Here is a 60948-nt window from a genome sequence, read left to right as displayed (position 1 = left end):
ACGTAGTATATCGTCAGAAGAATCAGACAACAACCGCTTTTGTTTCAGTTCATCCAATAAGGCACCTGTAGTCTCCACACTACGCTTCAGTTTCTTCCGCTGCTCCTGTGAGACGTGAAGTTTACGTTGGCAATCCTCAGCTTGGGCCTCTGCATTCAGAAGTTGCCACTTCATTGTTTGTGTAGTGCTCGTTATAGAGTATGAATGGTCAGCACCAAGATAAAACCCGGCAGCAGGTGGGGGCGGAGAACTGATACTTGGCAAGCTATCACCAGGGGCGCCATCATCCGAAGGTGGTCTCCGCTTCGGAGCTGTACGCTCACGTTTCACCTGCAAGTATTCAGGAGTTTACTTAGACAAGGTGGCCATTCTTTCAAGTTTTCATTTTCCCTGACATTTCCTTGACTTGAATTTTTTTTCCCTGGCTCGCATTTGTCAAACCACAGACAGTGTTTTCAGGCAGCAGGAGATTTGATCTTTCTATTTCTGTGACCTGACCGATCTCAGCTTTACTGTGCTCATTTAACAGAACTAAAAACTGAGAAACAATCAAGCAAATTATAAGAAGTAATATTTCAGTTATGGGTACCTACCTTCTGTAAGTGACTGGGTATGTTGAAGATTGTAGGTACGGCAGTACCTCTGAGCCTGCATGTCTGTCCTGTCATGTCAAATGACTCGTCAGTGAAGTGAGCTGAGCAGACACTACTGTAAGCTGAAGGCTTGAAATCCACCCGGCGGATGTTTTGGATCCACTGCGATCTTCTTGGCTCATCTCTAGGAAACCTGTAAATCCAAAAATGTTACCTAGATTAGCCACAATTTATTAATCTTGTTGCAGTTCACATTCAGGCTATCGAGAAATAAAGAAAATTCAAGATTACATGCCATCTTTTCTAATGTACGCATACAAATCACAACTTCAGTTGCAATAATAAGAAATGAGCTAGTGACATCAATGGCAATAGTCTATAGTCAATAGGCCTATGGACTGATATATTGAATAACATTAGGTTTCAAGTTACAATCACGCTTACAGGATGCACTTCCAAATGTCAGATCATCACAATAATAAAGCATGTTCTAACCTTTTTTTCAGCAATTTTAGTCATTTCCCCCACATCATTACTCACTTATGAAAGCTCAATCCACAATCCTTTGTGAGCTTGTTGCTGCATCCGAACGCTGCACAAAACGGCATTTTGAGATCACATCGATTTCTATTTAACAGATATCGAATAAATAGAAATAGTGAGTAACTTCAAATAGAAGCTTTATCCCAAGTTTAAGTCAGCGAATCTACTGCCTAACCCGACGACGCGGAATAGCGCTAAGAAAGATGGCGGCTGCCTGGCAACAGCTCAGTGGTCGGCCGCATCCGCCATCTAGCGGATTAAATAGAAATCGATGGCAAAACTCCAGTCCTTGCATTTTATTTATTTTTGTCATTCTTACTTTATATTTCTCTGTTTTTCGACAATATTTTATTGTATGAAAATGTATAGTCCCTACGACAAGCTGTGTGTTTTTATATATGCTCTGTTTTATTGTGCTCAATAAAATAAGTTAATAAAGAAAAGCTTGTGCTGTAATATCCTCCAGTCCAATTGGTGGCAGTAGTGCGCTAAATTAAAGGTTTCCCAATAAAATGGCAAACTGCTAGTTTGCTGTGCATCACACGCGTTGTTGACGATCTAATACTTGGTGTAGCATCACTGTTGGATGCTTCGAAAATTTAGAAATAAGTATCAATTGCAGCCTTCAGAATTTAAGGCATTAATGCTGAGCAAGTAGACTGAAATTCTCTGTGTTCATAAACACTACTTGAGAGTCAGGCGTGCTTTTAGCACGTTGGGGCCTTTAAATGTTTGCTAATTTAGTTAGCATCTGGCGCGTCGTCTAGCAGCTTAGCTACACAAAACATCTGAAGCGGTTAACTGTCATTTAAGAAATAAGTCACATTTATATCTGGCCGTGCTGGAGGGAAGGTGGAAAGGATCTAAAATGATCATCGAAAACCTCGATGTTTTGAAAACATGGCTTTCTGAAACCCTGGAGCCGATGTAAGTATATCTACTGCTCAGATTATCAATTATTATTATTATCAAATATCATTATTATTAAATCGCTGATCCTTGTGCAATTACACACCAGATAATTAGAAGCATTTTGGCGATATGCGACATTTGACGTGTGACTTGAATCTACACAACTGTTATGTAAATCATTGGCTTGTGGGTCTGTAAACGTTTCATTAAGAATTCAGACACACGTGTCTATGACAAATATAGTTTGTCCTGTAACATTTAATTCTGGTTGATATTTGCTGAACTGTAGTAAAAGGATAATCTGATTGCAGCACCTGAGAAATTGAAGTGTTTTGGGTTTGCGGTTGTCTTGAGGAAGACCAAGATCCAGGCTTCTGTTGACTTCTTGGTCTCTGCCATCAGACATAAACACGCACGGACATAAACGTATCTTGGCAGTGACATTCATGTCTCTGCGTCCTTGCACTTTGAAATTCAGAGACATCTGTGAGGAGTTTGTGGAATCACGAGGTTGCTGGACAGTCCGAGTGTTTGCTGTCATACTGTTTGAGTGGGAGACTTGGACGTTAAGCAGTGAACTAAGATGGCTACGGGATGTCTTTGGAATGAAGTCTTTTTGAAACATCCTTGAGTATCACTGACATGACTTTGTGTACTTTTCAACACTCAGATGAGCAATATCACTTGCATTGTGAGGTAACAGTTGACCATGTGATAATGCACTTATTTGGGCATGATCCAGCACACAGATGTGTCTATGTTGAAGACCCCATTGATGAGATGCACACATTTCATCTGAAATTTTTATTTTTGAGAGGCCCATGGGTAGAAAAAAAAAGAGAAAATTCCTTCATCCATTTCAGTCCCTAAACCACGTGTTAATTTCACACTCTAGAAGTGTTAATTTTTTTAGGGCTAAAATTCGACTGAACGATAATTGGTTTCAGTGCAGAAAGTTCCTGGTTCAAGCCCCACTCCTGCCCATTTCTCCATGCAGTTTGCGCTGAGCCATTTTATGTAATTGTGTAGCAGCTACCACATGCAGAAAAACACCATTCATTTCGAGTCTGCGCTGCTTCTCTTGTATGCAGTATACATGTCTGTACGTACTCTGTACAGCATGCATGTGCAGGCAAATGATCATCAATAAATGCCCGCCTTCACGAAAATTGCAGTCCCTGGGGCATTAGGTGGAGTAAACGGTAATCTTCTTTACATGCCCTAAGTACTTAATGCATATTTTTATTTTCTGCAGTTATTATTCAGAGTATTTAACATTTTTAACTTAATGGTAAATGTACTTTATATGTTAATACATTTATATAGCACTTTCATGGAGAGAGCACTTTACAGTGATGTCTCGCATTCACCCATTCTCACACTCAAATGCCGGGATCTTGCCCATGGGCCCTGAGTGATTTTATGGTCTGATGGGGATTTGAACCGAGGAGCCTCTGGTTACAAATCCACCACTTTAGCTTCTTGACCATCACCTTGAATCTGCTCTCGGTCAAGTGATAGTCTGTTAAAATTCCACTCCTTTGGTAACACCTATAAATGTGTTAGTTTTTTTTTTTGCTCATTGGGAGCGCAGTTCGCTGTTGACCAGGAACATGTTATTTATGGTGTCTTCCTGTTGCATCACAATTGTTTAGCTGATGGTCTAGTACTGTACTGTTGCAAATAAATGTTGTATTGCAAGTTGGGCAATGCGCAGAAGTTGTTATTCCCACTTTTGCATCTACTCACTACTACACACCCATCTGTACTCATTAGATGTATCGGGTATTCCTTTGACCTTCATTTAAAAATAAAGGTAACATGGCTTCCATTGTCGTCCAGGAAGAAATGCCACTGGTATTGACATCTTAATCAGATTGTTGTCACAATGTCTTTATGGAATGTCTCATATATCTTATGGCTGTTTTCCTTTAAATTCCAGCTGTGAGGCAGACCCATCTGCCCTCGCCAAGTATGTTGTTGCTTTAGTCAAGAAAGACAAAAGCGAGAAGGAACTTAAGGCCCTGTGTATAGATCAGTTGGATGTATTTCTTCAGAAAGGTATTTAATGTACCATTGGATGGACTTTCTCTCTCTCTCTCTGTGTCTGTCTTTCTTTCTGTGTGCTTTCGAATAATGTTTTGTGCAAATATTTTGGGCACTGTCAATTATGTTAACTGTCTTTTGGAGTCACTTGAAATTTTTCCCACATTTACCCATGATCTCCACTAATTTGATTTTGCTTTTCAGAGACCCAGCCATTTGTGGATAAGTTGTTTGAAGCGATTAACAACAAAAGCTACCTCCCACAGCTGGAACAGCCAGCACCTTTGGTCAAAGTTGAGAAAGATGAGCAGAAAAAAGACGAGGTAATAATTCAAGAATGTCACATTCGTGGCAGTTGGTGAAGAAACAGTTAACATTCACCACACACTGTAATCACAGAAAAGTGAAAAATAAAAAGAAAGTAGCCATGTCCAAGGCAGTCTTTCACAGTGGAAGTTGAAATGACAAAACCCCTTTCAACTGGAAGATAGCATGGTGTGAATAAAATGTAATGAAAATGTATCAAGTAAGACCACTGTTGTCATCACTGCTTCAGCACTCACTAACAGATATTGATGCGATCAAACTGCTAAAATAAGACAGTTGTTAATATGGTTGACGCAGACTTTGATTTGCACACATGCTTATGGTAATGATCCTTATTAAAATTGCCATACTACAGACAAAATAATCTTTATTATGAAATAAGCAATGTGTAGGCCTTGAGGCCTGAGCAATACAAGATGAATTGTGTGGCTTTAGATTGCAACCCATTTTCCAGCATGAGTATGCAAATGTTAAAATTATTATAGCTATGATAAATTCATGTTTAACTTTAGGTTAATCGGGAAGAGGAAAGAGAGAAGAAGTTTTCTCGAAGAGTGACTCACAGTCCTCCACAAACAAGCTCCCGCTACATCAGAGATAGCAGGTGGGTACAGGTTTGAGTTAAAATTTCAGTTCTGTTTTGCCTTGTGCTAATTATCCTCTCTTCCTATCAAATTTATTAGGAGGGGAGATGATCGGAAAAGGGATGATCGCTCAAGAAAGCGGGATTATGACCGCAACCCAAGGAGAGACTTGTATCGTGACCGCTACAATCGCAGGAGAGGCCGCAGTCGCAGTTACACTCGTAGCCGCAGCCGTAGCTGGAGCAAAGACCGTATCAGAGACCGAGACAGAGACAGAGAGAGGGATAGAGACAGGGATAGAGATCGAGATCGTAGCAGGAGCCGGACCCACAGCAGATCTCGGTCTCGGAGCAGGAGTAGAGGTAAGAACAAGTTCAGTTGTTATGAAATGGTATAACTTTCCTACCCACTTGGATTCTGAGTCTGTTTACTGTTGACATGGTGTGGGTGCTGAGCATGAAAACTGCCAGGTGGCAACTAGCAGTAACATTTGCATTGTACTGTGTGCGCCTTTGCGTTGGGTAGGAGATACCGTCGGGCCCTAAAGCTTTGTGCTGGTGTTACTCTTGAAGCATCGAATGACCGGTCTCCATTTCTGTATCTCTACTTTCAGATCGCGATTCAGGGAAGTTAAAGTATGATCATGATCGAGTGGACCGATCGGACAGTGGGGACAACTACACTTTAACAGCCCTTGCCTCCTCTGCAGCCACTTCACACTTCCCTGTGCCAGCACTAAGCAGCACGATCACTGTCATTGCCCCCACACATCTTCACACTAACACAACCACCGAGAGTTGGTCAGGCTTTCACCCGGAGGCCCCAGTGGCTCGAGGCCCTTTTAATAGAGGTCCACCCCCCCAACAGAGGAAACGATGCCGTGACTATGATGGTAAAGAGCAATACTGTAGTTCAACAGTTTTCTTTAAGTTTTTAGATAAAAAAAAAAAAGTCTGTACTACATGTGTTGGCTATGTTTTCCAGAGAAGGGCTTCTGCATGCGAGGGGACATGTGTCCTTTTGACCATGGAAGTGACCCAGTTGTGGTAGAGGATGTCAATCTGCCCAATATGCTGCCTTTCCAACCTCCACCGATGCCAGGTGTGGAACCACAACCTCCTCCAGGGCTCCCACCTCCGCCACCACTCCTTAACCCTCCACCTGTTAACCTGCAGCCCCCTGTGCCCCCACCAGGCACACTCCCACCCAGCCTTCCGCCTGTTGCAGGTAGGAGCACAGAAATGTTGTATTTCCCAGAAAGTCATTAGTTTAATTATCAGAATGGAGTATGTACTGTATGAGGTAGAACCTGGAATTTTTTATGGGATTGTTTTCTAAGTGTTTGCACACTGACCCATCATCATATGTGGTGTGATTGATTTTGAAGGAGGTGTTTGTGTTGAAATGTTTTCCTTGTAGTCACAGAAACTGTTACACACATGAAGGAAACATTAAACACTGCTGGACTGATGATTAACAAAAGGCTTTTTAAGTAGGAGACTTTAGAATGCTGATTACATTCTTTCTTAGCACAGGCAGCACATTGCTGCACTCTGTGTGGACTTTCACAGATGTAACACATGCATGCAGCTGAACTTAGTCATATTAATTTTTATTTCTTATCAGAGTAATAAATCTGTCATTTCAAAGGCTTCATCACTGTTCCAGCAATGACATTCAAGCACAAACTGGTGAAGATTTTTCCTGCATTATGCTCGTAGAAGTGCAGAATAAAAATCTTCATTATGCACGGTGAATCGAGACACATTAGTGGTGATCAGAGCAACCTATCTTGTGTGTGTGTGTGTGTGTATATATGTGTGTGAGAGATTGAGAGATGTGCAGCCAGAGAAGAGCAGATGGATCGCTGATCAAGAAGTAAAAAATATTTAAAGTTACGGACAGACTTGTGCACACTGAAATCAAATGTTTCAAATCGCAGAAAAGAATGAACATTTAGAGGAATTCTTGAGAATCATCATCAGTCACCATTAACCACTAATGCCTGTTGTCCCCTGCAGATTCCTTCTGGTTGTTTTGGGTTCATGCTTTTATTTTGTGCTTGTGTGCACAAGAGTGTGTAGGGCTGGGTGGAAAAAAAAGCTCTTTGTGAGGTGATTGGTGTTTCTTCACTTGGAGCATATTGTGGATCACAGTGTCTTTCTTGAGGAAGAGGTGACTTCACCACCTGCATTCTTGGAAAACCCTGGCTATTGTTACTTTTGGAGTGCTTATTTATTTTTTGATAAAAAATAAAAAGTGATGATTGTCAACAGAAACGTGGCATTGATGATGAAACAATCATAATATAAACAATTAAAATGTGTAACATTTTGAACAGTGGGGCTGGGCTGGGGCACATGCTGACCAGGGCCATTTTTGAAAAACTCCCTGATAATGGAGGCAGATAAGAGTTTTAATATGTGTGCAACAGAATGGTTAACATTTTCACAAAAGACAGATTGGTAACTTTGGTTTGATCATTTCAACTCTTCTATTGGAGTTGTCATTCTTTTTTTTTTTTTGTTCTCTGATCCCAGGTCCCCCACCTCCTCTTCCTCCATTGCAAGCATCAGGCATGGATGCTCCTCCCAATTCCATCACAAGTTCAGTACCCACCATTGTCACCTCTGGGATGCGCGCTTCGCTTCCACAGGCCCCTGCACCACTCTTCACCTCCGGTAAGAGCAGAGTTCAAAATGAAAAGTTTCAAAGTTGATAAATTATTGAGAGTTGTTGGAGGTAGTTGGAAGGTTTGTGCATGTTATTTTTCCAACTTTCAAACAAATCTGCATTGCTGTCCTGCAATTTAAAATATTCTCTTTTGTATCACCAGAAAATTTTGAGACAGATGTGTACAATCCTGAAGCTCCCAGCATCACCAATACTGCCAGGCCTATGTACCGCCACCGGGTCAATGCGCGGAGACCAAACTTAATTGGGCTGACAATGGGGGAAGTGGATCAACCACAGAGAGGTACTATTCAGAGTACACCACAGACTTGAGCCACCACTGTATGTAAAGACTCATGAGACAATAAGATGAGAAGAAATATGCAGCCACTATTGAAACTGAGCAATTATGACCAGAGAAAACAGAAAAAACTTTCTTAACTAGTGATGGGTCATATTAGTATCATTATCAATATATTTGTAGAAGGTCAACTGACGATTATAATTTGTCATCCTGTGAGTAATATCATTGATATTGCATTTTCATACAGTGTCCTTCAAAAGTATTGGAACATTTGGTATTTAACACTTTTTAAGTTGTTTATGCCATTCGAAATACAAAAAAAAAGCAAAACCTAAAAATTTCTAAAATTATCTTCCTTAAATTCAAACTTAAAGCAAATCTCTATAACTTGATATGAATTACTTACAAATATAAAAGCCAAGATTATGGGTTGCATAAGGAATGTAATGCTTTGTATAATACCTGTAAATAATCAGTTTTATTGCCAGTTTTCTTCAGACAAGTCAGGAGATGGATACATGAATATTTCCCAGTCACTGAATATGTCTTGGACTTTATTCACACCATTTACGAAGAAATGCAAACAGTATGACACGCTATGGTAAATCTGCATGGAGTAGACAGTTCTCAAAAACTGAGTGACTGTGCAAGAAGGAGAAGAGTGAGTAAAACCAGCAAGACACCCAGTCACCAAAACAACGAATCTAGGCTTGCATCTCAGATGTGCCTTCTGGCAAATTGTAGCTGAACTTTCAGTCTTCTTTTTAAGAAAATCTCCCTCTATCCCACTTCATCATGAAGCTGTATAATAGACTGTTTCACGGATACCTCCATTTTGGAATTGGCACGGTGCATGCTGGGGTTGATGAGGCACATCCTGCATTGTCCGCCTATTCATACGTGTTGTTGAAGTTGCGATCCTTCTGTGTTATCTAGTAATTAAGTCGTAAAACCTTGCTGAATCTAATCATCGTACTCATTTGTCATGCCAGTGTGTGTCTGAGCCTGAGAGTATAATAGTTGGGGCTGATTATTATTATTATTTCATTTTTTTTTTTTTTTTTTTTTTTTAGCAGCAAGTCCACAATTTATTTATGAGCCTTTGTCAAAGCCATTTAAAGATGTCAGTTGTAACTCACCTGTCTGCCAATTAAAGACCAGGACTCATGTCTGCTGTTGTGGCAAGAAAAGAGAAATATTTACCATTTCACAGCGTGCAGTTATTAGTTTCTGGTTAACGTGCCGTTTTCCGTGGTGGAGCAGCGCATGATCCTCTGGAGTGGACTAGCCTGTTAATATCTCCCAGTTCACTAAGTGAAGTTACGTCCTTGTAAAAGGTAAAATAAAATAATAATAATAATCTTTCATTGTTGTGGGTCTTGGCTGATTATAAGGATCGTTCCTCTAAATGCCGATAATGTTACCAGGTGGCAAGCTTACGGTCTGTGTAAAAAAAAAAAAAAAAAAAAAAAAAAAAAAAAAAAAAGAGGAGGGGGGAGATAATAATAAAAATAAAACAATAATAATAATCAGCAGCACCCATTATACTCTCAGGCTCAGACAAATGAGTATGATGTTTATTTTTAAACACCCCTACCCAAAATGGCTTTGACAGAGACTGATGAATAAATTGTGCACTCGCTGCTTAAAAAAAATAAAATAATAATCAGCCTCACCCATTATACTCTCAGGCTCAGACACACACTGGCATGAGTACAGAGATTAGATTCAGCAGAGTTTTATCACTTAGTTACTAGATAACACCGAAGGATCACAACTTCTACAACACGTTTGAATAGGCGGACGATGCAGGATGTGCCCAAGCAATTCCAGCATGCACTGCGCCAAATCCAAAATGGAGGTATCCGTGAAACAGTCTGTTGTGAGAAATTGAATTCGACAACAGGGCTCAGGTTGACCTATCCCAGTGTTTCTCATTCAGTGATGTTTTTGTTCAAAACCTTGAAATAAAACAAAAAGTCTACACTACAACCAGATCTCGATGGTATAATTTCAAATCCGTTGTGGTGATGTACACACACAAAATTACAAAAAATGTGTCACTGTTTAAAGAGTTATCTACTAGAATGTACAGAGCCTGGATATGTTAGACTTTGAACCATGTGCTTCCTTGTTACAAGGCAGTAGTGCTAACTACTGCCCAAATTTTGAGCTTCTTCAGTGATGTGCTTTATGGGACTGTATGTTGCTGCCCAATGCTATGATGTGGAACTGGGGAGGCAGGCAGCCATCTGTGCATGTCGGTTAAGTTGCAGTGTTCCTGTAGTCTACCGAGACCTTTACTTCAGTCGCATTCCAGCTGTGTGCAGTAGTCTCAAAACTGAAGTGTTTATCCTTTTACAGACAAAATCCCAAATAACAGTATGAGAATTGTTATGGAATCTGACTCGAGGAAGAGACCACATCTTCCCCATGATGGAAGCATCCCCGCCAGGAAACCCTGGTTTGACAAGTATGATATTTCTTTAATAGAGTATTAATAGTACCTCTGAGTTACCAGTTTAATCTTCCATTCTGTCTTCTTTTAAGGTCCAACTTTAACAAACCCAGCCACCAGGGTTACCACAAGAAAACCCTGTTCAACTCCCTTAACACCAAGCTTCTGGTTCGGCAAATTCCTCCAGAACTCAACAACATCAGCAAGCTGAATGATCATTTTAGCAAGTTTGGCACAATAGTCAATCTGCAGGTAAGTCTCTGTGTTGTGCTAGTGATTTAAAATTCACGTTTGTGGTTGTAGATAAAGTGTGTAGTTGTTCTCTTACGAAACTCAGATTTTTGTGGCAGTAGTTGTGCTGTCACTGAAGACCTATTGCATGAGGTTTGTTTTGACCTGAATTTGAACAGTTTGATTCTAAAAGATACAAAGGCACTCAGCCAGAACACAATCAAGGGGTACCAGTGGGGTACACCAAGGAAAGAAATTTTAAGTTCCTATATTAAATTATTTACACTCAGGAAACATTATTAAAGGTGTTGTCTAATAAATGCTAAAATATCTTTTTGTTAACTTCACTTCCTGAAAAGCCAGAGCTGATTTCGAAATGCATGTTTTTGGTGCCAAAGTGTGGTGTACGGACACTACAATTTCATCATTTGTTAAGTGATAAGGTGCTGTTATTTAAATACGTATGTGATGCGTATATCAATCCAGAACCAACCTAAAATGATTTTTAGTGTGGGTGTGGGTGGGTTGGGGGTGTGAAGGGCGGGGGATGGGTGGGTGGGGAGCAGCATATAATTATGTGGTGTTTCTTTATTAGGGAAAATATAACATGTTTTCTCATACATACTTGAATGTTACAAACATTACAGCATGGAAGTGAGCTTTGCATTATTTATTGTAAGTCTAATACAACCGGTTTCTATGTTTGTAGACCAGACTTGCAGCGCAAAATATCTTGGTGTATGGACATTACATTTTGCAAACCTGAATTCCAAATCAGCCTTGCTGATTTACACTAAATATCAGTTCTTGCATGTAAATATAATTTTAGTTGTGACTAAAGAAATTTGAACTTTTCAATGAAATAATATTGCTAAACTAGATCAGTCTAAACCATTTAAATAGTGGTGTACGGACACTACACTTATTTTTGTGAAATATTAAGCCCTATATTTTCTTTTATTATTTGTAAATAATATTCAATAAGCCCCTTACGTTCTTGTATTCATATTTTCATGTATGCAGCTATTTCAGGATTTTCAGGACCTGTTTTGTTTGGATTTGATTCATAAATAAATAAATAAATAATTATTATAAAAGGAGATGCCATTGACTCCTTCAGGGAGGCGGTGGTGTCATGGTTTTCACGTGATTTAAGAGGATTTAATTTGTCATCTGATGATTAATAATCACATTATTCCCTTTGGTTGCTTTGGGTGTACAGAGTCAGTCTGCAGACCAGTGTCAGGAGGTGATTTTTAGGACTAGTTATGAAATAATTCTGAATTTATGTGGAAATAATTGTTGTACAGAAGCTTCAGAGATCTGTCGCTGAGATAGATGATGACTCGAGTGAAGTTTTAAGCAGAAATGAGGTGATTATACAAATAATGAATGTTTATGTGTTCAATGGTACGAATATTTCATGAGGTGAAAGCTGGAACATACCAATCAATGAGGCAAAGCCGAGTGTTTTATATAATGGCTGAAATAGAGCTGTGTCATTTGTTATTTTATTAGTTTATAAACAACAGAAAAGGGACTTACATTTTGGTGTTCCACTGTAACGTGCACAGTGATGCTGTGCACTGACTTCGGACTTCATAAAAAAAAAGACTTTGTGTAGTTCCTCAGTCCAGCCAAAAGTCACATCAGTGTTTCATGTTAACAGCTCTTCATGCATCCAGACAGCTTACAGCGGAGTGGATTTTGTGTGTGTGTGTGTGTGTGTGTGTGTGTGTGTGTGTGTGTGTGTGTAGCAGCGTCAGTTAGCTCAATCAAATCATCATGTCACGCACACGCGCAACCGGCTTGGTCGACTGTACGTCCTCAGTGCAGCGAAAAAAAAAAAAATCACATCAGAAATGAGTCCAGCTTTTCTTTCTCTCTTCCTGCTCGCAGCCTCCAGACAGCACAGTGGATTTGTTGTGTGTATGTGTGTGTATCTTACAAGAATTAGCAGCATCAGTTAGCTCAATCAAATTATGTCTTGGGAGAGTCGATGTCCCCCGCGCACGCGTGCACACACGCGCAACCTGGTCACCGCTTGTGTGTGCATGTACTACCAAAAAAAGGCTGTATGTCCTCAGTGCAGCGAAAAAAAAAATCACATCAGAAATGAGTCCAGCTTTTCTTCTTTCTTCCTGCTAACAGCCTCCAGGCAGCACAGGGGATTTGTTTTGTGTGTGCGTGCGCGAGCATGTGTGGGCACGCCCGTACCCGCGCGCGCGTGATCACGTGTGCGTGCAGAGTGCAATGGTACCAAACGTATGGAACCAAATTTGCACTCTAAATGGAACCAAGCCGCACTCTAATTGCAATGCAACACAAATGGGATGAATTAATCCATGTCATGTGACATACAAAGCACCAATTAAATGAAAAGGATCCACTCAGCAGTTATATAAAATCGCTTAACGCCGTTGTCTCCGACTGACTTCCACGTCAGAGGAGGGTTGTCAATCAACCCTAGCTCTCCAGAGATGGCCAATCACAGCAGAGCCAGTGCCGACATGGTTTCCTCCCCTATAGTGCCATAAGCTTCAAGCGAGCGAGCAGAATTAAACTTTGCGCGAGCAGAAATCAAGTTCGAGCAGGCGGGGGGTGCTGGTCCTCGCACACAGCACCTTTGCACGCGTGGAGATAACTCGCGCGTAAACGCATTTTTTACCGAGTCGGGTTTTGTCACTGATCTGACGCCATAGACAAGGAGTCACTATGCAGTCAGCTCAGTGGGTCCAAAACAGACAAGAAGTCTTTATGCAAATGTAACTGCCAAGCTGAGTAAATGCAGCGTGATTTACGTTTTTTCTGGTTAAATTGTAAATCATCAAGCCTCAATTACATTTCTTTCATAAGGGTTTGATAATGATGTTCGGAATCATTGCCATTTTTTAAATGCATATATCAAAGATATATCGGTATAGTAAATTTTGTACTCCCTAATCCTTGTATTGTATCAGCCCCCCAAACATCGACATCGGTCGGGCTCGAATACAGATGTCTGTGCATCCCTTGGTTTATCTGCATTTGCAAAAGCTTTGAAGTAGATTGTATTATTTATAGAAAATAACATCATTAGTCTTGGTTACCAGTGTTTTCTGACATTTTAAATGTAATAATAATTTTTTTAAAAATAATTTTTTGACAGGTTGCCTACCGGAATGACCCAGAGGCGGCATTTGTCCAGTTTGCTAGTCCAGATGAGGCCAAGTGGGCAATGCAAAGCACTGAAGCAGTTCTCAACAACCGCTTCATCAAGGTTCTCTGGTTTCATGAGGGTGAAGGTGATGGGAAGGTTCAGGGTAAAAACCAGGCTCTGTCACAGCAACAGTCTGAGCTGCAACCAGTCATGGTAAGAGTCACTCAACTTGTACTTGTTCTCAAATCTTTTCTCCAATTAAATGGGAACTGTGCCTTTTTTACCCAGAGGCAAGATGTTTTTTGGATTAAACTTTGCACTTGAGACAAAAATGATTTTAATTGGTCCAGTATGTATATTATAATAGCCTGGCCTCTGTGTGCATATATGCATGTGCTTGTATGACTTTGATCATGGAGAAATTGGAGATGCAGTTCTAAAGGACGCCTCACATCCTCTTTTTGATCAGTTTGAACTGCTCCCTTCAGGACGGAGGTATAAAGCTCCTTTCTGCAGAACTAAGCGCTACAAGAGCACTTTTATTCCTGCTGCTATTAGTGTTCTTAACAGATGACTTTGAATGTATATTTAATTAATTTATCTGCTATTTTGCATTGAGATGGCACACACTTTGTGACTTTCTTCTGGGTGCCATGCTATTGGCCTGTACTTGCACTGCTCATTGTATTTTTATATTTTTATTTTTTATTTTTATTATATTTAAGGTATTTTTTTTTTATCGGTATTTATGTGTTATGTGATTATGAATGGAGTGACTCACTGCCAAACCAAATTTACCTTTTGGTACAAATAAAGTAACCTTGAACCTTGTACCTTGAACCTTATGCTTAAGTATTTTGGGTCAAGGATGAAAACTGCAAAAACGAAAAGTTGATAGGACTAAAATTTTTGCATACAGATGAGAGTTTAACTCTCAGTCCATGAGTTATAACCACAAGAATAATGAGTTTGAGCAGCGGGCAAAAATTTGTCTGAGGTGAGAGTAATTGAGAATAATACATGACTTTAATACATGACCCTGAACCATCCCTTAGTTATGCTGCTATAGACGTAGACTGCTGGGGGGTTCCCATGATGCACTGTTTCTTTCTCTTTTTGCTCTGTATGCACCACTCTGCATTTAATCATTAGTGATCGATCTCTGCTCCCCTCCACAGCATGTCTTTTTCCTGGTTCTCTCCCTCAGCCCCAACCAGTCCCAGCAGAAGACTGCCCCTCCCTGAGCCTGGTTCTGCTGGAGGTTTCTTCCTGTTAAAAGGGAGTTTTCCTTCCCACTGTAGCCAAGTGCTTGCTCACAGGGGGTCGTTTTGACCGTTGGGGTTTTACATAATTATTATATGGCCTTGCCTTACAATATAAAGCGCCTTGGGGCAACTGTTTGTTGTGATTTGGCGCTATATAAAAAAATTGATTGATTGATTGATTGACTTTTAGCTGCAGTATGCTGAATCAATCATTATCAAGCTGAGTGACCATTTTATATTCGTAAATTGCTTGACCTATTTTTACTTTTACAAATAAAGCTACAAAGCTTTTAATTGTTACTGCTGTAACTACAAAACAAGTGTCAAGCTTAAATAACTTAGTTTTTTATTTGATTTTTTTTTCACTATCAAGTAATCAAAGAAAATAGCACAGTGCTCTTTCATATTTCTTGATATTTTAAGAAATATATTTCTTGTCCCATATTATAATAATAATAAATGTTATTTATGATGCACTTTACGTTTACAAAAAATCTCAAAGTGCTACAACATAAAAAGAACAAAAACATATTAAAATTACACATTAAAAACCTTTCTAATAAAAATGTCTTTAGCTGCTTTTTAAAAGACTCCATAGACTGTGGCACTCTCAGGTGCTGGGGCAGGGCGTTCTATTGTTGTGGGGCAGCTGCCTGAAAAGATCTGTCCCCCATGGTGCGGAGCTTGGTTTGAAGTTGGCAGAGGCAACACGTTTGTAAGGATTTTATGGTGGCCAAGTATTTGAAAACAGAGATTATCAATAGCTCCAAAGCTCCTGCCAAAACCACGAAAACTCAGAAGTGAGTGAAGGTTGAGCAAGTTGATGCATTAATGTGCCATATAACTCCTATTGTTCTATTTGAATTGACACTGAGAATTATTATTTTTGAGTTCTTTAAATTGTCATTTCCTTTACTGTGTACTTTTCTGAACCTGTTCTGAATCTGTTTTTGGGATTAAAAACTGGTAGCACAATACATGTTGTGTGAAAAGACTGGTGTGGAAAAATTGACCGAACCCAACACAAAATTAAACATTTTTTTTGGTTGTTAAATAGACCTGAAACTGCACCAGAATGCATCTGAGATTTCAAATTTTTCTGTGTGAGAACCCCCAGACCCCCCGCCAGGGGCTTCGGGCCTTTGGCCTTTGCCAGAAAGTTTCAGGTTTTTTTTTTTCCATGGCGCACTTTCATCACTGATATTGTGAGCTGTACAAGAAGTTTAATAGTAAAGAAGGCGAACAGGATTTGTACCAGTTGGCCAGACAAAGGGAGAGAGCAGGAAAGGAGGTGCAGGATATCAGGGTGGTAAAAGATGCACATGTGCTGACAAGTGAGGAGAGTGTGTTGAGAAGGTCGAAGGAACATTTTGAGGAGCTGATGAATGAAGAATATGAGAGAGAAAAGGCTCAATGATGTGGCAAGAGCAAATCAGGAAGTACAAGAGATTATAGTAAGAATGAAGTGAGGGCAGCTATGAAGAGTGGAAAGGCAGTTGGACCAGATGACATTCCAGTGGAGGCATGCAAATGTCTAGGACAGATGGCAGTGGAGTTTCTAACCAGATTATTTAATAAAATCTTGGAAAGTGAGAGGATGCCTGAGGAGTGGAGACGAAGTGTGCTGGTTTCTATTTTTAAGATTAAGGGTTATGTACAGCGCTGCAGTAACTATAGAGGCTTTAAATTGATCAGCCACAGCATGAAGTTATGGGAAAGTGTAGCAGAAGCTAAGCTTAGAAAACAGGTAAAGATCTGTGAGCAGCAATGTGGTTTCATGCTGAGAAAGAGCACGACAGATGCAATGTTTTCTCTGAGAGTACCTACGGAGATGTACAGTGAAGGTCAGAAGGATTTCCATTGTGTATTTGTAGATTTAGAGAAAGCTTATTAGGGTGCCAAGAGAAGCGTTGTGGTATTGTACGAGGGTGTCTGGAGTGGCAGAGATGTGAGGGTTGTGAAGGGTTTTCCATGTAATAAACACTGTATATACCAGATTTTATATAACAGATGTTTGCTCATGTCAGACAAAACATCCCGCCCCATCGCAATATAGTTACATTAAAAATCCCTTGCATATATTGGACAGAGCAGTCTGGGCATGCCCAGTTGCAACAGAGGTACAAAATGAAGTTCAGCACTGACACGTGCCGATTTGAGTAAAATGGGAACCGAATTTCCTGGATTAAAAGTCCAGGCATTTATTTTATTTTATTTTTTTTAAACCGTGGTCAGACCCGGCGCCTAAATGAGATAGGCCATTGTTCCATGCTGCTTGCTGCCTGCACTGTAATAAGTTTCACACATATCCCTGGGTGTGACAAAACAAACCACTTTAGATCAGAGTCCTGTCTGTGGCTGTGAATCTTCCCTGTAGCCTGATGCTCACCTGCTAAACGACAGAGACCTCAAGGGCTGTGATTGGTCACTTTTCAGTTTCACTCCTTCCTCTCCCTTCATATTTTAATAGTTTTTGCAGTTTGGCCGCTGATTACATGTCGATCATGAATCAAATGGTTTTGGCAGAAAAGTCTGCAAATTTGAACAACTTTAAAACACAGAGTTGGAAAAAGGTGCTCAAATGACTTGCAATTCATTGAGAGAAATTGCACGTACCATAATGTTGGTTTGGAGGTTGATGATTGTATAAAGAAGTGGAGCTCGTTGAGGGACAAATTAATCCAGAAAAGGCCACTGTTCCTGGGGTAAATTGCAATAAGATGCCCTCCAACATGATGGAGAGCTTTGAAAGGGTCATGCGCCCGTCCACCACTCTGGGTACCACTCCAGAGCGGACTTAAAAAAAAGAGTGACTCAACCAAGTGTAATGTTTTTAATGCACATAATGCGCGGTGCTTATTTTAAGGCCGGCGTTTATTTTTTAGATGAAATTTTGACCCGGTCATTAAATAAGGCAGGTTCCTATTCAAGGTCAGGCATTTAATCACGGAAAAATGTAAGCCTAATTGTTGCTAGGGATTCATCGTAGATCATTCAGTGCCTCCTGGCTGTAACTAATCTGTTACATACATATAGCTGGTTTTGTCCATTTTATACATAAAGTGGCTTTTGATTATAACAGAGTGTGAGTTTTTCTGTGTCTGGGTGTGGTTAACTTGCTATGTGGCCAGTAGATCTGACCCCATCTAGCCCGGCATGGCAAGTGACCTCTAGTGTTAAGCGTACAAGCTACAAATGTCACAGTAAAATGCTTCTTGCCGCTGAATAGGCCAAAACATCATTAGACACGTTAATGAACCATGGATTGGATGCCTCTGGAGGCAGACATCTGCATATGTACCTCAGTAAATGTAAAGAATTTTTTTTAATGACTTATTATACTGACAACCCCTTACGTCAGCATGACTCTCCCGCAGCACCGTAGTTGTCCACTCATTTCTGCTTACAACTGACTTTATAATGATTTAAGCGGTTTTACCTTGTCATCTGATGGTTAATAATCTCATTAATTCATTTGCTCACTTTGGGTGAAGAGGCTCTGTCTTAGATGAGCGGCTGAGCTCTGAAATGACCCATGAGCAGTGGAGGCAGGGCGGACCGTTCGGTCTGCGACAGTGTTATTTTGTTGTTGATAATGTATGTTTACTTCTGTTGCTAAAACATTCTAATTTTACAAAATTTTTTCAAATTCATTATACAGGCAATATTTTTGTGTACTCTGGCTGGACTACAACAGAAATTCCATAAAATGTCTTTATTCTTTTGACATTCAGCAGCCTTCAACCACATCTCTAAAACAGTCTGTCAAAGATCGCCTTGGACCGCTGCTCACTCAGAGCTCTGAGTCCTCCCAAGAATCCTGCATAGCCTCTCAGGTTTGTTTGATGGCTGACGTGTACTTGTTTTTGGAAAGGCCAGTTAGGCAAAGAAAAAAAAAAACAGTCTGCTTATGTAACAGTTATGTATGTTTCTGTTCTATGGTCCAGAATGCTACCAAAGGCTCAGTGAAGGATCGTTTGGGTTTCTCTGGAAATCCAACGATTGTGTCAGTTGAGAAGGTAATGCCAACTCACTTAGAATGCTGTACCCAAAGCATTTTGTGGAATGTCCTTTCCTCTCAGGAATTATTGAAATACTAATGGGTACAACATTATTAGTATTATTATTATTATTAATAATTAGTTTGCTTTTTTGGATTAAGGTGTTTTCAACCTCTGGGGGCCTCACAAAGACTTTATATAATCCAGCCGCCTTGAAAGCAGTCCAGAAAACTACAGAAGAAGCCTTGAAGAAGAAACAGGTGAGGAACAGAATGAATTAATATGAAAAGGCTACAATGAAGAATGATTAGTTGTCACATTTGTCCTGTTCTTAAATGTTTACGATGTTGAAATGTTTGCACGGTGCCTAGAGATCTGTCATTCCAAATTAGAGGGCTACGTTCACAAGTTAATTGTGTTGGCATATTATTTCTGGGTCATTCCATGTCAATTCAGTGAATATTTGAGGGGCCTCCCGCACTTTGTCTCAGATTTTCTTTAAATTTTAATCAAATATTCCCAGACTATTCAGAACAACAAATCTGAAGTTTGCGGCCTGTGGGCCAAGTAGTTTCTGACATATGGCCAATTTAGTGTGCATGGGGTCTGCCGTTTTTTAAGGCAAAAATTATGGCCGTCATTTCTGGAGCCATGCTCAAGGTAGAATATCTCAGCAAATAGAGGCCTGAAATTTTCGGTTTCAGTTGTTATAGACACCCAGACTTGGAATATAGTCAAACAACAGACATTGACACTAAACTGTGAAGTTTATGTATGCTCAAACTCTGGAAAATATTACATTGACTGTTGCGAGCATCCATGTTTGAGACACTGAAGCATACTATTACACTCAAAGAAGCCTTTCCAGTTCTTGGCTCCTTAATGCCAACTATACTGGCTATGAAATATGTACAGTGAGGAAAATAAGTATTTGAACACCGTGCGATTTTGCAAGTTCTCCCACTTAGAAATCATGGAGGGATCTGAAATTTTCATCTTAGGTGCATTTCCACTGTGAGAGACATGATCTAAAAAAAAAAAAAAAAAAAATCCGGAAATCACAATGTATGATTTTATAATAATTTATTTGTATGTTACTGCTGCAAATAAGTTTTTGAACACCTGTGAAAGTCACTGTTAATATTTGGTACAGTAGCCTTTGTTTGCAATTACAGAGGTCAAACGTTTCCTGTAGTTTTTCACCAGGTTTGCACACACTGCAGCAGGGATTTTGGTCCACTCCTCCATACAGATCTTCTCCAAATCTTCAGGTTTGGAGTTTCAGCTCCCTCCAAAGATTTTCTATTGAGTTCAGGTCTGGAGACTGGCCAGGCCACTCCAGGACCTTGAAATGCTTCTTACGGAACACCACCTTAGTTTCCCTGGCTGTGTTTGGGGTCATTGTCATGCTGGAAGGGAGGTTGAAGGGAGGTTGTTTGCCAAAATCTCACAATACATGACCCCATCCATCCTCCCTTCAATATGGTGCAGTCGTCCTGTCCCCTTTGCAGAAGAACACCCCCAGAGTATGATGTTTTCACCCCCATGCTTCATGGTTGGGATGGTTTTCTTGGGGTTGTTCTCATCCTCTAAACATGGTAAGTGGAGTTGATTCCAAAAAGCTCTATTCTGGTCTCATCTGACCACATGACCTTCTCCCATGCCTCCTCTGGATCATCCAGATGGTCACTGGTCAACTTCAAACGGGCCTGGACATGTGCTGGCTTGAGCAGGGGGACCTTGCTGCCCTGCAGGATTTTAAACCATGACAGCATCATGTGTTACTAATGTAATCTTTGTGACTGTGGTCCCAGCTCTCTTCAGGTCATTGACCAGGTCCTCCTGTGTAGTTCTGAGCTTTCTCAGAATAATCCTTACCCCACAAAGTGAGATTTTGCATGGAATCCCAGACCGGGGGAGATTAACAGTCATCTTGTGTGTCTTCCACTTTCTAATAAATAATCATAACAGTTGTTGTCTTCTACCAAGCTGCTTGCCTGTTGTCCTGTAGTCCATCCCAGCCTTGTGCAGGTCTACAGTTTTGTCCCTGGTGTCCTTAGACAGCTCTTTGGTCTTGGCTATGGTGGACAGGTTGGAGTGTGATTGATTGAGTGTGTGAACAGGTGTCTTTTATACAGGTAACAAGTTCAAACAGGTGCAGTTAATACAGGTAAAGAGTGCAGAATAAGAGGGCTTCTTAAAGAAAAATTAACAGGTCTGTGTGAGCCAGAATTCTTGCTAGTTGGTAGGGGATCAAATACTTATTTGCAGCAGTAACATATAAATAATTAAAAAATCATACATTGTGATTTCCAGATTTTTTTTTTTTTTTTAGATTATGTCTCTCACAGTGGACATGCACCTAAGATGAAAATTTCAAACCCCTCCATGATTTCTAAGTGGGAGAACTTGCAAAATCGCAGGGTGTTCAAATACTTATTTTCCTCATTGTATATTTGGCATATCTGTGGTTAAAAAGTTATTGTGGGAGAAACCTCTGAAATCTGAAAAAAACATTTTGTGGTCAAATTTTATTAGAATGTGGGCAGTAAATAAAACTCTTCAAACTGATTCCATTTTGAAGGTATTGATATCTACTTTGTGTTATAAATATGGCCTTCTTTATGAAACTCCTTCCTGGTTAATTTAAGCATCCAATTGCGGTTAATTTGTGCACTTACAAATGTATTTCTAGTGCTGAGATGACAGTTTCATTTTAATTGTGTGCACACACTGCATTCATATGATTCATGGCACACCCCAGAATACTTGCACATAGATCTGCCAGGGGGATTCCCCAAGGGTTTTCCACAGTACTAGGCTTATTTTTGAAGATACTACCACTGGATAAAAACAAAAAAGTCTGTTAGCAGTATAAAAATAAATTGAGAAAAAGCAACAAGTCTAACATGCATTCTCAACAACAGATGTGATAGTTCTTGCGAGTCCAGAGATGGGAAAGAAATGGAACAGTGAACCCAATATTAGAATTTTAAAAAAGCTTTTACTATGGATGAATTATGTACTAACCTTCTGGTCTGCTACTGTATTTATCTGTACATTCAGTGTATCCGTGACATCCAGTTGATGCTGACTGTTTTGGTGTACTACTCTGGTTTCTCTACACAATTTTGATGCTTCATGTTATGTTGGTCAAATATTCATCAAACCTCCCCCAAAAAATTACAATTATTACATTTCTGTTCATATACCTCTTTATGACTTTACTTCACATTTCCAGAAATCAGAAAGCATGCAGTGTTTGCAAACTTATGATTGGCTTGGTTTCTTTTTTTTTTTTTTTTTTTTTATAAACAGGAAGCCCTTCGATTACAGCATGATGTCAGAAAGAAAAAACAAGAAATACTGGAGAAGAATATTGAGACCCAGAAGGTAAAGTACTCAGAATATACTTGCATATCTGTTACTTAGTAGCAGTTGCAGGGGTGGTGGCCAAGTGGTTAATGCGCTTGGTTTCAGTGCAGAAAGTTCTGGGTTCAAATCCCACCCCTGCCACATTTCTCTATGTAATGTGGAGTTGCGTCAGGAAGGGCATCTGGCGTAAAACCTGTGCCAATTCAACATGCAGATCCACCTTGGATTTGCTGTGGCGACCCCGAGTGCAAACAAGGGAGCAGCCGAAGGGACTTTCTAGTAGCAGTTTTTTAAATATAATATTGGATGTTATATGTACAGTAGTGTTCAGAATAATAGTAGTGCTATGTGACTAAAAAGATTAATCCAGGTTTTGAGTATATTTCTTATTGTTACATGGGAAACAAGGTACCAGTACATACAGTACATTCTCAAAATCCAACAAGACCAAGCATTCATGATATGCACACTCTTAAGGCTATGAAATTGGGCTATTACTAAAAAAAAGTAGAAAAGGGGTGTTCACAATAATAGTAGTGTGGCATTCAGTCAGTGTGTTCGGCAATTTTGTGGAACAAACAGGTGTGAATCAGGTGTCCCCTATTTAAGGATGAAGCCAGCACTTGTTGAACATGCTTTTCTCTTTGAAAGCCTGAGGTAAATGGGACGTTCGACATTGTTCAGAAGAACAGTGTAGTTTGATTAAAAAGTTGATTGGAGAGGGGAAAACTTATACGCAGGTGCAAAACATTATAGGCTGTTCATCTACAATGATCTCTAATGCTTTAAAATGGACAAAAAACCAGAGACGCGTGGAAGAAAATGGAAAACAACCATCAAAATGGATAGAAGAATAACCAGAATGGCAAAGGCTCACCCATTGATCAGCTCCAGGATGATCAAATACAGTCTGGAGTTACCTGTAAGTGCTGTGACAGTTAGAAGACGCTGGTGTGAAGCTAATTTATTTGCAAGAATCCCCCGCAAAGTCCCTCTGTTAGATAAAAGACGTGCAGAAGAAGTTACAATTTGCCAAAGAACACATCAACTGGCGTAAAGAGAAATGGAGGAATATTTTGTGGACTGATGAGAGTAAAATTGTTCTTTTTGGGTCCAAGGGCCGCAGACAGTTTGTGAGACGACCCCCAAACTCTGAATTCAAGCCACAGTTCACAGTGAAGACAGTGAAGCATGGTGGTGCAAGCATCATGATATGGGCATGTTTCTCCTACTATGGTGTTGGGCCTATATATTGCATACCAGGTGTCAGGGATCAGTTTGGATATGTCAAAATACTTGAAGAGGTCATGTTGCCTTATGCTGAAGAGGACATGCCCTTGAAATGGTTGTTTCAACAAGACAATGACCCCAAGCACCCTAGTAATCGTGCAAAATCTTGGTTCCAAACCAACAAAATTAATGCCTCGCAGATGTGAAGAAATCATGAAAAACTGTGGTTATCCAACTAAATACTAGTTTAGTGATTCACAGGATTGCTAAAAAAGCAGTTTGAACATAATAGTTTTGAGTTTGTAGCGTCAACAGCAGATGCTACTATTATTGTAAACACCCCCTTTTCTACTTTTTTTTTTTATTAATAGCCCAGTTTCATAGCCTTAGGAGTGTGCATATCATGAATGCTTGGTCTTGTTGGATTTGTGAGAATCTACTGAATCTACTGGTATCTTGTTTCCCATGTAACAATAAGAAATATACTCAAAACCTGGATTAATCTTTTTAGTCACATAGCACTACTATTATTATGAACACTACTGTACATATGAAGGGAGATTGAGGAGTTTGGGCCTGACCTAGAAAAAGTAGGGTGTGGTTCTCCATCTTTTGCATTTTGAGAAACCAGCATTTCTCAAGAATATGTGAATCTCATGTATATATCATTTTCCTGTTTTTTCATCCTTCTTCATCATCCTCCCAGTAGTATTGATTTTCTATGATGTTTCTAGTTGTGTGTTTTTTTTTTTTTTTTTTTTTTTTAGTGAAAGTTCTTTTTAACCATTTATTTGTACATGTTGATTAAACATTAGACAGCTCAGCTCTAGTAGCCGAAACACTGTAAGTGGCTCTCATGTATTGACTGTGAGACTGTCTCCAGTCTGGACAATCACATTTTATGGAGAGAACTGATGTCGTTACGTTCAATTTATTTCATTTATATAGCGCCAAATCACAACAAAGTTGCCTCAAGTTGCATCACACAAGTAAGATCTAACCTTATCAACCCCCAGAGCAAAGACACCGGTGTCAGTGGTAAGGAAAAACTCCCTCTGAGGAAGAAACCTCAAGCAGACCAGACTGCTGCTGACACAAATTACAAAACAATTCTGGACCAGGAGGCTTTCAGAAACAGACACCTAGTGAGATACTATCAAATTCTGCAAATCTATGTAATGCCTCAGTAGTGGCACCCACCTCAGTAGCAGGGTGTAGTGGCTGGGTTAAGGCATGCTGGGATATGTTTAAGCTAATGTTTTCTATTTTCTTCTTAAAGTAATCCAAGAAATCTTGTGGTGTAAAAGGAGAGCAACTTACACGTGGTTGTCCATGAACAGGTGTTGCCACCATGTCCAACAAGAACTTTGAGTTATACATGCTTTTGTTGATCAAATCAGAGTAATAGGTCCGCTTTGTAGCCAGCAGTGAATGCTTATAGTCTTAGATAGCATCACGCCATGCTGGGTGGAATACTTCTAATTTTGAACTACACCATTTCCGTTCTAGACCTCTAGCTTTATGCTTGAGATCAAAGCATTACATTCAGTTCAGCTTGAAGGTAAAAACCTTTCAAGTTAAAGACTGAGCTTTTTGACTAGAAAAAGATTTGGACCAGGAAGCAAAAGGTTTTGATTTGAAGTCTCATTCAACATGAAGGCAACATTTTGGATTGCAGAAAAGTTTGACGCGCAAGACCATTGGACTTGAGACCAATTCACAAAAGAATATTCATATTAATATTAAATATTCATTGTTTTCTTTCAGCTCTCACAAATTGGTAGATGGGACTTTGCCAGTGTCCGTGTGTTTACGGAACTTAGTGCACACAAAAATAAACTTAGAATTTTCTTACTGCTGTCATCTGTCCTCTGCAGCTGTTGATATCCAAACTTGAGAGGAACAAATCAATGAAAGCAGAAGATAAAGCCAAGATCATGGAAACTTTGGACACATTAACGAAGGGCATCACAAAACTACAAGAGGAAATAAAGGGAATCTCAAGAGACAACAACCCACTACGCACAACCAAGAGCAAGGCGCAGGTAGTGCATTCAACACAGACATGTGAACCCAGTTTTCAGTTGCTTTCTATCAGTGCACTCAGTTTTTAGGTTTTACTGGAATAGAAATGGTCCATTTGTTAAATGATGCTTTACATGGCAATGGACCATCTTTGCTTATCAGCAGTCAGAATTTGTCACTGCAAATTTTGATGCTTCTCCTGGGGCTGGAATTGTTGTTTATGTTGCCAGTTGTAAAGCCAGAAGTTGGGGAATAGAAATAAATTCTCTGTGTGTACATTAGTTATACTTTCTGGTGCCCCTGATAATAGGGATGTGAATCGTACAACAACTCACGATTCAATTTGATTCAGATTCTTGGGGTAACGATTCGATTCAGAATCGATTTTCGATTCAAAGAGCTCTTAGAAATAGTTATATTACTTAAAAAATGTTTATGTTTAAGAAAATGCAGCTTTACAAGGTTAATCAAGTGATTCTAGATGTAAATTTACTTATCTACTTTGCTCGTTCAGAGTTGGCTGGCAGTTTAGCGAAGTGCTCATCAGTAGTCGGCAGATACCGCTGCTCCCCTCTTTTAGCTCCGGGTGATGGCGTAGCTCCTTGTTACGCAGCAAATAATAAAATCCAAAATGCGCCCAAACATTTGCCTTCAGCAAAGACGGTGCTGGCTGAATTAGCTCTTCGTCCACCGTGCTAAGCTGCAGCTCACGAATGTTTGAAGCACGCCGGACCCTCCCGTAGTGTAGACGCTGTAGTACGGAAGCCGTTGCCTGACAAACAGTACACACAGCAGGTAAGCAAGAAAATGTTTAAAAAAAAAATGCTTTTTAAAAATCGATTCTTGGACATTTTGGATTGATTCAGAATTGTAATAAATAAGAATCGTGATTCGGATGTGAATCGATTTTTTTCCGGCACCCCTACCTGATAACTTATAATTTCAAGTGTTCATCAGATTTGAAGAGGCCATCCCAAATCCAACAAATGTGAGCTTTAGCATGGTTGTGTTTCAAAAAGACCCTCAAAGGACTGCCCATTTAGTATTGTTTCTTTTGCCCATTATAAATTGAGCAAAATTTGTTTTATTTACTTATACCCAGTGTAGACATCTCAAATGTGTTTGGAGTTGAGCATGATCACGTTTCACTGAGACCCTCTAAGGGCCATTCCCTTGTATTGTCCAATGCAGTTTATTATTGCCTCATTTCTTTGTTTTTCAACTGGCACTTATTCATCTTCCTACCCTAACTAATCAGCTGATCTCCAGTCACTTTTCACATTTTAACTAAGGTTAAGGCTTCTTGTTAAACATGCCCAGTCACATAACATAATGTCTGCACATATGGAAAGGCAAAATAAAAGCCCATCAGTTTATTTTTAACTTCTCAGACATACATCATGGAAGACAATATGTGAACTCTAGTTTGCTCAGTGAGTGTAAAGCCCCTCACACTGGACTTGCATACAGTACACTGGAAAATTGCACAGATTTACGTAGTCCCTGTGTAGGCTGGTGTGTGATTGTGTATGGTTGCATTCCTAGTCTTGTTTCCAGTTTACTGTAGCTTTTACCGCCACATATGTAACCCTCACTGCTATTTTTCTGCCTTTTCACACTCCACTCCTGCCTACTTTTTTTTTTTTTTGCATTGTGTAAAATGCGCCATGTTCTCAAAATGGTTAAAAGCAAACACCAGTCATGTTTCCAGATGTACAGCGAGACACACCTGCCCCGTATCAAGCACGCACAGGCACTGCGTGGATTAGCCACACACGCGCTCCAGCTGATTCACTCTGGATGCACTCAGTTTCTGGATGTGTACAGTAGTGCAGTGTTGTGCAGACTTGCTTAAAAACTGTGTAGTTTCTGCGTCCAGTGCTCTACGCAGAAAAAAACTGGTTTAATTAAACAGGTTTAATTTCTTGCGTCCACCCCGTGTACTCCTCAGCATACTGCCGCTTAGGGGAGGAAAAACTCAGCATAGAGCTGCTTAACTCTGCGTAATCATTACGCCACAATACACAACTCTACATTTGCCCCGGTGTGAAAGGGCCTATACTCGCTGAGCTGGTGTTTGCTCTGTGTAACTCTCCCACTCTATGAGAGAGACGGGCAGCCTGTCTCTGAGGAGAGAAGGGGAATAGTGTGCGATAGCTGTTTTCCATTTAAAGTAACTCAGAGAGAACTCTTTCTCAGAAACCTAAAAATGAGGATTTTGCTGAATGCATGCCTTCACTCTGTGGGCTATTTTATGCTGCAATTTTCCACTTAATTTCCTTATTATTTTGGCTGCTTCTGTTCAGGGACTCTTTTGGGGTTACCACAGCTGATCATTTAAACCTGTCCTCTGAATTTCCTCATTCGCACTAACCACAAGTCTGTCCATAAGCCTTCTCTTTGACCAGTGTGAAGGGTAATACATCCTATATATAAAGTGCCTAATGTGCGTGCGTTTGTGTGCGTGCGTGCGGAGGTGGGAGTAGGGGGTCCGAAAGCCTGTATATCGGTAAAGATATAGAGCGAGGATGAGACCTGGGCAGGACAAATGAAGCCACAGGGCTCTCCCTAAGCACTGGAATAATGGCACAGCTCCATCATGCTGATGTCCAAATTTAGCAACAACACATGAGCAAAAAAAAAAAACAATGGCAAAAAAAAAGTGTCAGCACATAAGCGTTCACCCCCTTAATGCATTCAGAGAACTGGGCTTTAGTGAACGTGACAATGAACATGATAATGACAATGACGATCTCTGAAACACAGGAAAATACATATTTAAATTATACCACTGGTTTTGACATATTTTGATCAAAGATGTTTTCATTTCTTCAACTTACTTAAGCAGAGTATTGTGGAACAGTACGTTCAAAGATTATGACATCAATATTCCCCACCAAAAATTACAGCACTCATGGTCAGTATTTAAAGTCCTTTTTTTAACAATTCATTCTCTAATATAATATGGTCATTGTACTTATGTATTTTATTTTTTGTTAACCTTTTGCCATATGTGTTTTAACACATGGGTATTTCTGCTAGTTTTATTAAACCTCAAGCGACTACGTGGTATATTTTTGTGCACAATTTTTCTAATTGTAATTGGACAAAAAATTTCCTACCATGAATTTGTCAATCTATTTGTCCTGCATTTGTTCATAGAATTTTGCAAGGACCGGCCGATCCGTGTGACAAGTATAATCCAAACTTTTGCAAGGTCACTTATGAAAGCGGGAACTTCTATGATATTTTCGACATCATAGCTTCAGACGGTATTGTAATTTGCCAACTCTAATCATTATATTTTACTGTTTTGCAGGGAACCATGGCCAACAGGCTGAGAATAGCAAGATTTAGAGCTGCACAAGTGTTAACATTGATTCTTGATGCCCAGAGTGAGGATGATGGACAAATATATTAGAGAGTGAAATAAACATGAAAAACCCTAAAACAGTCATTTATATAGAAGTATTCCAATATAAAGTCAATGGGGTCATAAATAACCACACTTGGTCATATTAGTCGCTAAAATAGCTTGGTCGCTTGAGGGTTAAACACGTTCCTGACAGTGTGGGCTTTTAATTTGAATTTGGACCTTGTGTAAGTGAGAATGAAATTCCCTGTTGTTGGTTTGCTGATGAGCTGTTATATCCTTGTTAGCGAGGTTAAAGTATTTATTTCACTAACGTAGCAGCTAGCTACTCCCTGCCTAGTTATTTATTAAACTTAATTTAAATGATGCTACCTTTGATTCAGCAGTGCCCTTTTGGGTGTTTCTTTGTTTTTTTGTTTTTTTTTTCTCCTTTTTCACTCACACTAAAGACACTCTTTGAATGGTGGGTGGGTTACTTACTACCATGTGCTTAAGAAAAATTACACACACACACACACACACACACACACACACACACACACACACACACACACACACACACACACACACACACACACACACACACACACACACACACACACACACACACCTCAGTATCAGTATGGTAATGATTCTATGTAAAGAAACTCAGACATTCAGTGAGTTGAAAATGTTTATGTATCTGTCCCCTGAAAGTTCATGTATCTGTCCCCTGAATTATCTGACTGTGAAAGTGATGACATACTGTAACTGAATCTGGTAATAACTGAACTGTCACATACTTTTTGTGTCTGCATTTTTTATGTAATGATATGAACGTATTTGTTGTTCAGTAACTTTAGACATTTTATTAAATATTTTGATTATACAAAATAGATTCATTCAACATATTTTAAATTCTGTATTTAATAAAAAAAAAAATCAGGCCTGCCAATAATTTTGACCGGTACTATAACGTTGTAATCTAATGCGCTTATGTTAGACACGAGGTTCATTATGTCATCTGTGTTGGTGTGTGGTGTTACTGTGTTCAGGCACAGAAGGAACTGCTGGATGTGGAACTGGACCTCTACAAGAAAACACAAGCTGGGGAAGACACTGCTTTGCTGAAGATTAAGTTTACTCAACTGCAGATTGAGGTAATGATAGTTCTTTTAAACCAGAGAGTGCACATCATGTAACATCCAGTGGAAAAATGTTACTTGAACAGCTGCCGCTTGGGGGCACTCACTGTCTTATTGAGATTGATCTGTAGCCATTGCATCACCGGGTTTTTAATCCTGTTAATAAAAGATGTTGGAGGCTAAATGGACTGCATTTATAGACCACTTTTCCATCTGAATCAGAAGCTCAGAGTGCTTTATCATGATGCTTTACTCTCTCTCACACACACTGATGTCCATGTGCTGCCATGCAAGGAACTCTGGGAGGTGGTGGTTTTGAAGTAAAAGTGGGGGGCCTTTAAGATCAGAAAAAAAAAAAAAGCTTGTATCAGGGTGTTTGTGTCTTTTTCTTTCATGTCACCAAGGCGGCTAAACGAGGACTTCTGACACCAAGACGAGGCAGGGGTGTCAGTATGCGAGGCCGTGGTGCCCTCAGGGCACGGGGAAGGGGCTCCAGGGGGCGAGGAAGAGGCATGCCGCTCCATGCAGTTGTGGACCATCGACCACGAGCGCTAGAGATTTCCGGTTTCACTGAGGCAGACAGTGTGGACCTTCTTCCACACTTTGCTGTGAGTTGGCTTCAGCTGTGTTATTTTGAAAAAGATTTCATCTCTGTGATTGAAACAGAAACAATCTAACCTTCTGGTAGATGGGTCTGATTCTGTTAGTTTAACTGCAGTGGGGAATGCCCCCCCCCCCTTTAATGCATGACAGAGCTGTTAAACTGTCAAGCATATACTGGATTCACTTTAATGTGCTTGCAGTATGTCTCTGAAACTATATCTAGAAAAATGGAACTATTTTTATTTATTTATTTCAAACATGTTCACACATTTACATTTGCATTTCACATTTTGTATTTCCTTCTCTTGACATGTTCAAAATTGAGTAGGCAGAAGTATATACTGACAGTGAGGAAAATAAGTAACCCATTCACACATAACACACAAGTAAACAATCATAACACATAAGTAACCCATCATAAAGGATTGAGTGTGTGAACAGGTGTCTTTTATACAGGTAACAAGTTCAAACAGGTGCAATTAACTCATTGAGTACCAGCCATTTTCAAAGTTCAGAACATCCCAGTGCCAGGATTTTTCAGTATTTGAGTGTTTTTTTCAAGACCCATAGAAAATTGAGTTCTATGTCCATGTCAACAACAAACATACCAAAAGAAACTTCAGACTTTCCTTTATCATCAGAAAAAAACGTTTGTTTGTACCTCTTTCCATTCTTTAGTAATTGTCTGCAGAACATGGGTGGGTATCACTAAAAATGCTTATTTCTGACAAAAAAACTGAGAAAATTGGCTTTTTGTGACAAGCAACATTTCAAGGAGAAAATGTATTTGATTATAATTGTTTTTGCTTCAGTGACATCTCAAACATTATGAAAAGTGATCCTATTGTATAATGCACCAAAAAAAAAAAAAAAAAAAAAAAAACGTCAGGGGAGGGACTCCGTCTCTCTTCTCTCGGTGGCGCGTCTTTTCCGTCTGGCTCCCGCGTATTGGACCTTTTTATTTTTTTCAAAAACCTGATGGATTTGAATCACGTGTGCTTGCATGAGCCTGTCGATTGCGTCATTTGCTTGTAAGCAGCCTTTGTGTGAGGTGTGTGTCGTGCGCTCTGCGTTTTTTCATTCATCATTTTTACACAAGCTAGATCTGTTGATTACCCCCCCCCCCCATAAAAAAATGTAATTGGCGCAATAACGCGTCTTTGGCGCTGAGCGTTACTATCTGAAAAGACGCGTTTAAGCGTCAGTGGCACTCAATGAGTTAATACAGGTAAAGAGTGCAGAATAAGAGGGCTTCTTAAAGAAAAATGAACAGGTCTGTGTGAGCCAGAATTCTTGCTGGTTGGTAGGGGATCAAATATTTATTTGCAGCAGTAACATACAAACAAATTATTTAAAAAAAAAAAAATTGTGATTTCCGGATTTTTTTTTTAAGATTATGTCTCTCACAGTGGACATGCACCTAAGATGAAAATTTCAGACCCCTCCATGATTTCTAAGTGGGAGAACTAGCAAAACTGCAGGGTGTTCAAATACTTATTTTCCTCACTGTATTCCTACCCCATTACATAACTCAACTTCACAAACCACTTTACTGTTTTTTCAACTATTTACGCAATGTACAGTTTCCAAACAATGTTCACTTTTCTTGTGGAAAACAACAAACAAGCAAATACAAAAGAACAAAATATTATTTTTACAGTGCCATTACTGGCCTAGATTAAACTGCTGCACTTCATCTTGATAGGCTTACAGTCTGTGGCAGTCTGTTTCTGAGCAGAGAGGGGGAATAATGAGTGATAGCTCTTATCAAGAATATACAAAATATGTATTTTGTATGTTCTTTTACAAGAATATCTGATCTGGTATCGGCAACTGTTTATTATTACCATACCAACTTTATTTATAAAGGATTTTAACACAACCACTGCTGACACAAAGTGCTGTACATTAAAACATCAATTTAACATTCATTTAAATAAATGAATAAGAAGTACAATTTAAAAACTAAGTCTTGCTGAGGCCAAAAGTCAGGAGAAAAAATTACGTTTTTAAACAAACTTTAAAAAATTGAGTAACTGGGATTGGGCAATAAAAAGAAAACTGACCAGGACATCCCCATTGATTAGTAATTTGATTAATATAGCATTTAAAGCAGAAGAGCTACAAATATGTTTATTTATGCCAGTGTTTTTTTATTTTATTTAATATGCTGCAGGCCTTAAAGATGAGATTGGATGTATATTAACAAATAAAATGAAGTTGACCACATGAAATATCAGTTCATACTGTCTGCAGAGAAATAGAAGTGAAAGTAAATGTAGGGATCCCCCCCCCCCCCCCCCCCCCCTTTTGTGCTTTCCATATTGTCCCCACATTTTTCTGATTTGGGGTTGTAGTCTTGGGAGAATTGCTGGTGAAGCATACTTACACTACAGCAAACGATAATGGAACAACTACACCCTCTGTCTTTCTAACACAAATGTTGCTTAGATTTGCTTTTTAGCTCCGTTATAGCTTGTTGATGCTGTTTTGTGTTCTCACTTTGTAGCAATTTGGCGAAATAGAAGATTGCCAGATTGATGAGCACAGACGGTGTGCAGTCATCACTTACAGGACCCGACCTGAGGCAGAACAGGTTGGTCACCTGTACCCATCATGCACACTCCGAAATGCTTTTTTAAAATTTTCAAATGTGAAAGCCTAAGAGCACATGCTTTGTCCTTCACCAATGTTTTTGCTGGAATTGACAGATATGTTATTGTTGATGTCACTTATATTTTCCCCATGTTTTTTTCCCCCTTTATTTTTGTTTGTTCTTCCAGGCAGCCCTTCGTGGAGTGAGGTTGAACAACCAGAGTTTACGTTTGGCTTGGCACAAGCCCCCCACGACTGTTAATACTGCAGATGCTGATGAGGCAGAACCAGAGGAAGAAGAGGTGAATGAGCATGTCACAAATTTGCTTTGGTTCCATTTATTTATTTATTTTCCGTATTGCTGATTGGTTCAGCTGATCCTGTTAGTTTCTCGGCTTCTTTGATTTCTCCTAAAGAAAAGAAAAGTTTATTTTCAATATCAGAGGCGGTTGTTAATTATGTTAGACACTTCATTGGCAGCAATGTAATGTCTTGTGCATTGATTTAACACAGGACGTATTTTTAGAAAACACAAGGGGGAGCCATTAGATCATTACAGCAAGCCAAGGCTGCTCTGAAATGATTTCCTCCTCTGCTTAAATGTAGGACAGGTTACAGGATTAGCTGGAGACACACCAGATCCCATTTTGAGTTTAACTGCTGTTGTGCTTTATGTGCCACATTAAAGTCTCACATCAACCTGTCGAACTGATTCTAACAGCAACTTTTGTCTTATCATGTTTATTGAATTATTTTGAACAAAAAAGAATGTCACATGATGTGTACGTACGTACACACACACACACTCCAAAAGTTCTCAGCCCAATATAAAGAAATCCAGTCCCACGTGGAGTTTGCCAAAAGGCACCGGAAGGACTCTCAGACCATGAGAAACAAAATTCTCTGGTCTGATGAGTCAAACACTGAACTCTTTGGTGTGAATATCAGGTGTCATGTTTGGACGAAACCAGGCACCATCCCTACAGTGAAACATGGTGGTGGCAGCATCATGCTGTGGGGATGTTTTTCAGCGGCAGGAACTGGGAGACTAGTCAGGATTGAAGGAAAGATGAATGCAGCAATGTACAGAGACATCCTGGATGAAAACCTGCTCCAGAGTGCTCTTGACCTCAGACTGGGGCACTGGTTCATCTTTCAGTAGGACAATGACCCTAAGCACACAGCCAAGATATCAAAGGAGTGGCTTCAGAACAACTCTGTGAATGTCCATGAGTGGCCCAGCCAGAGCCCAGACATGAATCTCATTGAACATCAACAACATGAATTGACTCCATTTTGGAATAAGGCTATAACTAACTATTTTTTTTTAATTCTCACTGGATCTGCTGTGACCTCATATGTAGCGTTTTGGCAGCTCCAATTGATGGAATTCTGTCATAGTGATGGAGACGTTTAGTCCCTCCAGGAACCAGTGGCCTTGCTGGAGGCATGCATTCTTCAAGTGCGTTCTAATTATTATTATTCACTTTCTACTCGTTTACTCCAGTTAAGTGGGGTGGGGGCTGGAACCTGGAACCTATCACTGTGGTCATTATGCGAGTCCATTGCAGGGGCCCACAGACATACAAACACATGCAAACCTGCACACACATCTATGGTCAATTTAAAGTTTCCAAATTGACCCAACATGCATGTCTTTGGATGTGCGCAGAAGCCAGAGTACCCGGGGGAACCCACACAAACATGGGAAGAACATGCAAATTCTACACAAAAAGGACCAGGCAGGAAGCACTCCCAGGACTTTCCTTTTGTGAGGCAACAGTGCGAACCACTAATCCACCTTACCACCCATTATTATTATTGCCATTATCATTATTATTACCTGTGCTGAGCAGAGGTTACACTGAGTGACAAAGCATGTCCAGGGAATTTATCAGAACTCTGAATTATTGGAACTTCAGAGTTTTCATGAAAGGGATTGACTGAGTGACTGACTGTCCACAGTGTGGTCCAGATACAGACAGACATCTGGTGAGACCACCAGCAGAGACATGCATTAAAATCAAATCAAATCAATTTTATTTATATAGCGCCAAATCACAACAAACAGTTGCCCCAGGGCGCTTTATATTGTAAGGCAAAGCCATACAATAATTACGGAAAAACCCCAACGGTCAAAACGACCTCCTGTGAGCAAGCACTTGGCGACAGTGGGAAGGAAAAACTCCCTTTTAACAGGAAGAAACCTCCAGCAGAACCAGGCTCAGGGAGGGGCAGTCTTCTGCTGGGACTGGTTGGGGCTGAGGGAGAGAACCAGGAAAAAGACATGCTGTGGAGGGGAGCAGAGATCAGTCACTAATGATTAAATGCAGAGTGGTGCATACAGAGCAAAAAGAGAAAGAAACACTCAGTGCATCATGGGAACCCCCCAGCAGTCTAAGTCTATAGCAGCATAACTAAGGGATGGTTCAGGGTCACCTGATCCAGCCCTAACTATAAGCTTTAGCAAAAAGGAAAGTTTTAAGCCTAATCTTAAAAATAGAGAGGGTGTCTGTCTCCCTGATCTGAATTGGAAGCTGGTTCCAGAGGAGAGGAGCCTGAAAGCTGAAGGCTCTGCCTCCCATTCTACTCTTACAAACCCTAGGAACTACAAATAAGCCTGCAGTCTGAGAGCGAAGCGCTCTATTGGGGTGATATGGTACTATGAGGTCCCTAAGATAAGATGGGACCTGATTATTCAAAACCTTATAAGTAAGAAGAATTTTAAATTCTATTCTAGAATTAATAGGAAGCCAATGAAGAGAAGCCAATATGGGTGAAATATGCTCTCTCCTTCTAGTCCCTGTTAGTACTCTAGCTGCAGCATTTTGAATTAACTGAAGGCTTTTCAGGGAACTTTTAGGACAGCCTGATAATAATGAATTACAATAGTCCAGCCTAGAGGAAATAAATGCATGAATTAGTTTTTCAGCATCACTCTGAGACAAGACCTTTCTAATTTTAGAGATATTGCACAAATGCAAAAAAGCAGTCCTAAATATTTGTTTAATATGCGCATTGAATGACATATCCTGATCAAAAATGACTCAAAGATTTCTCACAGTATTACTAGAGGTCAGGGTAATGCCATCCAGAGTAAGGATCTAGTTAGACACCATGTTTCTAAGATTTGTGGGGCCAAGTACAGTAACTTCAGTTTTATCTGAGTTTAAAAGCAGGAAATAAGAGGTCATCCATGTCTTTATGTCTGTAAGACAATCCTGCAGTTTAGCTAATTGGTGTGTGTCCTCTGGCTTCATGGATAGATAAAGCTGGGTATCATCTGCGTAACAATGAAAATTTAAGCAATGCTGTCTAATAATACTGCCTAAGGGAAGCATGTATAAAGTGAATAAAATTGGTCCTAGCACAGAACCAAAGCTGCTGATGGAGTTGTGTCATAGTGTTGGAGAACTTTAGTCTATTCCTCAACACTACCAAGTAGCAGACGATAGGCAGAGGTTATGCAATTAAGAAGGAAAAGTAAGACCTGCATAATCTGTTGGTGCCGCTTGTGCCGACTGAACGGTCCCCCCTACAGACAGGGTTTGCCTTTTAGAATAAATAGTTGTGTGCCTTAAGGGCACCAAAATCTGAAAAGTTTGGTGCCCCTCAGAAAAGTTCAGTACCAAACCTACTGCTACGCAGCATAGTGGCAAAGCAACTAGGGGGGTCTGGGGGCATGCCCCCCACAAAATTTTGATATAAAAGGATGCAAATTGTGCATTCTGGTGATATTTGGGGTGAAATTATGGAAGAACAAAAAACGAAAGAGATCCGCACAGCCAGTTAGCTCCCAAACAAGCCTTTAATAACACACCAAAGGTGACGTTTTGGGCCTCGCCCTTCATCAGACAGGATGAAATTATGGAAGGGAATTTTTGTGTTTTTGGAGTAATATTTTCTGAAATTTTGAAATTTTCTAACCTTGTCAGAAGCTGAGATGACCCCGTGCCAATATGCACGGGCAGATTGGCATGGGGTCATCTCAGCTGCCGATGTTTTATTAAACATCCAGCCCATTAACAATCATGGCTGCCATGAGTGTTGATTACACTTGTTGTGATTACAGAAAATCTATTAGCAGTCATCATGGTCATCTGCCATTCTCTGCAGCACTTCAAGGTGTTCTTCCTCAGAATCAGAATTAAGCTCAGAATCTAAGGCAGCTCTTCCCTCAAAAACTCTGTCATAATTGTGTTTATAAACCAGTCACCATTTGCTTTTATTATATATCTGTGTAGTTAATAAATAAAATAATCTTCACGGATGATTTGCTCACGCGCATGTAGAGAAATAAAAAAAAACCTCTCTGCTGGCTGCTGTTCGCTCTTCCCTCAAAAACGCTCCATTTGATCTGTGTATAATAAAACGTGGCATTACAAACAGGAGAAGAACATTTTTTGATGACGTTTTGTGTATATGTCGGTCCCAGAAAGTCAAATTCTGCGCAAATTTTGTCCAAATTTGATAGATTTCTGTACAGTTATGAAATAAAAAAGTTGGATTCCAGTCGGGAATGCAAGTCTAAAGAGTTGTGTGCCCGCCCCCAAAGTAGGGTGCCACCTAAAATCGAACCCTGCCTACAGATCCCCCCCCCCTTCACTGTGCATGCGCCATTAGTAATGAACAGCTTTGGTTTGATTTAACCTTTATTTAACGAGGTAAGTTGTGTGAGTAATGATGATTGCTCTTATTGGCAGCAGTATTCGGTACTTTAACGTTTCCCATAATCCCACTGCGCTTCCCAGAATGCACCGCGATGCCACCAGAGTTCCGGCATCTCACAGCGCATGTAAACAGTGGTAAAGCAAGCCTGTGGATGGCGCCGATTATGATATGTTCTCTCAAGTTGAGGGTTATCTAGAAGAGGTGTAGCACCTGAGATGGACGTCTGCCGTGCCCGATGTTCTTTTGTTGTCCATACTTCACGAGGTGTGTTTAGATTGTGCCCTAAACTAGAACTCTGCTGAAACCGACCTCTTGCGTGAGTCACGGACTGCGAGGCGTCGTGAGATTCACAACTGCAAAACAATGCACATTTCATGTTTTTCCATTTAGACAATCTCTGTATAATGTGATGTTGATCACTGAGCTCTTAACTCTTCAGTGAAATCAGCCATGGCAGCTCGTTCTGTAGCTGAAGCTACCTGGATCATGTGAGGTTATCATTCATGTCAAAGAATATCAGGTTCAGGTTGGATAGAAGTCAAACTGGTGGTATGGTGTGTGTGCTGGTTGCTGGTAATCACGTATGTGCAGGTCTACTCCTCTGAATCAAACCTGGTGTCACATGATATTCACATGGCAGGAACGGTCTAACCCTCCCCACACACTTTTTTTATTAGACAAATGTTAATAAATATTACATTATTCGTTATTGATTCGCAAAGCAAAAATCTTTCTATTTTGAGATACCTTTTGACGAGTTTCTGTCTTTTGCAAAGCCTTTATATCGACCTGTCTTCTGCCTTCAGTTCCCAGAAGAGTCGCTGAGTGATGATGCACTTCTGCAGGATGATGACGAGGAAGAAGACGACAATGAGCCTCGTCCATGGCGCAGATGAAAACCATTCACTGTCCTTCCTCGAACGAAGTTAAGACAGCAACTTTGCAAGATTTGAGTGCAAATTTATAACCTGAGGCACATATTCCTTGTCACATATGTGAGTTTCATTATTATTTTAATGTGCATACTAGATTTAAAAAAATTGTGGTATTTTTTTATGCTCTTAAAATGTAGGCTTCTTGTTTTGGTTGGATAATAAAACAAAACAATTGTCTGGACATTTGCCAGCTGATTAATAGTAATGGAATTTTTTAAGTTAATTGAAAGATATTGTAGCTTTTGCAGAATAGTCTTAAGTTCACTGGTTAAATGTTAATGTGTAAATATTTCATGTCTGGCTTTTAATGATTTGTATAAAAGCATGGCTTCTCAGTTTTTGGCTTTACTTTCAATTGTGTAAAAATAAAGAATTGAAATGGTCTTGCAGAATACTGGAAAAAGAAAAGTTGCTTGCCACTTACACACAAAAAAAAGACCATTTAAAAAAAAACAACAAAAAAAAACTAAACGCTTCAGTAAGAGCAAAATTCTTACAAACCCACTCATTCTGTGAACACACTTTCTGATTGCTTGTATTTTCTTTCCTTGCCCAGGTAAGAACTCAACATTTTTGTGAAATGTAGATTGACATTTGAGCGTTGCATAGTCAAATATGAAAGATTTTGTTTGATTTGTGTGCCAAGTGGTTAGCGCACTTGGTTTCAGTGCAGAAGGTTCCCGGTTCAAACCCCACCCCTGTCACATTTCTCAATGTAATCTGAAGTTGCATCAGGAAAGGCATTCAGTGTAAAACTTGTGCTAAAGCAACATGCTGTGGTGACCCCGAGTGTAAACAAGGGAGCAACTGAAGGGACTTACTTTCTCAACCGTCACACCAGGAGCTGGTCGAGCAAGGAACAAGGATTACCACTCAATGTGAGGTCAGAGTGTTGTGTTCTCACTTTCAGGGAAACCTGGCTGATCACAGACTTCTGGCAGAGGAGCAGTAAGCCAAGCCATGCTGTCAAATGAGCTAAATGAGTTCTATGCTCACTTTTGGAGGTTCAAGGTACTGATCAGCAGCTGGCTCAGATAACATCCCTGGCTGCGCAATCGGGGTTTGCTCATAAGAGCTACCTAATGTGTTTGCTGATATATTCAATCTGTCCCTTGCGCAAACCTCCGTACCCACCTGTTTTAAATCCACCAGCATACTGCCCGTCCCCTAGAGAAGCACTGTCTATCGTCTCATAGCACTCCAATCATAATGCAGTGCTTTGAAAATAGTCATGTCCCACATTAAAAAAAAAAGACCCTGTAGACCCCCCCCCCCCCCCCCCCCCCCCCCACACACACAGTTTTATTACATTAATTTATATCAAGTTGTAGTTGATTTGCTTTGAGTTTAAGGAAGGTAATTTTAGAATTTTTTATATTGGGAAGCCTCGATTTAGTTTTGTATGTGAAATGGTATAAACAAATTAAAATTTGTGAAAGATCAAGCGCACAGTACTTTTGGAGGGCTCTGTATGTGAGCATGTGTGCTGCCAGTTCCACCACATTATGCAACTCTTTGGGTCCTGGATAGCAAACAGCCAGACAGACAACTGGTTCATCGTTATCTCTTGAAAGTAACCATTGATCTGCCATAAACAGGAGAAACATGGGTGTACTGTTGGCCTTTTCCACTTGTGGTCATCCTGAACACTGATGAAACACCTGCAAACTGAATCATACCCAGTGTGCAAAATGTAACACTCATATTCTCTCACAATGCAAGTGATACAACTCATCTTTGTCTTCTTACCCATTCACTTCAGTGTCATTCCAGTGGTACCAAAGTACTCTGAATAGACAGACATCCCATTGTTGCCTTTGATCACTGGTTTGTATTCATGTCTTTACAAACTAAGGCATAAAGCACTGGAACCCTAAAAACTGACATTGTTATTCTGCAAAGCTATTAGCAGTTTGACATTTTCACCTCATGGAGGAATGCTTCTGATGACTGAGTCCAGGAAGTCATTGAAAGCTTAATTCTCAGACTTGATCCAAGACCATCACAAACCCAGCAACTCACAACTTCACTCAGATTCTCAAGTGCTGCACTCAGGGTGTCCATTGATTCCACAAAGATCACAGCATCATCCTCGGACTATAAACCTTTCCTTAACATCAATGCACCCAAACCACTACAGCCACCCCCAACCCCCAGTCCATGCAAGCATTGAACAGTGCAGGAGCCAAACTTTAGAAAAAGGGCAAACATTGTTTCATTGTAATCAGAAATTTACATTGTATCTTGTCATATGATCAGTTGAACTGATTCCATAGCAGAGTACTCCATGACCATCTTACTCTTTCAAAGGTCCTGAACAACTGATTTAGATTCCCAAGTTTGGCATCACTGTAATACAGTAGTGTTCAGAATAAAAATTAGTGCTATGTGACTAAAAAGATTAATCCAGGTTTTGAGTATATTTCTTATTGTTACATGGGAAACAAGGTACCAGTAGATTCAGTAGAGTCTCACAAATCCAACAAGACCAAGCGGTCATGATGTGCACACTCTTAAGGCTATGAAATTGGGCTATTAGTAAAGTAGAAAAGGGGGTGTTCACAATAGTAGTAGCATCTGCTGTTGATGCTACAAACTCAAAACTATTATGTTCAAACTGCTTTTTTAGCAATCCTGTGAATCACTAAACTAGTATTTAGTTGTATAACCAGTTTTTCATGATTTCTTCACATCTGTGAGACATTAATTTTGTTGGTTTGGAACCAAGATTTTGCTCGTTTACTAGTGTGCTTGGGGTCATTGTCTTGTTGAAACACCCATTTCAAGGGCATGTCCTCTTCAGCATAAGGCAACATGAACTCTTCAAGTATTTTGACATATCAAAATACCTGGTATGTGATATATAGGCCCAACACCATAGTAGGAGAAACATGCCCATATCATGATGCTTGCACCACCATGCTTCACTGTCTTCACTGTGAACTGTGGCTTGAATTCAGAGTTTGGGGGTCGTCTCACAAACTGTCTGCGGCCCTTGGACCCAAAAAGAACAATTTTACTCTCATCAGTCCACAAAATATTCCTCCATTTCTCTTTAGGCCAGTTGATGTGTTCTTTTTATTTAACAGAGGGACTTTGCGGGGGATTCTTGCAAATAAATTAGCTTCACACAGGCGTCTTTGAACTGTCACAGCACTTACAGGTAACTCCAGACTGTCTTTGATCATCCTGGAGCTGATCAATGGGTGAGCCTTTGCCATTCTGGTTATTCTATCCATTTTGATGGTTGTTTTCCGTTTTCTTCCACGCATCTCTGTTTTCTTTGTACATTTGAAAGCATTGGAGATCATTGTAGATGAACAGCCGATAATTTTTTTGCACCTGCGTATAAGTTTTCCCCTCTCCAATCAACTTTTTAATCAAACTACGCTGTTCTTCTGAACGATGTCTTGAATGTCCCATTTTCCTCAGGCTTTCAAAGAGAAAAGCATTCATTTTTATAGCCTATAAGTAATTGACAGGCTACAGTGCATCCAGAAAGTATTCACAATGCTTCACTTTTTCCCCACATTTTATTACTGTATGTACAGCTTTAATCCAAAATGTAGTAAAATCATTTTTTCCTTCAAAATTCTACTCAACACCACATGACAACATGAAAAAAGGTTTGTTTTTTTTGTGCATAATTATTAAAAATAATGAATACCTTCTGGATGCACTGTAAATATAAGAATGGTTTTCAATACAAATAATCACATTTATAGTGAGTTTTCTTTAAAAAGTCAGCAGATGGATAAATCTGGAGTGGGCAGTTCTCAAAAATGACGTTTCCTTGCATGAAGGAAACTAGTGATGGAAGCCAACAACACACCCATTACATCTCTAAAGGAGTTTCATGTGGCTCTTTACTCTTGGAAGAGTGCACAGATTGAACTCTTTGGCATGAATGCCAGGCATCATGTTTGGAGGAAACCAGGCACCATCCCTACAGTGAAGCATGGTGGTGGCAGCATCATGCTGTGGGGATGATTTTTTTTAGTGGCAGGAACTGGGAGACTAGTCAGGATTGAGGGAAAGATGAATGCAGCAATGTACAGAGACATCCTGACACCCAGAACACTCTTGACCTCAGACTGGGGCGATGGTTCATCTTTCAGCAGGACAATGATTCTAAGCACACAGCCAAGATATCAATCAATCAATTTTTTTTATATAGCGCCAAATCACAACAAACAGTTGCCCCAAGGCGCTTTATATTGTAAGGCAAGGCCATACAATAATTATGTAAAACCCCAACGGTCAAAACGACCCCCTGTGAGCAAGCACTTGGCTACAGTGGGAAGGAAAAACTCCCTTTTAACAGGAAGAAACCTCCAGCAGAACCAGGCTCAGGGAGGGGCAGTCTTCTGCTGGGACTGGTTGGGGCTGAGGGAGAGAACCAGGAAAAAGACATGCTGTGGAGGGGAGCAGAGATCGATCACTAATGATTAAATGCAGAGTGGTGCATACAGAGCAAAAAGAGAAAGAAACACTCAGTGCATCATGGGAACCCCCCAGCAGTCTAAGTCTATAGCAGCATAACTAAGGGATGGTTCAGGGTCACCTGATCCAGCCCTAACTATAAGCTTTAGCAAAAAGGAAAGTTTTAAGCCTAATCTTAAAAGTAGAGAGGGTGTCTGTCTCCCTGATCTGAATTGGGAGCTGGTTCCACAGGAGAGGAGCCTGAAAGCTGAAGGCTCTGCCTCCCATTCTACTCTTACAAACCCTAGGAACTACAAGTAAGCCTGCAGACTGAGAGCGAAGCGCTCTATTGGGGTGATATGGTACTACGAGGTCCCTAAGATAAGATGGGACCTGATTATTCAAAACCTTATAAGTAAGAAGAAGAATTTTAAATTCTATTCTAGAATTAACAGGAAGCCAATGAAGAGAGGCCAATATGGGTGAGATATGCTCTCTCCTTCTAGTCCCCGTCAGTACTCTAGCTGCAGCATTTTGAATTAACTGAAGGCTTTTTAGGGAACTTTTAGGACAACCTGATAATAATGAATTACAATAGTCCAGCCTAGAGGAAATAAATGCATGAATTAGTTTTTCAGCATCACTCTGAGACAAGACCTTTCTGATTTTAGAGATATTGCGTAAATGCAAAAAAGCAGTCCTACATATTTGTTTAATATGCGCTTTGAATGACATATCCTGATCAAAAATGACTCCAAGATTTCTCACAGTATTACTAGAGGTCAGGGTAATGCCATCCAGAGTAAGGATCTGGTTAGACACCATGTTTCTAAGATTTGTGGGGCCAAGTACAATAACTTCAGTTTTATCTGAGTTTAAAAGCAGGAAATTAGAGGTCATCCATGTCTTTATGTCTGTAAGACAGTCCTGCAGTTTAGCTAATTGGTGTGTGTCCTCTGGCTTCATGGATAGATAAAGCTGGGTATCATCTGCGTAACAATGAAAATTTAAGCAATACCGTCTAATAATACTGCCTAAGGGAAGCATGTATAAAGTGAATAAAATTGGTCCTAGCACAGAACCTTGTGGAACTCCATAATTAACTTTAGTCTGTGAAGAAGATTCCCCATTTACATGAACAAATTGTAATCTATTAGACAAATATGATTCAAACCACCGCAGCGCAGTGCCTTTAATACCTATGGCATGCTCTAATCTCTGTAATAAAATTTTATGGTCAACAGTATCAAAAGCAGCACTGAGGTCCAACAGAACAAGCACAGAGACGAGTCCACTGTCCGAGGCCATAAGAAGATCATTTGTAACCTTCACTAATACTGTTTCTGTACTATGATGAATTCTAAAACCTGACTGAAACTCTTCAAATAGACCATTCCTCTGCAGATGATCAGTTAGCTGTTTTACAACTACCCTTTCAAGAATTTTTGAGAGAAAAGGAAGGTTGGAGATTGGCCTATAATTAGCTAAGATAGCTGGGTCAAGTGATGGCTTTTTAAGTAATGGTTTAATTACTGCCACCTTAAAAGCCTGTGGTACATAGCCAACTAACAAAGATATCAAAGGAGTGGCTTCAGGACAACTCTGTGAATGTCCTTGAGTGACTTAGCCAGAGCCCAGACCTGAATCTGATTGAACATCTCTGGAGAGATCTGAAAATGGCTGTGCACTGATGCTCCCCATCCAACCTGATACAGCTTAAGAGGTGCTGCAAAGAGGAATGGGCAAACTGCCCAAAGATAGGTGCACCAAGCTTGTGGCATCATATTCAAGAAGACTTGAGGCTGTAATTGCTGCCAAAGGTGCATTAACAAAGTACTGAGCAAAGGGTGTGAGTTCTTATGTACATGTGATTTTTTTTATTTTTATTTTTAATGAATTTGCAGAAAAAACCCCCAAACAAACAATTTTTTTTTTCATGTCATTATGGGGTGTTGTGACTATAACTGAGGAGAAAAAGGAATTGACTCCATTTTGTAATAAGACTGTAACCTAGCAATGTGGAAAAAGTGAAGCTCTGTGAATACTTTCTGGATTCTCTTCATATAATTAGTCAAGAATATATAAAATTTTCACTTTCTGAAATAACTGACCAAAAATCTTGAACCTTTTTCACCAGTTGTATGTAAAATTTTGGGGACCCCTGATGATTTCCATGATTTTCCTTTACAAACCACTGGTTGTTTGGATCAGCAATTTCAGTTAAATATATCATATAGCAGACAAACACAGTGATATTTGAGAAGTGAATTTAAGTTTTTAGGATTTACAGAAAGTGTGCAGTAATTCTTTAAACAAAATTAGGCAGGTGCATAAATTTGGGCACCCCAACAGAAAAAATACATCAATAGATAGCAGATCCCTCTTTTGAAGAAATAACAGCCTCTAAATGCTTCCTATATTTTCCAATGAGAGTCTGGATTATGGTTGAAGGTATTTTGGACCATTCTTTACAAAACATCTCAGGTTTGTTGGTTTCCAAGCAGGGACAGCCCGCTTAAAATCACACCACAGATAAAAGTCCTAGGATCGCTTCCTGCCTGGTCCTTTCTCTGTGGACTTTGTATATTCTCCCCGTGTTTGCATGGGTTCCTCTGGGTGCTCCGGCTTCCTCCCACTTCCACAGACATGCAAGTTAGGTGAATTGGTGACTCTAAATTGATTGTAGGTGTGCGAGCGTGTGTGAGAATGTGTCTGTCTATATGTGATCCCTGCGATAGAATGGCATCCTGTCACTGGCGTAGCAACCTCAGCATGGGCCCAGTACAAAATTAATGTTACGCGCACAATCACGCATGTGCATGCACCCACCCACATTATGAGGTCTATATAGATTTTTACCAACAGTGTGTTGGATTTTACAATCAAATAGTTGTATTAGCATTTTTTTTAAGAGGTCAAGAATCTAGATTTAACACTGCAGCTCTGAATCACATTTGCACAACATACTTCATCATAGCATCAGACTGCAGGAGAGGAGCTGTCTAACTCATAGTGGTGCTGAAATGACTACAACATCATTTTTCTGAAGAGAGATTTTATTGTGGCCAAGTGGTTAATGTGCTTGGTTTCAGTTTAGAAGGTTCCGGGTTCAAATCCCACCCCTGCCACATTTCTCCATGTAATGTGGAGTTGCGTCTGGAAGGGCATCCGGTGCCAATTCAACATGCAGATCCACCTTGGATTTGCTGTGGCGACCCCAAGTACAAACAAGGGAGCAGCTGAAGGGACTTACTATTTTTGGGCACTTTATTTTTCAATTTCAATTTATTTTAATTTATATAGTGCCAAATCACAGAATGAAAATGAAAAGTCGTGAAAATTGTGGAACCTATTCAAAAACACCGCGTGTCATTGCACGCAGCGCATCTGAACTTAAAGCTGAGATTATGACGAGATGTTACATCTATAATAAACATAACTTTACAAATACATTATTGAACTCATAATAAGGAATAAAAATGCAACTGTTTTATCAATCCATTACAATATATGACATTTGAGACAACATTCCAAATGCATTCTGATCTGTAGGACATCTGTCTGTGATTCTGGGAGTGATGAGAGAATGGTTTCATCAGCCACGTTCTGAGAGCAAATGCGTCAGCGGCTATGAAATGATTATTTTATATTGCATGGCGTCAAGTGGGACAAACCAGGACACATTAGCATGACGAATTGCATGGCAGTGCAGGGATCAAATTCATGCAAGTGTCAAGGTGCCTGAAAAGCACAGCCCCCCCACCCCCATGAAGCTGGCACACAGGGGTGATCAAACACGGCAACCCACCACAGTCAATTAAGTTAAATTTATTTAGTTTATATAGTGCCAAATCACAACAAAGCTGCCTCAAGGTGCTTCACACAAGTAAGGTCTAACCAACCCCTAGAGCAAGCACACAGGTGACAGTGGTAAGGAAAACTCCCCTCTGATGATATTAAGGAAGAAACCTCAAGCAGACCAGACTCAGAGGGGTGACCCTCTGCTTAGGCCATTCTAACAATTACAAGATTTTGCAAAGTTTTACAAAACAGAACATAAACAACAAGAGGTGAATTTGATGAGACACCCATGCAGGCGTCCATTCCACAGGCAGGGGTGATCCATCATTCCATTCAGTGGGCCTGTTCTCGCGGCAGAGTCTGTTCCACGTTCCACATACTTTCAGAAATTATGCAGTCGTTGAACCCAGCACGTGACATCATACTGGGTCAGATTATAGTCAGATTACAATAAAATACTCCACGTTCCCTGAAAAATATTTGGCTCAGTGGAAGGGCATCTCGCAAGCCTTGCGCTGGGCAAAATCCCCTATAACATCCACAATGTTCAACTTCCTGACTCTTGAGTTTTCAGTGGAGAGGATAGCTAAGTCACTCAGTCAGTGCTCCCCCCTGGAGCTCCTCAGGTAAGTCTTGATCACTTTTAACTTGGAAAATGATCTCTCAGCTGATGTCACTGTCGATGGCAATGTCAAAAACAAGAGGAGCGGCCGGGCCCAGACTCATTGATAGGTGCTGGCGTGGCTTCATGGCCATTCTGAAAAATCCAAAACTGTCTCATTTAGTCAGCTTTGCTCTCTTCTCTTTCTTTTCTGTCCTTTCTGTTGTAGAGAAGCTTGAGATTTCGACTGGACTGGGTTGCTTGACGCGAGGATGTTTCACTTAAGCGAACATGAAGGCAGCGTATAGATAACCCAGCATTCATCACTGCATAGCATCTTATGAAATACCAACAGACATTACATTATTCTTTTAACTGAGTATTCTTCATTGTAAAATTAACATATTATTAATTAAAAAACACACCATTTTGGAATATATTGCGCTTAACTATTTCACAAATTGGGAAAATATGACTGACATAGGTTTACTTCAAGGATATAAGGGAATGAATCAGCTGCATAAGGTGCATGATGCGCACTTTTATGTGCACTGTGCACATTGTGCATCACTTGTGATAATGTAAAGTAGTTCAGACAAATTCACGGCCCCTGTATGTCCCGGGCCCCAGGGCGATGGCACGTGCTACACAGTCTATCCCTACGCCGGTGCATCCTGTCCAGGGTATACCCCACCTCTCAGCCTGTGAACACTGGGATAGGCTCCAGCTCTCCATAATCCATAACTGGATTAAGCGGGTATAAAAAATGGATGAACACAATTTTCCTAACTAGAAGCACTCGGGGAGCGCAAACCTCCGCCAAGGCCATAGGGTCACTGACGTCACATGGAATACCCTTTGGCAAAGAGACTTATTCCACGTTGTTTCACGCATCTACCATCATGTTTCAGATTCAGTGGTTAAACCCTTAAATCTTCAGCAAATGTATTTATAAAGAGAAAATGCATGAAGTACACAAGTTTTTTTTTTTTAATTTTCTAATAAGTTTATTCAATGAGGAGAACCAAATGCTAAATTATTGTTGTGTCATAACTTAATTTTTATTCAGCCTTTGTGACCCGTCTTCATGAAGTTAGATGCAAAAATGTTGAAATAGGCCCTATCCAGCAATGATAAAGAATCCTTAAAAAAAAAAATACTGAATCATTACCAAAATTTAATGACTTCTACGTTAGGCCAAGATACACCCCTGGTAAAAATTTCACTGAATTCCGTTGAGGATTTTTTGAGTAATCCTGCTAACAACCCAACCAACCAACCAACAATAATTGTGCACACAGTATAGAATGCACTTAAATAATCTGACTAAGGACAAAATACTCCAAGTCTTAATCAGATTATTGCTTGGTCTGATTATGACCTCATTCAGATTAAGGTAATCAGAAAATGCTGTTGACATAGCAATGTCTTATTCAGATTATTGTCTTAATCAGGTTAATATCGGAACATTTCTGTTCATGTAAACGCAGCTACTTGTTGTTGTTGGGTACAGATTGTGGCGCTACTTACGAATCACTTTGTTTTTTTTTAAATGATTTTTTTATCACTTTTGTTGACACGTTTTTGTGGTGGCGTCTCACGCAGCACTGAGGGTTACGTTCTGTGAACAGGCTGCTTGCTAACATTGAACTAGTCACAGCTGCTTGCATCAAACTCAAATTGAATTCGAACCTTGGCGTTTAGAAGGGATGTTGCTTTCTGTAGGAGGCTGCTAACACCTGCCGAGAGCTCAGCTCCCACAATTCCTCAGTAAGGACAAATAACCCAATCAGAGAGTCCAGCGATTCGGAGGACCTGGGCCACCCCTGGTGCCTGTCACACTTGCAGAGATAATTGTGAGAAATCAGATTTGCTCATGTAGAATATCTGCTGTTTATCACAGAAGCCCTTTTCCTCCACGCTGCTGCCAAAATACTCTCCCTCATCCCTCCGTCTCAGTGTGGGTGTGTTAAATACCCCCTCCTGCCGTCTCATTTACCTACCGTGGTGCCACCAAACTCCACATAGCATAGCCTGTGAAGGAGAACACAGTCATCAGTGATCAAACATCAGGGCTGCTGGGAGTTTTAGACGCAGCTTTTGTGCATCAAGGCTGAGCTTTCTAAAGCTTTCATTGTTTTTGGTTTGACAGATGAGAATCCCCACTTTGTAATTAGTAGGTACTTAAACCGGTGACATGTGACCGGCGCAAACAGTGAAAATGTGCAGACAGTTTCTTGCTGATGTGGCCTGCGTAGAGGACCCAGTGTGCCTCGCTGTGCGCAAGGCCTTTGTAGGCTCGCTGTGAGCTCAGAATCCACACTAACCAGTTTAAAGCATGCGTGTCATCCATTATATGAACCTTTACTGACCGATTTGTGTCAAACAGACAAATGGCATAAAGTTTTGCAATTACTTCCCCTACTGATTTCCCTGCACAGGGAACAGTAGGCAGCTCCCATAACCCTTCAGATTGTGCAGTTTGAAGTAACGAATTGAAAACACATTTACTGAAAATGCATGGATTAAAAAAAAACTTTCAAATATTGCAAAAAAGTTTTTACATTTGTGTTATGTGTTATATACAGTGCATCTGGAAAGTATTCACAAATCAAATTTTTTTTTCACATTTTATTATGTTACAACCTTATTTCAAAATAGTGCAAATTCATTTTTTCCCTTCAAACATGTACCCACAACACCCCATAATGACAACCAGTGTTGCCACAGTTACTTTGAAAAAGTAATCCAATTGCTGATTACTCCTTGAAAAAGTAACTTAGTTACTTTACTGATTACTCAATAAAAGTAACTAAGTTAGATTACTATTTATTTTATTAGTTACTTCCAGCAGATGCTGACAATACCCCCCCACCATCTCAACATGAAAATGATAACCCATTTTGCCAATACTCACTTAATAGTCACCCCTTTTTTGACTTCAATAAACATAAATAGATGTTTTATAAAAAAATAAAACAAAGACATCTTTCTTTACCTCATATTTAACTGCTGACAGCACTGTAACGATAAAACTTACAATTTTTAACCTACATTGTTTATAAATGTAACTATTAAACTCTTTGTAACATTTTTCTAACATCTAAAGTCTTTCTAAACATTTTAGTTGTTGAAAGTATTATTATAAGTAGTATTAGTAGTACTAATAGAATGAAAAAATGTCTTCAAAAGTGGACCTTTAATCCAGGACTTTTGTGGGGGGCTGTGTAACCCCCCACGCTCCCTTCCCACGTGGATTCGCCCCTGGTTTGCTGCACAGAGGTTGTGGTTTGCTGTTTCAGCAGAAGAATGGATAACATTTATTTATGCAAAAAAACATGACCAGACTGACAGGTAAGAAAGTTTTTATTAGCATTTTTACATCATGTATTCCTCAGAAAGAGAGTTTAGGCACATTTGGGTGGAAAAAAAGTGCTGCTATTTGAGCATCGTGAATCAGCTATTTTTAATGAGGACACACACACACACAGCGGTTACTAAGTAACACATTACTGGCATCACTGATGACAACATGACAAAAGTTTTTTTTTTCATTTTTGCAAATTAAAAAAAAAAATAAAAACCAAGAAATTACATATACATAAGCATTTACACCCTTTGCTCAATACTTTGATGCACCTTTGGCAGCAATTACAGCCTCAAGTCTTCTTGAACATGATGCCACAAGCTTGGTGCACCTATCTTTGGGCAATTTTGCCCATTCCTCTTTGCAGCACCTCTCACGCTCCATCACTTTGGATGGGGAGCAGTGGTGCACAGACATTTTCAGATCTCTTCAGAGATGTTCAATCAGATTCAGGTCTGGGCTCTGGTTGGACCACTCAAGAACATTCACAACGTTGTGCTGAAGCCACTCCTTTGATATCTTGGCTGTGTGCTTAGGGTCATTGTCCTGTTGAAAGATTAACCTTCACCCCAGTCTGAGGTCTAGAGTGCTCTGGAGCAGGTTTTCATCCAGGATGTCTCTGTACATTGCACAATCCTGACTAGTCTCCCAGTTCCTGCCACTGAAAAACACCTACACAGCATGATGCTGCCACCACCATGCTTCACTTGGATGGTGCCTGGTTTCCTTCAAACATGACGCCTGGCATTCACACCAAATAGTTCGATCTTTTTCTCATCAGACCAGAGAATTTTGTTTCTCATGGTCTGAGTGTCTTTTTGGAAAACTTCAGATGGGCTGCCATATGCTTTTTACTAAGGATTGTGTTGTATGGCTGGGGTGCCTGGCTGCCTTTTGTTTCTGTCTTCTGTTTTCTGTCTTTTGTTTTTCCTTCCAGGTGGCATGCGTTCAGGACTGAGTGGCTGTGTGGCTGAGTTATCAGGACCTCACCCTGATCACCTGAAGCTTGTCATGTGCAGCTCGTCAGGACTCACAGCTGTGGTGCATCTTTATGGATTGGGGCATGGTTGCATTTAAGTCTGGAGTACACAGTGTGTATTTGCCAGAGACTCGACCTTGTGACCAGACGGGTGAGATCGTCATCTAGAGAGCCATCTCATCATCATGGATGCAGAGACGGTACCAGGTTTGATGCCATGGTCTGTGAAAGAGGAGGGGGTGAGGTCTCACGCTCGTCAGCACACTTCCTGAGGTACTTTAGGTTTTGTGACTAACATGAGTACAGTCAGTAAATGTGGTGTCCCTCACACCTTATTATATTGAGCTGTTATGTTAGTCGTTTAATCAGCTTCCACTGCAGTGGAGAATTGAACTGGGTGTTCCATGCCTGCAGGGTGGGAAGCTGATTGGTGATTAAGCCAGGAAGTGTTTGCTGTTTATGTACACCTTTGAGTGGTCTCTCTGTGTGTGGAGTGGTGGACTCACATGATGGTTTCTTCTTTCACAGACTCGGTTGGTCGCGGCCACCTGGGGGGTGTCGGCGGGGTCCTTGGGTCCGAACTGTTCTAGCTCCGGACCGTTTGTGCTGCTGGGAGCGCACCATTATTCCACCTCGCCAGACCGCGCACTTATTTGTATTAATTAGCACTCACTGTTATGTTATTAAATTCTGTTATCCTTTGTACCGTGCTCTGCTTATTTTATACTGGGTCCTACTTCAAACGCTGGTCGGTTCTCCGCCCGCGTCCGACACATAACAGAGTGGTCCCATCTGGCCACTCTATCATACAGGCCTGATTGGTGGATTGCTGCAGAGATGGTTGTCCTTCTGGAAGTTTCTCCTCTTTCCACAGAGGAATGCTGGAGCTCTGACAGAATGACCCTTGGGTTCTTGATTACCTCCCTGACTAAGGCCCTTCTCCCCCGATCTCTCAGTGTAGACAGGTGGCCAGCTCTCGGAAGAGTCCTGGTGGATCTGAATTCATTTGCAGATGATGGAGGCCATTGTGCTCATTGGGACCTTCAAAAAAGCAGAAATGTTTCTGTACCCTTCCCCAGGTTTGTGCCTCCAGACAATCCTGTCTCTGAGGTCTACAGATAATTTCTTTGACTTCTTGCTTGGTTTGTGCTCTGACATACACTGTCAACTGTGGGACCTTTATATGTAGACAGGTGTGTGCCTTTCCAAATCATGTCCAGTCAACTGAATTTACCTCAGTTGGACTCCAATTAAGCTGTTGAAACATCTCAAGGATGATCAGTGGAAACATGATGCACCTGAGCTCAGTTTTGAGCTTCATGGCAAAGACTGTGAATATTTATGGACATGGGATTTCTTAGTTTTTTATTTTTAATAAATTTTCAAAAATCTAAAAAAACAAACAAACAAAAAAAAAAACGTTTTTCACATTGTCATTATGGGGTATTGTGTGTAGAATTTTGAGGAAAAAAAATATTTCATCCATTTTAGAATAAGGTTATAATATACAACCCCTGGCAAAAATTATGGAATCACTGGCCTCGGAGGATGCTCATTCAGTTGTTTAATTTTGTAGAAAAAAAGCAGATCACAGACATGACACAAAACTAAAGTCATTTCAAATGGCAACTTTCTGGCTTTAAGAAACACTATAAGAAATTAGGAAAAACAATTGTGGCAGTCAGTAGCGGTTACTTTTTTAGACCAAGCAGAGGGAAAAAAAATATGGAATCACTCAATTCTGAGGAAAAAATTATGGAATCATGAAAAACAAAAGAACGCTCCAACACATCACTAGTATTTTGTTGCACCACCTCTGGCTTTTATAACAACTTGCAGTCTCTGAGGCATGGACTTAATGAGTGACAAACAGTACTCTTCATCAATCTGGCTTCAACTTTCTCTGATTGCTGTTGCCAGATCAGCTTTGCAGGTTGGAGCCTTGTCATGGACCATTTTCTTCAACTTCCACCAAAGATTTTCAATTGGATTAAGATCCGGACTATTTGCAGGCCATGACATTGACCCTATGTGTCTTTTTGCAAGTTATGTTTTCACAGTTTTTGCTCTATGGCAAGATGCATTATCATCTTGAAAAATGATTTCATCATCCCCAAACATCCTTTCAATTGATGGGATAAGAAAAGTGTCCCAAATATCAATGTAAACTTGTGCATTTATTGATGATGTAATGACAGCCATCTCCCCAGTGCCTTTACCTGACATGCAGCCCCATATCATCAATGACTGTGGAAATTTACATGTTCTCTTCAGGCAGTCATCTTTATAAATCTCATTGGAACGGCACCAAACAAAAGTTCCAGCATCATCACCTTGCCCAATGCAGATTTGAGATTCATCATTGAATATGACTTTCATCCAGTCATCCACAGTCCACGATTGCTTTTCCTTAGCCCATTGTAACCTTGTTTTTTTCTGTTTAGGTGTTAATGACGGCTTTCGTTTAGCTTTTCTGTATGTAAATCCCATTTCCTTTAGGCGGTTTCTTACAGTTCGGTCACAGACGTTGACTCCAGTTTCCTCCCATTCGTTCCTCATTTGTTTTGCTGTGCATTTTCGATTTTTGAGACATATTGCTTTAAGTTTTCTGTCTTGATGCTTTGATGTCTCCCTTGGTCTACCAGTATATTTGCCTTTAACAACCTTCCCATGTTGTTTGTATTTGGTCCAGAGATTAGACACAGCTGACTGTGAAAAACCAACATCTTTTGCAACATTGCGTGATGATTTACCTTCTTTTAAGAGTTTGATAATCCTCTCCTTTGTTTCAATTGACATCTCTCGTGTTGGAGCCATGATTCATGTCAGTCCACTTGGTGCAACAGCTCTCCAAGGTGTGATCACTACTTTTTAGATGCAGACTAATGAGCAGATCTGATTTGATGCAGGTGTTAGTTTTGGGGATGAAAATTTACAGGGTGATTCAATAATTTATTCCTCAGAATTGAGTGAGTCCATATTTTTTTTCCCTCTGCTTGGTCTACAAAAGTAACCGTTACTGACTGCCACAATTTTTTTTTCCTGATTTCTTATAGTGTTTCTTAAAGCCAGAAAGTTGCCATTTGAAATGACTTTAGTTTTGTGTCATGTCTGTGATCTGCTTTTTTCCTACAAAATTAAACAACTGAATGAACATCATCCGAGGCTGGTGATTCCATAATTATTGCCAGGGGTTGTAACGTGGAAAAAGTGAAGCATTATGAATACTTTCTGGATATACTGCAGGCTGTTTGAAAAAGCCATATTTTGCAAAACTGTAATGGAAACACTTTTTCTGCAATAATAGGTCACATGATGTACAGAAAGAGTCAGAGGAAGAGACACAGAGCTGCTTAAACCTTATGAAACAAAGACGTTATGGCAATACTAGATAAAAAAAATGAAAAAACAATGAAATGCCAATATTTAGCAGGACTTGCATAGCTGTTGCCGTGACTATTGGAATGGCAGTTATCGCGAGAAGACAAAACTCAGTAGCTGCATAACATCAGTCAGTGTAAGCGCTGTCATTTTGCAGTTGTGTTTTGTTGAAATGATCATTTAACTATTGTAAAAATCTGCAATGGAAACCCACATAGGGTGGACTTCAGCAAAACTGTAGATGAGTGGATGAATTAGTCCATCCCAGAAAGTAACTCTAAAACAATAAATGCCATATTGACCACTCTCTTGATACTCATCAAATTATAAACAGCACACAATGATGAATAAGTTATTTGTTATGGTGAATTTTGATGTACCACATCAATTCAAAAAACAACTTTTAATTTGCCTTATGCAATATCCCAGAGATGTGTCTATCTGCTGCTGGATTGTTAGTAAATCCTGGATGAATCACGGATAATTACAAACAGTTGCGGATTAATTTACTGTATCTTGCCTGCCACCTGCTGAACACTGAATGCGGTGGGCTCATCAGTGCACACTGCCCACTCATGCCCACGATCATGCCTTCAGCTTTAATTTAACAACCACAGAGAGAAACATGATGCTTACTATGTTAGTAAATACAGAATGAAATACACAGCAGAATGGGAAATTAAACTGGAATTAAAGAATAGATAGAATGTCTGGCTGGGGATGGTACCAAAACTTTTCATAGGTGCTGGACATTTACTAACTTAAAACACTGCTCAGGAATGTTTCTGGAGTCCATACGGAAAGGAACTGAACACTTGCACCTACTGGATGGCTTATGAATGTGCAGCCATATCAAATTATGACTTTCATTTGAAGCCTTTGGGGTCTCAAGAAATCAGTTGTGTGGATACAATGCGGCAATAAAGAAATGCAAAACATTACACAGACCTAATATTCAGATTAATTTGAATAGTATTGATGCATTCCAATTCATACCAGTCAGCAAATAATGGGTTTTGAAGAATAACATGGAAAATCAGTGCTCATACAGTGGCTGTCTGCACAAATGTTTGCTTAAACACTTAAGGTGTGCTTTAAAATAAACGGTGACCTCTCTGACCACACTGCTCTAGTTTTCTCATGTCTTACCCCGTTGCAACAGTGCCAGTTCTCTGTGAAAACATTAATATTTTATGTGATCATGGGCCTCCATAAGCAAATTTCAATCCCTAGCAAGTTCAACAAAGCATGATTAATTTGGTATTTATACCCCAACAACCCCTTAAACAACACGAGGCTCCTGGACACAAAGCAGTTTGAAACAAAACCAGTATGTCCTAAATGATAATCAGTATCGTCATTCAGGATCATTTGAGTTTGGGGACACATTTTTTTTTCTGTACCACCAGCTGCAGGTTTGATGTAGAATAAGTGCCTGTATGTATCAGCTGTAAAATTTAGTATTGCATTAAAGAAATCTTTATTACTTACTAGTTGCAAGACAAAACCACTGCTGTGTATGTTCAAATTCTCTCCAAAATTCCCAGTTTGCCTGCTTTGCGTGCACTCTGACAGCATGCATGTTAGGCATAACAAAGCCCCTTTAACCTAGACTGCTGGCCTCTGACGGACCACACATACCAGGTAACCCAGGGAGCCTGGGAATGCCATCAATAAACCAAGACATTACCGCCTGAAACCTGCGGATAACAATAAATCTCCCCCTGTTGTCACGATGCTGCAACCAGAGAGCTAATCTGTTTACAGCTCGAAACATCAGAATGCTTGGAGCCAAAGCACTCTGATTATTATTATTTTTTAGCTGATGTCTCAGTCTCACTGGAATATGCTTATAACAACCTGATTTTCTGCATTTGTTGATCCCAGTGCTTCTCGAAGGACAAGTTTTTTTTTTTCTTACAGGATAATCATTTTTATAACCCCTCCTCTATTCATTACCTTTATGAACAGAATTTCTAGGCGCAGCCAGGGTGTAGAGGGGGTCCGGTTTGGGAACCACAGAATCTCATCTCTGCTGTTTGCGGACGATGTGGTTCTGTTGGCTTCATCAAATCAGGACCTTCAGCGTGTACAGCGGCGGTTTGCAGCCGAGTGTGAAGCGTCCGGGATGAAAATCAGCACCTCCAAATCCGAGGCCATGGCTCTCGACCAGAAAAAGGTGCTTTGCCCTCTTCAGGTCAGTGGAGTGTCCTTGCCTCAAGTGGAGGAGTTTAAGTATCTCGGGGTCTTGTTCACGGGTGAGGGACGGATGGAGCGTGAGATTGACAGACGGATCGGTGCAGCGTTTGCAGTGATGCGGTCACTGTATCGGACCGTCGTGGTGAAGAGAGAGCTGAGCAGGGGGGCAAAGCTCTCGATTTACCGATCGATCTACATTCCGACCCTCACCTATGGTCATGAGATTTGGCTCATGACCGAAAGAATGAGATCGCAAGTACAAGTGGCCGAGATGAGTTTCCTCCGCAGGGTGGCTGGGCGCTCCTTTAGAGATAGGGTGAGGAGCTCGGTCACTCGGGAGGAGCTCGGAGTCGAGTCGCTGCTCCTCCACGTCCAAAGGAGCATCGGAGCATCTTTTCCGGATGGCCCCTGGACGCCTCGCTGGAGAGGTGTTCCGGGCACGTCCCATTGGGAGGAGGCCCCAGGCAAGACCCAGGACACGCTGGAGGGACTACGTCTCTCGGCTGGCTTGGGAATGCCTCGGGGTTCCCCCGGAGGAGCTGGGGGAGGTGTGTGTGGATCGGGAGATCTGGGCGGCTTTGCTTGAGCTGCTGCCCCCGTGACCCAACTCCTTATAAAGCAGAAGAAAATGGATGGATGGATGGATAGAGAGTGTACTAACCAGTATTCTAATCCAATTACATTTTTTCCACGAATCTGAGTCGTTAATTGTGTGAGATTTCAGACTGTATAATATTGGTTTAATGGTGGCAAAATATTCAACCGTTTCACATTTGGATGTATTATTCTGCACCCTGACCGGTGTTCTGATGAGATGTCATTCCTGTCGAATGTCATTCTTGTCCTCCGCAAATGAAATGAAAAAGGTAAAAAGCATATTACCATATTTTGCTAGTATGCTAACCATATTTCTGTGTAGGCTCTCAGTTGTCCAGGTGGTTTCCATAGTAGAGAAGCTTGAATCTTCGACTGGACTGGATTGCTTGACGTGAGGACGTTTCGCTTCAAATCGCAGAAGCTTCCTCAGCTAAAATTCTTGCTCTCGTAGTCTGACTTCTGTCTTGACTCTTGTCTCTTTGTTGGCTTCTGTTTTATTCTTCTCTACAAGAGTCAAGACAGAAGTCCAGAGCAAGAACTTTAGCTGAGGAAGCTTCTGCGATTTGAAGCGAAACGTCCTCACGTCAAGCAACCCAGTCCAGTCGAAGATTCAAGCTTCTCTACTATGCTAACCATATGAAAGGGAAAATAAGTGCATCTTAAGTCTGGACTTGAACGTCTCTACAGAATCTGACTGTTTTACTGATGCTGGGAGATCATTCCACAAAGCATGTAAAACAGGCTTCCCTGGTGGACAGTGATGCTGGTGTTCCAGCAGTTTCCAGTTCATGGTAGGCCTGAGCCTTGGTGGTTTCTGTGTTGTTCCTAATCAGTTTCCTCTCATCTGTCAGCAACAGTCTGGTTCTTCTTCTACACCTTGGTAAAGTGGTGATACATCCGACTAACTTGTACTTATGTACAATTGCTATGAACTGATAATTCTGAAATCTGTAGTTATTTAGAAATGGCTCCAAGAGACCTTCCCAATTTGTGTAAACTTACACCTTACACTTCTCCTTAGATCTTCACTGAGTGAAGAGGTGGAGTTGCAGTCCGACCTTTATGGTGGTGGTGATGAGTAGTGGATGAGTGACAGCTGGTACGGATGATGAGTGACAGCTGTCACTCCTGGTTGCTCCGACGCCCTCTCGTGCTTGAAGCCCGCACTTCAAGCAGGGCGCCATCTTGTGGTGGTGGGCCAGCAGTACCTCCTCTTCAGCGGCCCACACAACATTCCCAAAGTTCTGAGTATTGGTCAGTCTAATGAGTGCTGTCAAACACATCTCTTTTATGGTGCATCCAGAAAGTATTCACAGCGCTTCACTTTTTCCACATTTTGTTATGTTACAGCCTTATTCAAAAATAGATGAAAGTAATTTTTTTTCTACACACAATACCCCATAATGACAATGTGAAAAATGTTTTTTCATATATATATATATATATATATATATATATATATATATATATATATATATATATATATATATATATATATATATATATATATACAGTGGTCCCTCGCTATAACGCAGTTCACCTTTCGCGGCCTCGCAGTTTCGCGGATTTTTTTGTGCAATTTTGCATGCTTTTTTTTTTTTTTTTTTTACAGCGCATTGTGTTTTGCGTTCTCATCAGGCGGGCCGGACGTGGCACTGGTCGGCATCACCGCGATTGGCTAAGGGAGAGCACACGCATTGTGTTCTGCGTCCTGATTGGCTAAGGGACAGTACACCATTGTCAATCATTCTCCTCCGTGCCGTGTCTCCTGCACAGTACAGAATGCGGTCAGCTTGCCAAATTTGCTTATAAGAATGTTCTTGCCCAGAAGAAAAAAAGAACTACCCATAACTATGTTCTTCACTCGGAAGAAGACACCTGCACCGAGGTGTCATTCAGTGGAAAAAGACGCTACAGAGGAGCGGCGCCAGGATGAAGTGGCACGGTCAGAGGAACTGTGAAATACTAGTGAGTCACTGTTAATAATTTCTTGTGTCCAACCTTGTAGGTTGATCGTTAAAATTAAATTTGTTAGTTCTAAACGCCATCATAATTATTTATAGGAAAACGTTCTATTTTTATTTCTCAAATGAATGTTTGGGCCTGAAAACAGGTTTTGATCTTTGGTTTCATTCTATAATACTGGACTTATTTTTCTACTAAGGTTTGAAAAGTGAGAAAATGTTAATGCCTCTTTGAGTATAAAGTTTGTAGTGAGGGGTTTTACAGCCTTAAAACATCTATAATAATTGTAAAAAAATAACACTGACTACTTCGCAGATTTCGAACTCAGCCACATGGGGTGTGCAGCCAGTACATTCTGAGTGCCGGTCCCAAGCCTGGCTAAATGAGGAGGGTTGCGTCAGGAAGGGCATCTGGCGTAAAACAAGCCAACCCAACTATGCAGACTCAGAATCGAATTCCCATACCGGATCGGTCGCGGCCCGGGTTAACAACGTCCGCCACTGGTGCTATTGCCCAACAGGGTGCCGGTGGAAATTGGGCTACTGCTGGGCGAAGACGACGACGAAGAAGAGGAGGAAAACATTGCCACGAACAGCGGGAGAAGAAGAAAACTAGAAGGGTGGAAATGA

At 40.4% G+C, this 60948-nt stretch overlaps 1 protein-coding gene across 2 annotated transcripts; it reads left to right on the top strand.

The window, feature by feature from the left end:
- The first annotated feature begins 1643 nt into the window (after window positions 1–1643).
- On the top strand, window positions 1644–39429 carry rbm26 (RNA binding motif protein 26). 2 transcript variants are annotated; one of them, XM_034193091.1, is made up of 22 exons: window positions 1644–2063; window positions 3991–4109; window positions 4299–4417; window positions 4934–5025; window positions 5105–5367; window positions 5619–5897; window positions 5990–6232; window positions 7546–7686; window positions 7842–7982; window positions 10347–10455; window positions 10533–10692; window positions 13820–14023; window positions 18813–18911; window positions 19023–19094; window positions 19238–19336; window positions 22395–22469; window positions 25559–25726; window positions 30114–30218; window positions 30608–30811; window positions 33316–33402; window positions 33590–33703; window positions 38879–39429. In XM_034193091.1, exons 1-22 carry the CDS (start codon window positions 2005–2007, stop codon window positions 38966–38968), a joined length of 3042 nt encoding a protein of 1013 aa, XP_034048982.1. In that variant the 5' UTR covers window positions 1644–2004; the 3' UTR covers window positions 38969–39429. The 2 variants fall into 2 exon arrangements, with proteins under 2 accessions (XP_034048982.1, XP_034048972.1); XM_034193081.1 differs by having other exon boundaries at window positions 18810–18911.
- The last annotated feature ends 21519 nt before the right edge of the window (window positions 39430–60948 follow it).

The sequence above is a fragment of the Thalassophryne amazonica genome, chromosome 2, assembly GCF_902500255.1.
Source record: "Thalassophryne amazonica chromosome 2, fThaAma1.1, whole genome shotgun sequence".
NCBI classification, from domain to species: Eukaryota; Metazoa; Chordata; class Actinopteri; order Batrachoidiformes; family Batrachoididae; genus Thalassophryne; species Thalassophryne amazonica.
Note: the sequence above shows the minus strand (reverse complement) of the source record. Positions and strands in the feature narration are given on the sequence as shown.

Coding starts and splice junctions, on each gene's coding strand:
- rbm26 (XM_034193081.1), top strand. CDS start 2,005: ATGATCATCGAAAACCTCGATGTTTTGAAAACATGGCTTTCTGAAACC. Junction 4,110..4,298: donor GGATGTATTTCTTCAGAAAG/GTATTTAATGTA, acceptor TTTGCTTTTCAG/AGACCCAGCCATTTGTGGAT. Junction 10,456..10,532: donor AGGAAACCCTGGTTTGACAA/GTATGATATTTC, acceptor TCTTCTTTTAAG/GTCCAACTTTAACAAACCCA.